Below are 72,089 nucleotides of genomic sequence, written 5' to 3'. Positions count from 1 at the left end.
TTGGTGCTATTACCAAGCTATGCTTGAGTTGATCAAAACTTGCTTGTTCAGAGGGGCGTCCACACTATGGCAACTTGCTTTTTCAACAAATTTGTGAGGGGTGCTACGATTAAAGCATAGTACTTAATGAAGATCATGTACCAACCTGTTAATCCAAGAAAGCTATGCACTTCTTTAATAGTAGCCGGTGGAGACCACTCTTGAACATCCTTAACCTTGGTAGGGTCTACAGAGATCCCTTCATTTGACACAATAAATCTGAGATATTCAATCTACCTTTTTAGGAAGGCCTAATTTTTCTTCTTAGCATAGAACTTATGAGTCCTCATGGTCTCAAGGACGATGCGAACTTGGGACTCATGATCCGCCTCCTCCTTGGAATAAACCAAGGTGTCACCAAAGAAGACGAGTATGAAATCATCAAGGTGTGGTCTAAAAATGTCCTCCATTAGCCTCTTAAAGGTGGCGGGGGCATTAGTCAATCCAAAAGACATTACTGTGAATTTAAAATGACCATATCTCGTATTGAATGCTATCTTTGGAATATCCTCATCCTTGATGCGAATTTGATAATACCCTGACCTCAAATCAATCTTGGAGAAGATTTTTGTTCCCTGCAGTCGATCGAGTAACTCATCTATCCTTGGAATGGGATATTTATTCTTGATGGTTACTTGATTCATGCCTCTATAATCAATGCAGAGTCGAAGTGTACCATCCTTCTTCTTTTGGAACAAGACTGGAGCTCCCTAAGGAGAACTGCTGGGGCGTATGTACCCTTGGTCTAGTAGTTGTTTGAGTTGTTCCTTTAACTCAATGGCCTCAATAATGGACATCTTGTAGGGCCTTTTCACAACTAGAGCAACTCCTGAGATTAGCTTAATCTCATGATCCACTTCCCTAGGTGGTGGTAATTCAGTCAATTCTTTTGGGAACACATCCACATATTCCTTTAGACATGATGGTTCTTCATTGTTGTCCTCTGCCTGATCTGGTTTGTTTAACTTGATCAGGTATACGGGTAACCCCTTCCTTATTCCTTGAACTATTCACGTTGCCTTAGCTAGCTCGATCTTTGGTTTACCTGCTTCACCTTCTATTGTGACTAACTTACCCTTAGGATTTGGAAAGGAGACATTCATCCCGAGGAGACATTCATAGACACCTAGATTCATTACTCTAAACTTAACAGTTGTGGACTCGTTTGCGAGTAGGAATTCCACCTTAGTAGTTTGTCTAGTGCAAGTGATTTCTCGCCAATTTGCTAGTTCGAAAAGCAAAGTGGGTGCAGCTATAGTGGCTATCCCTAATCTTCTTGCATAGGTTGGTGAAATGAAAGAATGAGTGCTGCCATAGTCAATCAAGATTTTTAATTTCTTACATTGGAAGTCCAATGGTGTTTGAATCACCAAAATCGGCGGTTCGGCCCCTTCTTATGGAGAGTGGCATGAACGGTTGCCCTCTCAATCTCAGTTTTCATGCACGGATCTTCTTCTTCATCTAATCCTTTAGTGGTAATATTAGAAGTTTTGGCCCTTCCCAATGCTCAGGACCGCGGCCACAGGTAGCCCTGGCTTGGCCTCCGAATTTCCCTTGATGGCCGTCCCCGCCAAGCTTGGGACATTCCCTTTTGAAGTGCCAGGTTCATTGAAATTGAAACAACACAGGCTTTGATCACTTCTTTGAGTGGGGACAAAGTCATTGATTGCATTTGCTCTGGTTTCTTCCATTGGCCTTGACCCTGTCCTTGCACCCTTTAAATTTTAGCTCTCGACATCCTTGAATTTTGGTCTCTATAAGCCCAAGGTCTGGATTTTGGCAGGACTTCTTCGGCAATAGGTCCTGCTCTTATCAATGCATCTTGCAAATCCAAAGCATGCATTGATTCCAATCGAGTGTTTATTGGTGGATTTAACCCATCACAAAACTTCAAGACCTGTTGGGGGATACTCATTGTTAGAGTGTATTTCAACAAGGAATTTTTTTTTGAGTAGTATGATTCCAGAGACAAGCCCAACTACCTCAACTTAAAGAACTCATTCATTTTTTGAGTCCTATACGCAGGTGGCATATACCTTCCCTACATTGCTTCCTTTAGTTTTTCCCAAGTTATTGTGCTTTCAATGTGACTGCTTGGTCTTTACACCATTACGTTCACCACAGCCTAGCCTTACCGGTGAGCTTGAGCTTAGCAATCATGGCTTGGTTCACATGTGCTATTCCAACTGTACTAAAATAGTCCTCCATGGATTCAATCCATATTTTAGCATCAGCTTCAACAGTCTTCCCTTTTCCATCAAATTTTGGTGGTTTAATTTATTTGAGAAGAAACTTATTTTCTTGTACCTCTACTAGGCTTAGTGCGGAAACAAGATTTTGGAGCTGTGCCTGGGGTTGTATCTGATTACCATTTAAACTTTCCCATGTTAGGATTCTCCTACGTTCAAACCAACTCGCGGAGAGACCTCTCAAGGCGGGTTTGGTCCATGTTCCTATCATAGCTATTTAGAACCCCCTTGGCTAGGGTTGGCGGCCAGCTGGGGGTGGTTGGCACACCCTCCAAAAGTTCAACCTGATTCATTATGCTCATTTATGAGTTTGAGGTTACAAAATCTTTTTTTTAAAAATAGAAGTAGTGTTCCTACATTTACAAGCACAAACAAAGGTGCAGGTGAGTGCTCGAGACATCTACTAAGGTGGGGGTTCCTACCTTGACACTTAGTGTTTGACCTTCTTGCCTTGGTGGCAATTTCAATATCCTTCGAGGGTTAGGGAATACTTTCTTCTCGACCCCGCTCCTATGTGATAGGAGCGAGCAATTATGCAATTGGATCTATATCCGATAGTTCAAGATGACAGCTGTCCTAGTTTGCTAGTCTTTAATCCACGACTCTCATCATTGGAAGAAACGACACTCAAACATCTTGTATTAACGATAGATTGCCTCATCGTTGAAGGTGATATCATCAAGGTTGTTAAAGCTTTATCGAGGCCAGATTTGGAATAGAGAGGAGTGAGTGTTTTACTAGTCTCATGGTCCACTTATGAAGTAACAATAGATTGGCTCAATTACCTTTAATCCTAAATAAGTTGAGTTAAGCCCCTTACAGGATTTATCCCATTGAACTACCTAAGCAATTAAGGTTAATGCTTCGCATGCATTTCTTATAACTGTCTTTAAGATGGCTCGCTAGCAGTACCGTTGAAACCATCCGTAATACCGTGTAATCTAAATGCGAGTCTTTCCTAGGACGATGATGCAATATGGAGTTCTACTCTTGGGAATTTCTTTTCAATACACTTACGCAAATTATAAATAGAGGCTTGTAATTTTTCTTTTGTATGAGGAACACGATGTCATCGTCCTAATGCATGTGAGAGCTACATCTCTCTAAAGGATTATAAGAGGCCAAAACCTGGCCTATTGTTGCAATGACCTAAACATATTTAACCCAATTATTATAGCGTTCATGACTCTCATGGACTTGATTGAAAATTTTACCCCTACCTTTTGAGTTTAACTAATTTTGAGATGCAAAAAGTATGATTTCCACTTAATGACGAATATGCATAAGCATCCTAACAACCCATTTTTCAATACCTTGAAGCATGCCAATGTTAGTGCATAATCTAAAGCATTACGAGCACAATCAATAAGGTCCTTGATTTTTTTAGCATGCATGAATGCAAAACCTTTCGTGCAATTTATTCGTTCACAACAGGCCAATGTACAAATAAACACAGTTTCCAACGTGATAGAATGATGCAACTTAAGTGGTGGTTATTTATCATAGACATTCACCAAATACTTCTCCCTTCCCAATGAATTCGTCCTATGTTCTTAAGGCCTCCCATCAAGGTAGGATTTATGGGATACACTTGATTACCAAGTGACACGATTCCTTGTATTTGCAGCTACATCAGTTGAAGCGAGACTTGCGTTTGATTGGAATTTGTTTTGCTTGGGAGGCATTGTATAATTTTGGTTTTTGCTTCGTGGCTACATGCCCAGGTTACGAGAGAGATGACTCCTCGTGGAGGGAATTCATCCGTGAGAATCTTCTCGAAGAGGGGGGAAAGGGAAAGATGGCAAGCTTGGAAGTCTTCAAAGAGAGAGAAATTCCCTCTCTCTCTCTCTTTCTTTCTCTTTTCTCTTACACTCCTTTTTTTTCTCTTACTCTCCCTTTCCCTCTCTTTCTCTCTCTCTCTTTCTCTTACTCTTACTCTCTCCCTCACTCACTCACTCTCTCTCTCACTTTCTTTCTCTTCCTCTTACTCTCTCTCTCTCTCACTTTCTTTGCAAGCAGCCCGCAAACAAGAACTAGGACCTCGGTGAGCAACGATCCCCCCCTCTCCCTTTCATTCAACGCCCACGGTCCTTATATAGAGGGGGGAGCTTGGGTAAGGTATGGAGACCCTCCCCCCCTCAATCGACATGTGGTAGTCCCCCTGCCTTTTCTATGGCACTTGGCACCCTCCCATCTCCTCTCAAGCAGGCGTCACCCCTCACCTCTTCTCTGCCATGCGGCACCCTCCCCCATTGATATCATGATAGCCCCCCCCCCCCCCCCCCCCCCCCCCCCCCCCCCCCCGCCATCCGCCTATTGGCAGTGTGAGTGGGGGGGATTTATCTCCCTTTTTTTTTTGAATTTTATTAGGGGGGATCCAACGGCGAGAATGTTACAAGTATCCTTTATACGAGTAAGAGAATCAAAAGATAGAACGGAAATATTATGGATACTTGGTCTTCTACTCAATGCAATGGCAATAACATTTTTTCTTCCTGATTGATATTGGATAAGTGGATGAAAACTTTGAATGAAAGCAGCCCATTTAATATGTGGTCAAAAATTTGTGGCTGACTAAGGAGATGTTTGATACTTTGCTAGTCAGTTTTAATCATAAATTCGGATCCCATCAGATAGTGTTTCCTTTGGCATAAGGCTTGAATGACAACTAACAATTCTTTATCATAAGTGGAATACTTCAACTCAGAAGGTTTAAGTTTGCAACTAGAATAAGCTATGGGATGTGAATCTTGCATGAGGACAGCTCCTATTCCTGATCTGCTAGCATTAATGACTACTAGGAAGAATGGTCGACTAAAATCAGGTAATTGCAAGACATGTGCATGTGTTAAAGCATGTTTCAACAAATAAAAGGACTTTTGCTAGTTGTCAAACCAATGATACACAACACCTTTCTTTAACAATTTCATCAAAGGCAACGCAAGCAATGAAAATTTTCTCATAAATTTTCCATAAAAGCTGGCAAGGCCTAAGAAAGAACATAACTCATGCACATTTTTAGCGATTGGACAATTCAAAATGACCTCTTTCTTTTTAGGATCAGTGCGAATACCATAAGAAGAAACGATATGACCTAAATATTCAATCTGGGTTTGAAAAATTTCATTCTTGTCAGGGTTAGCATATAATTGATTCTCTTTCAACAATTTGAAAACTGAAGATAGATGTTCACAATGCTCATTCTCATGCTTACCTAAAACCAAAATATCATCAAAGAAAACAATCACACAATACTGATACTTCAAAAATATATGATTCATCATATGACTCAATGTAGTTGGTGCATTGGTCAAACCGAAAGGCATAACAAGAAATTCATAATGACCAAACTGAGTTCTAAATGTAGTCTTCAAAATGTCAGGTGTATCCAAATGTACTTGATGATATCCAGATTTGAGATCTATCTTGCTAAAAATAGTGGCCCCTTGTAGTTTTTCCATGAGGTCGTCTACCCTAGGGATCGGATATCTATTCTTAACAGTGATTTTGTTTTGGGCACGATAGTCAATGCACATCTTATAGGCATTATTTTTCTTCTTAACTAATAGGACAAGTGCACCAAAAGGAGAACTACTGGGCCTAATGAGTACTTGGCTCAACAGTTCTTCAACTTGTGTTTGGATTTCTTTTTGTTCAATTTGATTGTGTTTATAAAATGCTTTACATGGTGGTTGAGAACCTGTGATTAAGTCTATTTTATGGTTTTCAGGGTGTGTAGGTGGTAAATCAGTAGCAAAAAATCTTTAAATTGTGAAAGAAATTGTACATGCCTAGGATGCATCAGATTTTCCTTAGCTTCAATTTTATTCACCCATACTAAATATGATTTACTACCTTTTCTCAATGCACGTTTAGCCTGTGTATGACTAAGCAGTGGAAAATTATCAAAGGTCTGCAATCCATGTAATGTGATTTGGTTTCCATTAAAATGAGTTTTCATGGAATGTGTGGAATAATCTATGTCAAGATTATAGTTGTGACGCCAAGGCATTCCTAAAATGATATCACTAGCTTGCAAAAAGGCACAACTAAGAAATTTCTGTGCTCAACATAATCACCGATTTTAATCTCTAAATCATGTACTTCTTGGTTACCATTGTATCTAGTGCCTAAGAATGCAGTATTTATGTGAAAATTAGTTGGGAGAGTAGATAAATTCAATTCTTTTACCAACTTTACGGAAATAAAATCATGTGTGCTTCCATCATCATGCAAAACAATCTTTTCTTGACCATGCACAAAACATTTCATTGTTAATAACGAATGAAGATTTGGCATACCTGGTAAAGTAGCTGAAGCATCACCGATATCATCATCATCTTCAGTAAAGTCTAGCATATCTTCATGGTCCTTGTCATCAATTGCTCCCAAGTGATTGATTTGCACAGCTTGCTTCTTGGACTGACAGTTCGCTGCTAAATGTCCACGCTGATGACACTTATAGCAAACCATAGGCTTTGCTTTGGAGACATTATTGGTAAGGGCTGGAAGTTTGGGTATATTGGGATTTAGCTAGAGGGAAGGCTTAGGGTTTGAATTAGCAATTGATGGTAAAGCAAGAGGTCAAGTCCAGGTTTATGGAAAGAAGAAGGAGCAAAGTGATTTTGATTGAATCATCGAAAGTTAGAATTGAATTGCTTTGTACCAAAGTTACCATTAATCGAAAATTATTGCGGTTGCTTTTCTCATCCACGAATTTTATCCTCCGCATCATGTGCTAAAGAAATTGCATCCTCCAAATTCTATGGCTTGAACATATTCACTTTTTCATAGAAGTGAGCAAGCAAACCGAACATGTACTTGCGCTTGTGGGTCGCCTCAGAACATCTTCAAGCATTCAAAGTTGCAATAAGGCACTCTAGAAACGCTCAGTGTATTTAGGAATGGATTCATGATCTCTTTGTTGCAGGAGATTCCACTCTTTGATGGCTTCCTCATGGAATTGAGGTGGAAGGAAATTCTGCAAAAATTTCTTTTGAAAGGCTTCCCAAGTAGAGGGACAATCAACAGTCTTGTAGATGACAGTCCACCATAATGATGCTCTGTCTGCTAGATGGTTAGTGACACATCTTTTTCAACATATTTCTCTTCATGAAAATAGTAGTTAAACTAACTAATGAAAGCAAGAACAATTTTTCCATCATGTTGCCCATTAAAAGTGCAGAATTTAAAATTTCTTTTACTTATATTGGCCTCTTTCCTAAGAGCCTATGCATCAAGTGTCGCATCAATAGTACGTCGAATGACATATTTAGGTTGCACTCTATCTTGATCAACAGTGGGTTGTTGAAGTATAGCCAGTTGTGCTTGCAAGCACGGGGGGATTCACTAGTAGTAATAAGGAGATGCCACCTGCGTGCAAGAAATATATGAAAATACCCCTTATCTACCCCCTATTTATGAGACCTTACCTTATAAAATGTACCTTCCTTCCCTTAAATAGCCCCCCTCCCTTACACTCATGTGGTACCATAAGGTAAACCCTAGTGGATCCCTCGGGCTTGCATGTTTTGACGTTTCCTTCACTCTTCTTGAAGCTGCATCATGATTAGATCCAATTTCTGTTCCATAGTTGGCTCTAGCAAATTGTCTTCGCCCATAATATCATCCATGTTATGATCCGATATCCTGCAAAAATCTCAAACAACCTCACACACTCAAAATCTCGTTAGAAGGATTAGCGTAGCTCAAATTTGGGTTTACAAGGCTTGCTTTTTAATGCTTTTTACGATCTTGCTTTTCAGGTACATCAATTAAAAACGATCTCCTTCCAAGTAAAATAGTCTTTTGCAAATACTACGCGTGACAGCCTACTTGCTGTAAATCCGTTCAACCAAGTTGCAGGTGGGAACAAGGGCTTGCTGAAGCTTCAAAACCGATTTGAGAATACCACAGTGTGAACACCTGCTATAGAAGAGATTGATAATTGAAACTTTAAGCTTTAGATAAGCTTAGTAACTTTAAGATTTAAACAAAAAGCTTAAATAACTCGTTAATTCAGTGCAGGATGGTGGCATGTTCTTGATGAATTTGACGCCCGTGAGTACATGTTGCCGCCACAATTCATCAAGTTTTGGAGAGCTTAAGCTCCCTTTAAGCTTCCCAAGCTTATAAATTCAAAACTTCATAAAACTCTTGTCTGCTTCTCTATCAACAAAAATGACTTGTAAAGGAACTTCATGAGTGGTCCTCTGCCACTTGTGAGCGGTCCTTTGCAATCAGAGGGTACATCAGGGGGTTCTTCACCACCAGGAACACCCCTGTATTGTCAGTTTTAGAGCCTGTTCATTCCAGGAGCTTCTCCTTTGTGCGAGATGATAAGCGATTGGAAGATCTTGATCTCAGCTTCGCTCTAATACCACTGATGCACAAATCGGATGTTGTATGCGTGCGTATTGAATGCCGGAAGGTCCCCAAGAACAAAGAACTCTAAAATCCTTCATAATTTCAAGTACAAAGTAAAAGGGAATTTGCACGACATGAGACAAAAAGACAAATCGGGTGCAATCTCCCCCCATGCCTCATATGAGCACTTCACAAGGCATGTATTTATAGATTTATTTATCTTCAAGCCCAAAAATAGCCCACTTTACAAATAGCATGCTTTTGCTTTTGCGTTCACTATTGATCTTATATATCTTGAGCAAGTTGATGCTTATTGGAATCTTAGTTGTGAAATATTTGCAACTATAGTTGATAAACTACAACAGGTCTTTATAGATTGTTGAAGGCATTGCTATTGCCTATGCGAACATCCACTTTATTACTTTGAATGGTTAACCGAATGCAAAGCTTCCTAATTGGAACAGATTATTAGGACATATATATTGGAGATAAAGTTGAACCAAAACTTCTAGATAGAAATTTGGCACCTGAGCAGTAGAGAGCTCATAGATAGTAGATGAAAAGGCCAAGTCCTACACTGGTTATCAATACGCATACTTTATGCATATCACATACTATGGCCATGTAGATCACATGGGAGATTCTTATGAAAATTTATAAAAATGTAATACATGCAAGAAAAATTCAGCTCAATGTGATATGCCTACTTGTGACATCCTTAGTGGCACAATTAAATAGTCCATCGAGATGATTTTCTAGGCAATGCCACTCAAGGCTCTTTCAAATAACACAAGGATTGCTACCTAAACTCTCTCAAGTCCACTTTGCAATGTAAAGTCTTGGAAATTCCCACAAGAATTGACCTACACTTTGGTCTTTAAATAAGCTAAGGTCTCCTATTTGGGGTTCTTCCCACAAGAATTGACCTACACTTGGGTTGTTAAATAAGCTAAGGTCTCCTATTTGGGGTTCTTTGAGCAATTGCTTATGCTAGATTACTCAAACCAAAGTCAACTTGTATCACACTTGGTTTAGGGAGAGTGAGAAACAAGGGGAAGTATGAGGATATCAATCCCTCTACCTATAAGGCAAAGTCTCACTTCATTCCCCTAAAATAATACGGAGTCAAGGTTCTAATTGATTCTAGGAGTCAATTTTTCCTATACTCTAAGGCATTGAATTTGTGAGAAGCTCTCAACTTATCAAGACTACCCTATCTTAGGGCGGATTTATCAAGAATCATACCCTCCCACTTCCCTCGATAGGGTAGTTTTAGTTGTCTACTTACCTAATATATTTAAGTTGTACATATAAAATCATCTTAATTAATCCTTTTAGTCACAGTATTCATCCACCTAATTTTAATCACAATACACAAACAATGAAATTAATCTTTTGGAAAATAGATTTTTTATTTAATAGAAATTCTTATACAAGTGTTCACCTTTTTTCCATATGAAGATGGTACAAAGGTATATATTTTTCCAAGATTTGCGTCCTTAACTAGTAATAAAGGTCTCAAGAAGTCCATCCTAGTTGCATAGGGGTGTAGACGATTCCTACAAGTCTAAAAGTTTACCAACTAGAGCCCCCTAGTACCCTCAACTTCTCCTACCCAAGGATCCCCCTATGGAGCAACCTCTCGCCATAAAGGTTGATCCAAAACTCTTCGAGGAGATAGCTCATCCCCCTTGGAAAAGGGACCCACAACTAGCATTGGGGAAGGTCTAGTGCACTTTTGTTTTATCCAATTGCAAACTTAGTATATTATGATTTTTTATTCAATTTGATTAGCTTCCTATGCGTATCAAGTTAAACTTGTATGCACCATTACAAGCATAAGAAATTCTTCTTCAAGCAATATTCTTAACAAATAGAGAGAAATTTTGAGCAAGACCTTAACTTAGAGGCAATTCTTTCTGACTTGGCCCTCTTTCTACCTTCTTGGATTTCTCCTAGTTTTCTTTTGGGTTTATCTTGTCTAAGTCTCCTTTTTAATATCTAAATTTTGATTTATCTTCCTACATTGGATCTTTTATTGGTTATCATTAGTCATTGTTTGCAGACTTGCTCGTAATCCTTGTTAAAGGTTTGTTACTTGACCTCATTATGAGTCTTGAATAATTAGAATTTATCCTAAATTGTGAAAACTAATTGAATCTTGGAATCATGATTTTCTTTGGAGACTATATGAGTTAATAAGGTAAGTATTTTTCTTATGAATTTTTAGATTTTTATTTCTCTCAAATATAAGAAGCTGGGAAGAAGATATATTTTAGTGTGGATTTACTAATAATACCTTCACACACATTGACATAGGTATAAAAGAGATAAGACATGAAAATTTTACTTTTTTTGCAAAAAATATAATTATTGTCTCTCATCTCACCTCCTTGTTCATAGCTTCCATGGCTTCTCTCTCTTCTTTGCTATCTTTCAAGTCTTTCTATCTCCTCCTCACTCATTATCTCTCCTTTACTCTTCTTATCTCACCTCTTAGTTCTCTTCTTAACAAGTGGTATTAGAGCTTAGCCCTTTGATTCATTTGATTTTCTTATTTTCAATTTTTTTTTAATTTCTATAATTAAATCTTGGACAATTGGTATAGAAGCCACACGGTAGGTACTTGCAAGCATTCTACTTAGAGTAGAGACTAGTCTTGGGGCTTTAATGAAGATCTTGGAGATATTTAGCCAAGCCATGGCTAAAATAGCAGTCCATGGACTAATTTTTACCTATTTTGAAGAGCATTTTGGAGAATTATGGCTAATTGGGGTTAGAGGAGCAGTAAGTCTTGGTTACTTTTCAAAGTGAGGGTTCTCCTTCCCCTTTCTTCAAGATCTCATGCGTGTTTCATGGAGTTTTCAACAGAAAACTCACACTCTCTCTCAGATCTTGATCTCTAAAGGCCATTCAACACTTGCATAAGCTTCATCTCATCATTCCAAGCACAGATATAACCAATCACAGGAGCTTCATCTATTTATTGTCTTCTTGGAGCAACCTGAGAAAAGGGGTGTAATTTTAGGGACTCTTGTTGGTCATCTACTAATGTGCTTCCTCTTCTATATCATTCTTGTGCATCAAGGCTTCAATGAGCAACAAAAATCTCCTCTACTGAGCATCCTTTTAGTCCTTTTTGCATGTTTCTTGCTCTCTTGAAACCCTATTAGTGTAGTCCATGGATAGCCATGAAAGCTTGAGTTGAAGCTTTAGCTTCTCTCAAATTTCTTGAATATTCTTCATCATTTTAGTCTCATGATTCATTCTTGTGAAGATTCCTGGAAGAAATTACAAAGATTGAGCAAGATTGGCCAAGATTCAATTGCAAAAGCTTCCATGGAGTCAAGCTTTGGAGGAAACGAGTTCATGGCTTCAAGATTTCTTTCAAGTATTCAAGGAATGAGTATTGAAGGTTATTTCATCAACATTGAGCAATCTAAGGCTTATTCAAGTACTTGGGATTACTAAAGCCTTCATCAAACTATACAAGAGATATTTCCCTTCAATTCTTGATCTTTCTAGTCTATTCAAGTGCTAATCTTCATCCATTTGATTGAGAGATTTAAGAATTGAAAATGTTCCATCAAATTTCAGTCCTCCATTGGCTATCGTTCCATTTATGAAATGCATTGCTCTCTTGATTCAAATAGTAAATTAAAAGGTTTTGCTTGAGGTTTCAACATTACATTCAATTCTAATTATTGAAGGACCAATTGATTGGTTGAATTGTTCACTCTAATCCAATAATTTTCTAATGATTATTTGATTCACAAAAAATATATAATAAAATCCATTGTAAAGGCTAAGTTAACAATGAGTCACTGCATAGTAAGACCCTCTCTCTACCGATTTTTCCAATTCCAATTCTATTATATACATGAAATGAGCTAAATGGATATTTTTTATGATACATATCATGCTAATTGATTAGAGTAGCATGTATCTACTACATTGATATTCCCATCAAGGAAAGAGGTGGATGTCGGGGGAGGTAGTGGGACAATAGAGAGGTGACCCTCCCCCACTATTAAAGATCTCAAAGGGATGTAACCAACTGACCCGAGGAAATCTTTGTCTCCCTCTTGATGTTTTGGAGCTTATATAGGGAGCCTATCATGCCATTTTATCCCTCACATAGGAACTGCAAGTAGAAAATTGAATATTCAAACACTCCCAAAGATTCAAGTCTCTTGAAGCTCGAAATAGGGTAAAACATGGCTATATAGGCTACTACGGTGTATAAACAGGTCATTTCAGGTACCACCTTCATCATTGGGATACGTACATAGGTACTACAAGTTAATTTCAAGTACTATCTATCTCCCCATAGGGTTTTGAAGCCCTTAGGTATAGCCATCTTGGTTTCAAAGGGTGGAAACATGGCACTTATAGGTTGAAATAGGGTGCAAGCTTGGACAATTCAACCTCAAATATTGGGTTACAAAATTCTGTGTTATAAATTTCGTATAACATGAAAATATCATCTCAAAGAGGACATTATTGGCTCTATTTATAATAAAAAAATTTGTAAATTGGGATTTTCTAGCTCAAGCTATAGCCAATTTACTAATAAGGGGTCCTGCAAGACTGCACTACTATGGTAGGTCTTGAAGGGAAGAATAAGGCCCAAGATGAATATGCCTAACAAATCAAAGATATCTTGTTGGAAAACACACCTCAAGAGAGCCTTGAAGAGTCTCCAATACAAGGAGAACTTAGCACTCTTAATCATACCATGTGTGAACATGAGAATAGACATGCTCAAAGGCATATAAAGCTATTATCTAGAGTTGAGCAAATGATTTTGTCTAGTCACCAAATGAAGTCTTCTATTGAGATGTTGGTGAATTCCACTACCCAAGTGATGGCTTCAATTGACAGATTGGTAGACCAATGCATAATTCATGGCTTAATTATCTCAATAGATGCAAATGCAAATGGAAACTAAGGATGCTAGGGAGAAAGCACAATCAAATAGTGATCTTCCGTCTCAGTTCCACTTTAACCATCTAATCTTAATGGTCAAAGTCAAGGAATTATTAGACAAAGAGCCATTTCAAATAGTCAATATGAAGTAAGAGAGACTTTAAATTCGGAAGAGTACCATCTCATTTTGAAGGTCTAATGCCTATTTTGTGACAGCAAGCTTTCCATGAGAGAGAATTAAAATATAAAATCATTTTGGAAAAGTATAATGGACAATCATCTTCATCATCTGACCTAGAGGAATGGATTTCAAAATTAGAGTCCTATTTTAATATATTTCCTAGGAACTAATGATATGAAGATTTATTTTGCCTCATTACATTTTAATATCATATCAAAGAATTTAAAATTTCCAAGTTTAATTCTCAGTATTAAACAAGTGATAAATATTTGACCACGTGGCTGAATCTTGATCCATATTTGAAAGTTGGATTTGGAAAGGTAGCTTTATATAGTATTTATGATAGACTCCATCTTTAAGTAAGACAACAAGATTTGACCATGTGGTCAAATAATAAAGGTATTGGGGATTCCCAAAGTTCATGAAAGTTTTCAAATTTCTTAATATAGTGTTTTTTGAAGGATTTGTGCATAATTAGTGGAGATACATTAAGAAGGAGAATATAACCAGTAGAGAGTTGGGATGCATTCAAGACACTTATGACTAAGATCTTTGTTTCTCCTTTTGCAAAAGAGAATATGGTGCAAAGATAGTATGGACTAGAGCTAAGAGACCTAAATGTGTAGGATTTTCTAGCTCAAGCTATAGCCAATTTACTAATAAGGGGTCCTGCAAGACTGCACTACTATGGTAGGTCTTAAAGGGAGGAATAAAGCTCAAGATGAATATGCCTAACAAATCAAAGATATCTTGTTGGAAAACACACCTCAAGAGAGCCTTGAAGAGTCTCAAATACAAGGAGAACTTAGCACTCTTAATCATACCATGTGTGAACATGAGAATAGACATGTTCAAAGGCATATAGAGCTATTATCTTGAGTTGAGCAAATGGTTTTGTCTAGTCATCAAATGAAGTCTTCTATTGAGAGATTAGTGAATCCCACTACCCAAATGATGGCTTCAATTGACAAATTGGTAGACCAATGCATAAATCATAGCTTAATTATCTCAATAGATGAAAATGCAAATGGAAACTGAGGATTCTAGGGAGAAAGCACAATCAAATAGTGATGCTCTGTCTCAGTTCCACTTCAGCCATCTAATCTTAATGGTCAAAGTCAAGGAACTATTAGACAAAGAGCCATTCCAAATATTCAATATGAAGTAGGAGAGACTTTAAATTTGGAAGAGTACCATCTTATTTTGAAGGTCTAATCCCTATTTTGTGACAACAACCTTTCCATTAGAGAGAATTAAAATATAAAATCATTTTGGAAAAGTATGATGGACAATCATCTTCATATCCGACCTAGAGGAATGGATTTCAAAATTAGAGTCATATTTTAATATATTCCCTAGGAACTGATGATATGAAGATTTATTTTGCCTCATTACATTTTAATATCATATCAAAGAATTTAAAAATCTCCAAGTTTAATTCTCAATATTAAACAAGTCATAAATATTTGACCACGTGGCAAAATCTTGATCTATATTTGAAAGTGGGATTTGGAAATGTAGCTTTATATAGTATTTAGGATAGACTCCATCTTTAAGTAAGACAACAAGATTTGACCATGTGGTCAAATAATAAAGGTATTGGGGATTCCCAAACTGCATGAAAATTTTCAAATTTCTTAATATAGTGTTTTCTGAAGGATTTGTGCATACTTGGTGGAGATACATTAAGAAGGAGAATATACCGGTAGAGATTTGGGATGCATTCAAGACACTTATGAGACTAAGATCTTTGTTTCTCCTTTTGAAAAAGAGAAATTGGTACAAAGTAGAGCTAAGAGACCTAAATGTGCAGGATTATATAAACCAATTCCTCAATCTCACCATGTATGTAGAAATTATAAGTAATGAAGCTAAACTCCATAAGTACATGTATGGTTCAAAACCTTCTTTATCAACTAATGTTATGGTGTAAAACTCCACCACTCTTTTCAAAGTCATTGAGCTTGCAGAACGGTATAGAAGAAAGTATAGAAGAGAGTCTATATTTGAACCTACTTTTAGACATCCAAGTATTGTTTGAAAATAAGGACAAGTTGGTAATGTTTATGGCAACAATCATATACCAAGTGGAAGCTTTAAAGTGCCAACTTACCTATCATTCAATGCTTCAAGACTTGGAGGAAATCTCAGGATAGCAAACAATCCAAGAATGGATTTTAAACAAGGGGATAGCAAGTTTAGAACTACTTCAGCCACCAATGTTAATCCAAAGCCTATTCTTGTGGACCTATACAAAGAAAGGAGAGAAAAAGGCTTATGTTTCAAATGTGGAGTGAAGTATACAACTGACCATGCAATGAAGTGTGTACATAAGAATGCAAAAGCCAAGGTCCATACTATGTTAGTCTTTGAAGATTCAAAGGATGATAACGATGAGGCAAATGCATTTATGAGTACCACTAAAAATGAGGATATTGAGGACGAAGTGGGGCAAGAACAGTTTTATGATCCTACTAACACTTTTCTCTTTGATCTAGGTGGTAGTATTCCTTTTGATCTGGGAAGGATTCTTGATGAGACACATACTACTATTTCTTGTTTTATCTCTATGGATGCTTGGATTGGTTCTAAGAGCCCTAATACACTCTGTATGAAGGGTATCATTCATGGAAAGTATGTGTTTATCTTGATAGACAATGGAAGTATACGTAGTTTTGTGATTAAGTTAGTTGTAGACAGGTTAAATTGTCTTCACACTGATTTATAGCAACCCATAAGAGATCAAGTAGCAAATGGAGAAAAAGAAATCAATATTCAAATAGGCCCACAGGTTTCCTTACAGTTGGCCAAAACTTATGAAGCAAAGGTAAGCTTGATTATCTTGGAAATGATACCCATAGAAGATGGAGTTTTCCATTGATGGACAACCTATTCATTTATATAGAATCTCTAATAAATCTGATTTTCAACTTATCATTATAAAACAACTGAAGGAGTACAAGAGGCACTCTTAGATCTTTGTTTTACACATGAATAAAGAGGTTCAAGATCAATCAACCACATATTAAAGAATTTAAAAATTTTCATAAAGTTTGAGATTTCTTAATGTGATTAATATTTGGACACATGGTCAAATCTTATCCCGTTACTTGAAGGTGAAATTTTACCTAGATACTATATAAGCAATCCCCCCAAGTCCCACTCTCAAATATGGGGTTAAGATTTAGCCACTTGGTCAAATATTGACTCCTTATTTGAAAGTGGAACTTGGGAGATTCCCAAATGCTCTAATATTGTATTAGTCCCAAGAATTCAGTTGATTGCCAGTTTTAAAATCTCTTCTTGAGAAGCACAGGGATTTGTTTGAAGTGTTGAGAAATCAATTGATGTATGCCTAGAAGAGGCTTTGTATAAGAGATATGACAAAAGTTGTATGCTCCAAAAGCTCTAGGAAAAGATATCTAGAATCCCATAAGTATAGAGAAGAAAGTGGTGCTATCCAAAAAATCTATATAACCATGTACTTGACACTCATTCATAATGGAATGGAACTTTCAATTTGAGTCACTCAAGATTGTGTTTATGAGTCCAAGCTAATCTATCTTGGAACCTAATTCACTTGAGTTACAATCTCTTCTCTTTATCATGTATCATGTGTTTGATTTGCGTCCACCATAGCTCATCTAGTTCTAGGTCCATGATTCTCAACATGGTATCAGAGCTATGGCTGAGCTAGGTAGCTAGTGGTGTGGTTTCTTCATGAATGGATCATAGGTCTTGTTACTTCTCAAATTCCTCTTAGCTCAACTGTTCTCGTCCTAAACTTTTGTCATGTGGTCCATTATAGGACCCAAGTCATGATTCTAACGAGCTAGGGCAAATAGCCGGTTGGTTATCAAGATGGGAACAAACCCCAAAATGATTGTCTATATTGGTGGCTTAGAAAAAAATGTCACAGAATCTATATTGCATGCTACATTCATTCCTTTTGGTGACATCAAGGACCTTACAATCCCCTTAAATCAATCTACACAAAAGTATAGAGGCTTTGGATTTGTTACATACTTGGAGAAAGAAGATGCTGTTGCAGCCATAGAAAATATGCACAACGATGAACTCTATGGGAGAGTTTTTGACAGTAACTATACCCAACCCATAAGAATAAAGGGTGGTGAGAAAGGATGGGCATCTCAGCCAATTTGGGCAGATGCAGATACTTGGTTTGAACGGCAGCAGCAGGAAGGAGAGATACAATAGCTTTAGGCAGAGCATATAGCCAAAGCACGCACTACTGAGGAGGAGAAAAAGAAATTACTTCAGGGAACTGGAGAGGAAACTGGAGAAAAGAAAGCCTAAGATGGCCCAATGGCTAGGGAAAAAGTAGCTCTTGACGAAAAATCTTGATTGCTTGAAAAGCATAACATATGGAGCTTTCGATGTTGGTACAAGATTGCATCCGACTATATCCTTCAGCTACAGATCTGTAGTGTCAAATGCCCTACAGACAACAAATGGCGCATATGATTGAACAGAGAAAGGGGGAGGGATTTGGATCAATTGTATGGTGATCCCCTAGCGATCGCCAACAAGAAGAGGAAGAAGTAGAGAGCAGAGTGGACCCGACTTTGCTTTCATGGCGCCCTCCTCTCAAGCATAAGAAGAGATTCTCTTTCAGAGGCAAAGCAAGAAAGGAACCTGTAGAAGATCTGACACAGGTCAACGCGGTAGAAATCAAATTCGACGTTCCAATACATTTCATGGTAACAGGTTGACATCAAATTCATTTCCTAATCCAAGCTTTCAAACGAAAGAAAACCTAAGGGTTGAACCTTACTACCTTTGAAGGCTCATTCACACTTGAGCTTTTTCTCAAACTTGATTCCTTATCACCCCTGTTCACACCTTGCCTTAATACAAGGGTCACTGCATATTTAAAGTGCTTCTCAAATTAAAGATAGCACACACATACATTATATGTTTCAACATTTATTAGCATTGTGTGCTTTATGGATAACTCTAAAGCATCTTGTAAATCGGGATTAGACATTGTGTGAGTATACTCGTGGTAAGACCTTCCCATATCCCAAAATCGAAATGATTTGCTTATATCAAGTTATGTACCTATAAAGCACAAAGATCATGTCAAGAAGTTTGGAGAAAAAAGCATGTACCATGCATCAACAAAAGGGATAAAGAGCACAACTGAAGACAAAGAAATCTTACACCATGAGGACCAAAATGCCAAAAGATCAAACATTGGAGTAAAAGACCAGGAAGAAGATCAAAGAATGCCAAAGAAGCATAAGGAAATGAAGAAGATAAAATACTCCGCTGCTACAACAAACAAAATGTCTTGAAAAAATTTCCATCATGGATCATGTGGATCTTGTATTCCCTTAGTGGATCTGCTTCCCACAGTGGATGTAACAAACCCTACCAAAAATGTAAAGTTTCAAGCCTTAACTTGACTAGGCTGCTAGAGAGCTAGTTTCCCAGACCATGTCATCATGTAGGGGGGGCAAAAGCCAGCAAGGGTAGAGACTCATCATTTGAGGGGGGGTTTTGAGAAATCAAATGATGTATGCCTAGAAGAGGCTTTGTATAAGAGAGATGACAAAAGTTGTATGCTCCAAAAGCTCTAGGAAAAGATATCTAGAATCCCATAAGCACAAAGAAGAAAGTGGTGCTATCCAAAAATCTATATAACCATGTACTTGACACTCATTCATAATGGAATGGAACTTTCAATTTGAGTCACTCAAGATTGTGTTTATGAGTCCAAGCTAATCTATCTTGGAACCTTATTCACTTGAGTTACAATCTCTTGTCATTATCATGTATCATGTGTTTGATTTGCATCCACCATAGCTCATCTAGTTCTAGGTCCTACCTACTTCATTACCTCCTAAACAAGCAGTGGATCACCCTGTAGATATGGAGCCAAATTCAAAGCCACACAATAAGAAACCCTACAGATTGTCTAAATGTGAGCATGAAGAAGTAGTCAAGCAAATCAAGGAGCTTCTAGGATGGGGTTCATTGAGCCTAGTTCTTCACTATATATGCTTCTCTAGTCATGTTAGTGAAGAAGAAAAATGAATCCTTCATGACAAGTATTGATTATAGGGATCTAAACAAGATCATAGTGAAGAATAAGTATCCAATCCCTAGAGTAGATGATTTTCTTGATGAGCTCAAGGGGACTAGGTTCCTTACTGAAATTGACTTAAGATCAGACTATCATCAAATCCATATGCAAGAGGATGATAAAGTTAAAATCTCTTTTAGGAATAATCATGGATTATACCATTTCTTGTTGATGACGAAGGTTTTTTATGTATCGAGGCATCACAGACTCTTTGCTAAGGAGAAAAGTGTTCTTTATGTAGACTAAGGTGGAGTACTTGGCCCATATTGTCAGTAAGAAGGGGTTATATACTAATCCTAAGAAGGTGCAATGTGTACCACCACTGCTTCACTTAGAGAATTTCTTGGTCTATCATCATTCTATCATAGATTCATTAAGCATTATATGACTATAGTAGCTCCTCTGATGACTGATAGGTTGAAAAAGGAAACTCATAGGTTGAAAAGGAAACTTTCTTTTGGGATGCACTTGCAAATAGGGGTTGTTTTGTTATAGGAGCATGATATTATTACCTTTGAAAGTCACAAGCTTACGGATAAGGAAATGGCTATGAATGTCTATGACCAAGAGATGTTGCCTATTTTATATGCGATAAAGAAGTGGCACTATTACTTATATAGTAGTTGATTTAGATTTCAAAGTGATCACAAGGTCCTAAAGTATTTCGTCACTCAATCAAATCTCATTCCTAAGCAACATAGGTAGGTAGCTACTCGAAAAAATTATGATTTTGATATCACTCATATGAGGGGCAAAGATAATGTGGTAGTAGCTGATTCCCTTTCCAAAATGTGAACATGTAAGTTTCAACTATGACTGAGCTACGTAGTGATTGGATTGAAGAATTACAAGAAACCTATCTTTTGGATGATGAGCTTAGTCATATTTTCTAGAAATTGCAGCAATGTCTCATGGAGGAAAACTCACATTATCAACTTTAAAATGGACTAATCTAGCTTAATGAAAAGACTGTTATTCCTTGTACTTCTTCTTTCAAGCAAAAAATTATAGAGGAGTTGCATTCTTCACCTTAAGCTGGACATTTTGGAGTCTTTAAAACCTTTGATAAGATCAGTAAAAGCTTTCATTGGCTACTCTCTAAAATATTTGTAATGCAATTTTCACTTTTTTAACATTTATATAATTTGTAGATGCTAAAAGAAACATTCTTAATGTAATTTTTACTCTTTCTAATATCTATATAATTTGTAAATGCTAAAAAAATATTCTTAATGCATATAAAGTTGGGAAAATTTTACTTAATACATTTCGATGTTATGAAATTTATCTTATCCTTTTTTAAAATTTCTAATTTAATGACCTTTACTTGTTCTAACATTTATTTTCTATTGAATTTCCATTAAGTTATAATTTATTTACCCAATATTGAAACTCTTTTATTTATGTTCCTAGCCATGTATTAAACAAATGTTAAATTATGAAGAAACCTAGTCTTGTATTGTGTGTGATGGTGTGATGACCGTGTTCGCAATGGTATTGGCAGCTCATGTGCTCCTTACTCTAGAATACCCTCTCTTTGGGTCATTGTGAGAAGGGAGTCTGCGTGCACTAGCTTTGAGCCTTGATGGTCTTGATCGAAAGCTCCGAACCTTGCAAGATAAAGACTTTGTAGAGAGAGGAAGGACTTGTGTCATAGGTACGAAAGTCATAAAAGGTAGATAAGACCTTCACAAGCCATAGTGGTGCTTTCCTTTGTAGTTGATGATGATCTTCTCTTACTCTTCTTCATCTCACTCTCTCTCTTTCTTCACTCTCTTCCTCCTCTTCTCTTCATCTACTCCTTCCTTTCTTCTTCTCTAATCCTCCCCTATTCTCTTATATTCGTATCTTGCTCTTCTCCTCCTTTTTTCTTTTCTTCTCCATCTCTTCTCTTCTCTTCTTTCTCTCTTCCCCTCATTCTCTTCTCTTCTTCTCCTCCTCTTCTCTTCTTCACCACTTCTTCTTCACCATCCCTTCTCTTCCCCTCTTCCTCTCTTCTCCTCATTCTCTTCTCTCCTTCACCACCTCTTCTCTTCCTCACCACTTCTTCTTCTTCTTCTTCTTCTTCTTCTTCTTCTTCTTCTTCTTCTGTGTGTGTGTAAGTGTGTGTGTGTGTGTGTGTGTGTGTGTGTGTGTGTGTGTGTGTGTGTGTGTGTGTGTGTGTGTGTGTGTGTGTGTGTGTGTGTGTGTGTGTGTGTGTGTGTGTGTGTGTGTGTGTGTGTGTGTGTGTGTGTGTGTGTGTGTGTGTGTGTGTGTGTGTGTGTGTGTGTGTGTGTGTGTGTGTGTGTGTGTGTGTGTGTGTGTGTGTGTAGGCTGAAAAAGAAAGTTGAGTCTTAGCTAAGGCTTTTATAGCCTTAGCTACATGCTATTAATTTCTTAGTTATGCTTGAGGAAGTCTTGGATATCATCGATTGGTGGCATGTTAATGCTCTTTGTTATTGTCATATTGATTATTACAATGATCAGTTGATTGTACAATTTGGTAACACAAATCAAGATGGGATCGAGGAGGCGGCACCCATGTCTAATCGATGTTAGTTAATGGATTTCTTTTTTATTTTTCTCTTAAAATATTATGAATATTTTTAACCTTAAAGCCAACTCCTCCCCTAACATCAGGTCATGTGGAGAGGGGGGGGGAAGAACATTACATCCTCCCCCCCTTAGAGGAATCAAGATTTCTTCATTTCGATGGAACTTAGGATTGTTGATTCTAGTAGAAATGGATATCATAGTGCTTGTGGGTTTAGAGTCATTAAAGACTTTGTTATACTACTTGAGTATATGCATCACTAAAGTTTAGTTAAGGACAAGGTAGAGTAGCCATTATAAATCAGTGCAAGTGTAGGGTCCATTACATCTAAGGAAGATCTTTTTAAGATTTCATTGGGCTGTAGTCCTTTATTACAAAAGAAACTAGGGATATTGCTTACGTAGGATATCCTCATCCATCCAAGTAGCATCCTTCTTAGGAAACTCTTTCCATTGGATGAGATATTCCCTAATGGTCCTATTTCTAAGGATGTGTTCATTTACATCAAATATACTGCCAAGTTGAAGCTCAAGGACACCTTGGATTGGCATTACAACTTGTTGATCATCAAGAACATGATAAGGATTGGATACATAACCTTTTAGAAGGCTAGCATGAAATACATTGTGAACTTTTAAGTTTTTAGAAAGTTGTAGCTTATAAGAATTGAGTCCTAAACACTTGATCATTTTTTATGGTTCACAACATCTTGGGCTTAGCTTCTTGAATTGCCCCAAGCATAAATAACTCTTCTTAGGCTAAACATGAATAAAAACCGTATCTCCTTCCTTGAAGATTCATTCTTGTCTTCCTAGATCAACATATATTCTTTCTATTGATCCTTGATAGCCTAGATATCTTCTATGATATCCTGAACCTAGTTGTCCATCTCTTCCAACATATTCTTGGAAGCTTCTACTTTTAGGCTAGGGTCAAAAAAGTTTAGTGGGGTTAGGCATTCTTACCCATATAAATCTTGGAATGAAGAATGCATTGTAGGAAAACTCCATCACAGGTATGTATTGTTTCTAGCGTTTAGATTCCTTGTAGTAGTAAGCTCTAAGTATGTCTTCAATGACTTGGTTGACTTGTTCAGTTTACCCATAAATTTGAGGATGATAGGTGGTGCTGAAACAGAGTTGGGTATCAATGGCCTCAAATAAACCCTTTGCTTAGACAAACCACTTAATAGAATTAGAACAATTTTTGGAAACCTAATTGCTAGTGACACATACTCTTATTTGCGAAAAATCATGAAGAAAGTCCTAGTTTGATAAACATATCAAACAATGAGATTTTGAGAAGGGAAATATTGTGTTGTTTTACTTCATCAAAGAGCACAAGTAAAAAATGGAATGCTGAGGTCTAGAACCTTTTTTAGTATATGCAATTAATAGAACTAGTAACGTTGAGCTTGAAATCTTGGATGGCAAAGGCATAAGATTCTCCAACAAAAGTGAGCAAAAAAATATTATCCACCTACACATCCACTACATGAAGCCCTACTAGTACTACCTCCTATTGCTATACAAGTAGTTAGAATCACTCAACTCGACCCCAAAGGTGAAAGACCCATACCTATAGCTTACTTGAGTATCACCCTATCAACAAGGATATCTCACAATGTCACTGCCCTAGTTGATGAAGGTGCTAATTGTAACAGTCTAATATATAGTGACTAGATAGAAATTGGGTAACTACTACTCACACTAAAGCCTATAAAAGTAAATCCATATGGGGGATCTCCTTGTGCATTATTAGGAAAATATCAAATCACATTGACAATCGAGAGTGAAAGTCTACCCGCCATCTTCTACGTGTTGCCTAACATCAAAGGAGTTGGTAATGAGATACTATTTCCCATTTAAATGACTCACCAAGTGTACACTCAACCTTTAACTATAATGTATCCATCTAGAGTTACCCAACAATAGGATCATCATAACTTTTAGCAAGGGTACTAACACCTCGATGGAGAAGGCAGTATCACTGATGCTCCCATACATCCCAATTCACCCCTTAAAAAGAGCAATGCTGCTCTCCTCAATGAATTGATCAAAGCTCAAGAAGACCATGGTAAACCAGCCAATCATGTACATCAATCCAATACAAACCATTAACAGAGGGTGATGATGCTAAATAGGCAAAGGCAACATGCTCACTCACATGCTCGTCAACCAGCAAAGACCAACCCCTAACTGAGTATGGTGGCTACCCAAATATAATATCCTAGATCCAACTTCACGGGTTCTTAAAGCTCTACTCACAGCACAAGGCAACTATATAGGCAACAAGCACATCTAGTTTCTGAAACTCATACACAAGCCTAATATCTCTAGACATAAAATCTTGGGATACCAAACCTCCACAATCAAGGAGACAAGCACCAGGACCACCCTTTCTAATCACATCCCTTAATAAGCCTACAAATGAGAGAACCACATGCACCAATAACTAATCTTATAGAGAGCCTAGGTTTGAAAGGTGGAAAGCAACTTGCAAAGAATCATAGTCCATTGAATTGACACACCCACATATGCTAGCTATCCCTACTTGCAATAAAATGCTAAAGAATGCTAGAATTGTACTCCAATCTCATCCCTGAAACCAAGTCCAACCAATGGATACCAAAACCCCATCTCAACCTAAGAACATCCTCAATTCAATGCCTATAACAAGCCAAGGTTAACCAATTACACCACTTGATCAAATTAGCCACCAAAATCTAAATGCCACTCTCGATTGTGCAAACCTTCTTATGAGAGGTAGTCTCTCTTGGAACTAGCTATTAGCATTGTTGTAGATCCTAGTAATGATATAGTCACATGTATTCAATAGCTAAATAGCACCTTTACTTTATTGTCACATAGCTATGACTGACTTAACCTTGGCCTCCTTGATGAAAATACCGCAAATGATATGAGGTTTCTGCAATGCTCACAACAAGAATATGAACTCATCTTCACCAAGGCTACCTCAATCTCTAAGGAGCTTATTGCAAGTTAGGTTTCACAAGACTAGACCCTAAAAGAAAGATTAGTTGCCTTCTATAAAGGAAGCCATGTTGGGACCATACGTGATGAACTAGCCAACCTCAAGCATCATAAACAAACTGACTCCTCATTCTTTCAGCATTGGTTTACTTTACGAGTGCAATGGGAAAGAGTGGGATGTCAAATCATGACCAATTTAGAGCAATGGTCTGCCATTAAGGCATCAGAGTAGGATTATACTTATGTTGCTCCCACATCATTTCAAGTACTTCCTTTAATCTGTAAACCTCTGTTAGAAGATAATGTGATATTACATCCATACATGGATTGATTTATTTGCAAGAAGGAGCTTCATATTGCTAGTAACATAGGTTTAGGGGACCTTCTCACTAATTCTTTGATCTATATTACCCCTGTTGATAGTTCCCACATGATATGGACCATTACGCTGCCATGGAATATAATCTCCACTTCTACAAGTGGTGTGTGATATCGTGACTTCCTAATAAGACTTGAATGATTCTAGACAATTAAATATAGGAAGTCTCGAACAAAAATAGTCCAAAGTTCGTAAACCTGACACCTTTTGATTTTGATACGGCTGCAAATATCTTTGTACAAGCATCGCCATATGCACGGTAGTTATGACTAGCAAGTCCTGGATTGACCAAATACATTTTAAACTAACAAAGTCAAATAAGTCACAAAATCTTTAAAGATTTAGCTTTATGAAGAAAAAGAAGAAGATTAAGAGAGGAGGATGAGGACAATCTGGTCACTGCCCCCTCCCCCTTTTTTGGAAAAAAAATATGCAATCACCCCCCCTATTTGGCATCTCCAATTCTATACCAAAAAGCTTGAATTTGGCTCCACATATTCAGCAATTAACTCCAGCAATCTCCCCCTCTTTTCAATTTGATGAGAGGCTTGGGATAAAGCAAGATCATCCAAGAGCTAGGTGAATCAGTCATGGCATCTCCAATAGCCTCTCTAAGCCTCAAAGTTCAAATCGCCAGCATCAGATTGCATCTTGGAAGCTTCAGATTGTTGATTTTTCCAAGATCCCCTCCATAAAGAGCTCTTCTTCTAAGTCACAGCCCTTCTTCTCCAATTTAGATATAAAAAATAGGCATGGGGAGCCGTTGAGAGTAGTCAAAGGAAGAGAGGAGAGGCTCTTCTCAGGAGTATAGGGAAAGAGGGAGTAGGGAAAGAGAAGCATGAGCACGAGGATTTCTCATTAAGAAGACAAGGAGGATACTCTGTGAGCTCTCGAATTCAATTCCTCCATCTCTTCTATCCTATTCCCTAGTGGAATCAAGACTCTTATCGATTTTTCAAGATTCTTGTTGATCGCTCCTCCCCTCCTCCCCCATCAAGCAAAATTCCATCAATCTAATTATCCCCAAACTCCTTTGCCAAATTTTCATTTTTGCGATCTCGCGATGAAAAACCATGGCCCCGAAGAAGAAATCTATGAATGTCACAAAGGTAGGAGCTTCCAATAACACTGCAGACACAATTACTACAAACAGAATGGCAAGTACGGGGATTACAAACGAATCTGCGAATATCATCAACCAAGCACTCGTCATGGATCCTCATGTACTATTTTTCTTTTAAAAAAACAGCTAGCAGGTCTCTATCCCATGAAGAGGCAATAGAAGCTACATGCATAAAATAAGATTTTATTCAATTCATGCATATAAATTCTTTAAGGAATTCTTAACCGAGAATTCCAAGGGGTAACTTGGGTCTGTATAAGATGAACCTAAGTGACTACAAGGAAGGTACTATGTCCCTAAAAGATCCAATGTTTTTGATTTTTGTGTTGATCAAATGAAATCTTTGATGAGTAATCATGGATGCTTATCCTTGGTATATAAGAGACCTTGAGTTGCAATTGCCAAATGATATTGTTCGTAATTAAACTAACCAAGATTTTCTTTTATTGTGGGAAAAGACCCACAAAACTCCAAGGGAATTATTGTCAAGCATGAAATTCTTGCTTAAACTCGGTACTAATCCCGAAGGAAGAGGAAGTCCAAGAAGACTATTGAAAGGTATTGCCACTTATGCTAATTTGTCTCAAAGTTATATTGCCACTTATGTTAATTTGTCTCAAAGTTATTTTTCCACTTATGCTAGTTTGTCTCGATGTTACTAAGTATTGCTACTTATGCTAATTTGTCCTGATAATATTACTTTTTGAAAAGAAAAGATTTGTCTTGGAAACAAACTTGTTAGAAGTTTAAGTATAATACATTCAAAATAAAGATGTTTGTGATTGCAAGCTAGGTACTAATGTTTTCTAAAATCATCAAGCTAAAATATGGATGACTGAGTAGTACAGATCACCGACTGAGGCAGTATTCCAATGAGCACAGAATGCTGACTAAGGCAGTGTTCCTAATGGCACTAGACCTCCCTAAGGCCAGCTTGAATAGAACCTACTCCAAGGGGTTTTTCTCTTTTGTTTTGAATTAGTGAAAATAGACCAATCATGACACGAAAGGTCTTATCGTAAGGAACTCTAGTCAATAGGAGGAGGTGAGGGTACCAAGGGACTCTAGTCACAAACTCCTTAGGCTCTTACAAACTGCCAACTACCCTTCAATTTCCAGACTGTGTCTTGGAAGTTCCAATACTAGTTGGGGAACGAAACTTGGAGAGAATAATACCTTCGAACAAGAAAATATTTGTAAAATGTCATTTTTTTGGAAGGAACTATTAAGAAGGAATTGCTTTGCTCTATTTTTATGTCGTGAATGAAGAAGATGGTAAAGAATTTGTATCAATAATAATTCAAAGAAGTTTTTTTAAATTTATTGAACCTAAAGTGGTAGGTAATTAGATAACTAAAACTACTCTCTCGAGGGAAGTGGGAGGATGGACCCCCAACCTATGGTTGGGTGGTCTCCATAAGCCAAGAGCTTTCCTAAGAAGGAATAAAAATCGCACTTGATGGACCATTAGAAACTAGAAAGCGTGACTCACATCACTTTAAAATCTCTTCTATGATGCCAGAGTAAACTCAAATATGCTCACTAGAGGGCCATCGGTCAAACTAAATTGATACATCTATGAAGAGATCACAAGGGTTATACTAGCTAATCGTGTCATGATTGTAGGACGCTCTAGTTGTCGCAACTACAAGAAAGATGGACGCTCTAGATTTTTGAATATTTATTCTTAGAATCCTAATTACTATGCGATGGATGTATCCCAATGCCATGCCTAGATTGTGGTAGGAAAATCTTTCCTAAGAATAATATGAGCTCCCGAACTACTAAAATAATATATTCCCTTCCTATTGACGTAAAGAATTATTTTTATCCATCCATTTCTCTCCTTGATAAATCAAAAATAGTATATAAACTTTTTTTACTGATTAAAAAGTAAAACTCTATTTTGAAGTATAAATCCTTATCATTGTCAAAAGGAAAATTAGTACATAATTTTCCTCCTAAATTAATGAGATAGGGTTAAGCAAATGAACATCTTTTTTTTTGGATATTGTTAGAAAGAAAATTGACCATAAATTTTCATAATTCTTAAAACATCATCGTGAATCTCAATACTACGAAAGCCCAAGAGAAGAAATTTCTTCTCAAGCAGTACAAGCCACCGGAGTTTGATGGTAAAGGAAGGGACATTCCAATTGAAGCACAAACATGGATAGAATCTATGGAAGACTATTTCATTACGGCAAGGATTGCACCATCAGATCAAGCCATGATTGCCAAACTAAAACTCATAGGAGATGCATATATTTGGTGGAAACAATGGTGCAAGGACCAAAGAACGTGTGAAGCCACTATCACTTGGGACAAAATGAAGGACGTGGTACGTGGGAGATATCTTCCGCCCACATATCAAGCCCAAAAGATGAATGAGTTCTTCAATCTAAAGTAGTTAAGCATAAGCCTAGAAGCCTACCACTCCGAATTCGTAACACTTCTAAAATATGCACCTACAATGGATTTTTCACAACAAGTATTCAAATTTTGCAATGGTCTAAATCCACCCCTGAATATGCATCTTCAATCAATGAGACCATCATATTTACAAGATGCATTGATTTGAGCAGCTCCAATAGTTCAAGAGATTGAACAAAGGCTAAGAAGTGCAAAAATTTGGGACATAAATAGTCAAAATAAGGGCAACTTCCAAGGTTAAGCAAAAAGAGCCCAACCAAACAAAACAAATAAGGCCAAATCAAATGTTGTAGGAAGCTTTATATCCATAGTAAGGAGCAATGAGACTCGAAGGTGTTTCTATTGCAAGGAACCATGGCATTTCAAGAGGGAGTGCTCGAAGCTTGGCCAAGGCCAGTTTTGTAGGCAAAGCCAAGATGCCATGGAAAAGGTCACTGGAATAAACCTAAAGGAGATCAGTAACAATAAATATCCCACGATGGAATCCAATATGGAAAGAGTTAGAGTACATGCCACTCTCAATAAAAAGGGTCCAAATTGCCAATTCTCAGTAATTCAAACACCGTTAGATTATCAAGGTAAACCCTTTCGAATTTTAATCGACTGTGGAAGTACCCACTCTTTTATATCACCAAAATGTACAAAAAGGACAAACATAAATACTATTCTCATACCTAGAGTGTTGTTGAATTAGCGAACAACAAAGAAGTTCTATCAACACAACACACTAGCAAGGTAGAATTTAGCTTGGGTGACAATTCTTCCAAAATGAACTTCCGAACTATGAACCTCAGGGCTTATGAGTGTTTGTTAGAAATGTATTGGCTAATTCCAAATAATATGCATATGATCCATTGCAAAAAGGGCTAACTCACATTCCACAACTCAAAGGAAGAACGAGTAACCACTCAGAGAGAAGCAAGAAACCCTAAGTTTCAGCTGGCTAAAGCCTCTTGAATAGTAAAGGGACTGAAGAAAGGATTACCCGTCTATCTAATTAAACTCAACAAGTCTGAGCAAGACAGTGAAGCCAAGGATCAACCATCTTGAATAAAAGAATATGTGGATTTTTTTCGAGAAAACATAATAGAGCTCCCACCAGCAAGGGAATTAGATCATGAAATTTAGCTTATTCTAGGCGCTGCCCCCATCGCCAAATGGACTTACCAAATGTCAATCCCTGAAGCCATTGAGTTAAAAGAACAACTCAAGAAACTATTAGATCGGCCAAGTAATTCACCATGGGAAGCCCCTATTTTATTCCAAAAAAATAAAGAAGAAACACTCTGCCTTTGTATCGATTACTGTGGCTTAAACCAGGTGACAATGAAAAACAAATATCCAATCTCGAGGATAGGTGAGTTACTTGAATGACTTCGAGGGGCAAAGATATTTTCAAAGATCAATCTTAGATCAAGATATTATAAAATAATAATTAGGGAGGAAGATATCCCTAAAATTGCTTTTAACACAAGGTACAGTCATTATGAGTTTATTGTGATGTCGTTTGGGTTAACAAATGTTCCTGCCACCTTCAACAGGTTGATGCAACACATTTTCTGACCCTACCTTGACGACTTTGTCCTCGTCTTCTTTGATGATATATTAACGTATTCCAAGAATGAAGAAGACCATGAACCATAGCTATGAACACTTCTTAAAACAATGAGGACCCACAAACTATATGCTGAAAAGAAGAAATGTGATTTCTTCAAGAAGTAGATTGAATATATAGGGTTCATAGTATCGGCAGATGGCATTTCAATGGATCTAGCCAAGGTTCAAGATGTACAAGATTGGCCACCCTCGACAATGGTCAAGGAAGTGCGAAGCTTTCTAGGGCTAATGAGCTCGTATGGAGTCTTCATTAAAGACTATGCCTCACATTAGGAGAAATATGGACTCTCTTTTTTGCCCCTTAAGGAGTGAATAAACAAATATAGGCCTAACCAATGAGAGAGCTGGGATTCCAGATTCATGTAACATGAATCTTCTAGCCATATCTTGGACCAAATCTTCCCTCAGCAATAAAATAAGGGAAAAGGGGAGTACAAAGCTGTCACTTCTTGGAAGTTTGTGCCTCGAATTTTCATTTTCTTATTTTTTATGTTTGACTTTTCTTTTCTCCCCTTTTCAGTTTCCCCCTCTTTTTTAGGCGGAACTCAAATTTGTCATATCTCTTTCCCCGCTTCTTCTTTCCTGACGAAATTTTACAGCCTCACTGTTTCTTGCCATGTCTGTAACCCTGTAAAATTTCATTTGCTTTGCACAAGCAGAGAGAGAGATTCATGTGTTTCATGAGAGCAGAGCTTGTTTTACCAAAGCCCTAAGATTCTCTTCACAAAACTCTACAGGTATATTTTTCTCTTCCATAGATGTTCTATGGTAAAATTTTATCTCGTTTGGAGAAAACCTGTGCAAGTTATGTGCATTCTCTGACATGTAATTTCTTTTGTTTTGATGCTCTAGGAGTCTCTTACAGTCAATAATAGTGACATTTTGAATACTCAACTTCTTCTTCAACATCTTAGGGTTTCTCTGTAAACAAAGTTACAGGTATATTGTCTTGTTTTTTTGTTGCTCCACTGTTAAATTTTATCTCGTTTAGACAAAATGTATACAAGTTACATGCATACTGAGATTTCCTTTGTTTTTTTACTCCAAGAATCTCTGAGGGTGAAGAACAATGATTTATTAAGAACTCAACTTCTACAACATCTTTGGGATTTTGAACACTCAACTTCTTCTTCAACATCTTAGGGTTTCTCTGTAAACAAAGTTACAGGTATATTTTCTTGTTTTTTTATTGCTCCACTATTAAATTTTATCTCGTTTAGACAAAATGTATACAAGTTACATGCATACTGAGCTTTCCTTTGTTTTTTTACTCCAAGAATCTCCGAGGGTGAAGAACAATGATTTATTAAGAACTCAACTTCTACAACATCTTTGGGATTTTGAACACTCAACTTCTTCTTCAACATCTTAGGGTTTCTCTGTAAACAAAGTTACAGGTATATTGTCTTGTTTTTTTGTTGCTCCACTGTTAAATTTTATCTCGTTTAGACAAAATGTATACAAGTTACATGCATACTGAGCTTTCCTTTGTTTTTTTACTCCAAGAATCTCCGAGGGTGAAGAACAATGATTTATTAAGAACTCAACTTCTACAATATCTTTGGGATTTTTTGCAGAGAAAGCCACAGGTATATTGCCATTTTTTACTACTGTTCCATGGTTAAATTTCAACGCATTTGGACAAAGCCTATATAAGTTATATGTATGTGTTGACCCAATATTTCTTTTGTTTTTGTACTACAGGAATCTGTCAGTGAAGGAACAATGGTCTTGCTATAAGTCAACTTCTTGTTCAACATATCTAGGGATCTTTGTGAAAGAAATTACAGGTACAATGTTTCTTTTTTAAATTGATCCATTTAAATTTAATTTCATTTGGAGATAACATTTGCAAATTATACACATGTTGATAGGTAACTTTTGTATTTGGTTGTTACAGATGTCTTCACGGAGGAAAAATATCAGTAGCATACTTGCAGTGGAGGTCTTCAACAGGAAAGATAATGGCGGTAATTGGATTTGTGATAAGTATTATAAGTTGGATTGGATTTTGATGCACCCAAGTACTCGAGGGAGTTTCAAGGTCAAGCGCAAGGATGTTGCAAACCCTAGCAAACATTGGAAAGGTAGAATTCTAGAGTTCAGAAAAGTGTTTAATGGCACAAGTGCAGTAACAGAAGTGTTGATTCAACATGTTTATACGCATAAACAAATCTCTGTACACGACGAGAACAACATTGCAAATTATAAACAAAACAGTAAGTTGTTAAATTTTATCATTGATTATTCTTTTGTATCAGAGTTGTTTTTAAAAGTCTTTGCAGTATTCTAATTCAGTCTTGTTTGATTGACAGCTCTATATCCATCGACTTTGCATGAATGGCAGAATGTGGAATGTTTAAGCGGCAAGATACATGTTTGGCATGAAGAGATAGGTTCTTTGATCTATGATAATACCTCTACAAGTCAACTTGCCACTCAAAATATCTTTTTTTATAATTCATTGTATGTGGTAGAAAGCCAGAGATTGCAGCATGTCCCATTGCCGCCACTGTCTAGTGGTGAATGGTTCATTGGTAGCTTGGAGTTGTCAGGAGCTTGCAAGTCGAATATAAAATCTGACATCAATAGTGCTATGAAACCCACCACAGGCTCCAAAGATGTGCATCTTAATTGGTTTATTCCATTCTCATTGTTTGCACATTTGTTTGGTTCATGTGATGTTTTGAAGAAAACAAAGATTACTTATCAATGCAAGTGTCCATCCGAGGAATGGATGAGTCAGCTATTGGGTGAGTCTTGGGAAGTCAAAAGAACACATTTTGATGAGACGATTGAGTGCAGGGTCAACCAATCTGATATTACATTCAGGTAAAACTTTTTTACTACTTTGCATACCTTGATTTAATTGACATAGGTCTCGCTTAGATGAATTGTTATGTTAGTCGCATTGATCACTTACCATTATTTTTGTTTTTATTACAGGTATTTCATTGCTAGACAAACTCTGTGCGTTCGCTTTCGATATAGAAGATGGCGACTTTTGCGAGGGGAGTGGATCAGCTTGGATCAAGATATCCGAGATGACACACATACAGCGCTCGTAGATGTGGTAATCTTGTGGAGTGGTCATAATCCTTTCGTAGTCAGTGCAGAGAGTCATTGGCCCATTTATTTTCTGAGACAAGAAATCCAATTAATGTCTAGTGAGCCCCTCTACAACTTCTATTTCAAGTTAGATAATAGAAAAGTCAGGACTCGTAGTGAGCAATCCATGACATGTAAACAATGTGCTTCTCCACATATCCTTGAGATAGTGGAATCCTTGTAAAAAAACTTTATAAAGAGCGAATACATACCTTTTTTGAACTTCTGAGTACTTTAAATTTTAGTTTACTGTGATCCAAGCGTGCGATAATACATACTGTAATTACTCAATCGTGCAGTTAAAAATCATAATTAAATTGCAGGTTAGAGGTCTATAATCTAGAGAATATTGTCTTTGCACAATGATATATTGTAGCGCATCTCTGCTGCTCGTTTATTACATTTTAATATTAAATTGGATCCAAAGGGAATTTTAAGGCCTTTTAGATTTATTTTCTTTAAAAAATTATATATTTTCTCTCGTTAGACTTGAATATACTCAGCGACCCAAACATATTCGAGGATATAATAATGTAGAACGAAGCGTTTGTCTGTATGAGTAATTTTAACAGTGGCTTTAAAGTACTGAAATAAAGAAACTAAGGTAAGAGTTTTAATTTGAAACTTTAGAATTAATAACTTTATAAAGAACCTTTATTTAAAACCCTAGACACATAAAAGCTATAACTCCAAACTCATTTTCGCTTTCATTCTCCACTTCCCTACACTTGTGCTCTCATTCCTTCTCTCTTTGTGTGCCATGGCTACCACTCCTGCCTTCGCCGCATGGATCAGTTCCACATGCTACGCGCACATAGGGGACCAGATATACCCTAGGTTTTGCGTGACCTTGAGTCTAGAGAGCTCGCTTTCCGCTGTAGACCCTGACTCTAGTATACTAGCATCGTTTTGTGATGCAGTGAACCCTCTCACTTGCTCTATTCCCGACTCCACTCTCAGGTGGGTTCCCATGGATTTTTTGTATAGTTTGTGTGCCGGATCCAGCCATGCAAAGGTGATAAGTCGAGCCCTGGTGCATGTGGGGCAACATCTCCGCGCTAGAGCAGTGCCCACCTCGTCACAGGACCACGTCACGATGGATCTCATTGAGAGGGATGCCGCCTTTGCCATATATGTTATGTGCACTGAGGTGCAAGAGGACAGTGACGAGGACATCGACGCACCCTCTCGGCCACTATTAGAGTACTTTGAGAGGGAGCCTGAGGAGATCACTCTCGATCTGAGTGTTGAGGCAGCACAGAGCTTGGCCATTGTGCACCCACCTCCCTGCCCTGATGAGATGCCCACGAGCGAAGAGCCACCCCTCTCTTCTCTCCATGCTATCACCATCGAGGGGGTGGAATATCTACTCATGCAGGATGTGCTAGAGTTGTTGGAGCTTAGGGAAGAAGAACTATACTGTATCATGGTGCGTGATGCACCTAGTGATTTCATAGATTTTGATTTACAGGATGCCCCACCACATGTTGATGAGGTGGCTCGTTATGATGGCACGAGCATCGATGACATCTCTGCCATTGTGAGCATCCAGGAGCAGATTGAGGATGCGGTGCCACAGTATCAGATCTCTGATGAGGAGTTCGAGCGGTTGTAGGAAAGCCTTTTTGGTCCTCGACCCGACTATGCAGTGCCTACCCAGGAGAGAGACGAGGGCAGCCCAGTGGCAGGAGCAGACCTAGATGCTCCATTACAGCGGCAGATAGATGATGCAAAGAAGGTAATGTTCTCGGTTTCATATGAAACTTAACCAGTAGGGCCTCTAGGGCATCGGGAGCACACACATGTGTTTTTGTCAGGATCGGGCCCCCAGAAGTGCCCTGGCCGGAGGCTCGCGTCTGGGGGCCTGAATCTGCATGGACAAAAACACATGTGTGTGCTCCCGATGCCCTAGAGGCCCTACTGGTTAAGTTTCATATGAATATGATTTATATATCTTCAGCACACTCCATGCATAGTGAGTCTGATACTGAACTTGTGTGTTGCAGGAGATTGTCTATATAGATGAGTTTTCATCTAGGCAGGGTGGCCGATCTGGTAGCCAAGGAAGGGTGCAAGACTCGGCATTGAAGGAGTATGTTGGGCAGCTTGTCAACGACATTATTGTATTTCATAAGACATGCTCCCCTGCTTTTGCAGAGAACTTCTTGAAGTTGAGGGCACTAACAAAGGCTGGGCCCTTCAAGACCATCCCGACCAACTCCAGCCTGGAGAAAGTAGTGTTGCTTCGACGTTCGAAGCTTCTCTACTTATTCACGAGTACTAGGTCTGGCCCACTTTTCTCCATGGTGGCCCGTGGCATGGTTGCCGGTGTTGAAGACCCCACTGTCATTAGACAGGAACTATTGGGGCAAAATGTATTGTTGCCTATGATCAAGAATAGCTCTGACCATGGGGAGCCTAGCTCCAAGAAGCCTAGGAGAGAATAGATGTACTTATTGCCTACTGATATCGCATCACTGATGTACTGCACTTTGTAATCTTCTCTTCAAGTAATGAAAACTGATGTTTGTTGGATTCGCGTGCAATGTAGTTTGTGATACGTGTCATTTACTATTTTTTTTACTTGAATGTTACATTTATTTATCGAATTTATACGTAACACGATTCGTACCCTAAATTTAATACACAGTGCTTTATCGAATTCGTGCGCAACATATATTTGTTCGAACGCATGTAACGATAACTCAACGACGTAAATAAAATAAATATCAAGTGACTAAACAAAAATAAGACGCGCCAAAAACTTTGTATTTGTATTAATAATAATTTTACATGGGGTCCATTACGACCAAGGCTTTACAAAATGTCTTCAGAAGCTACATTCCATGTGCTTTTGAGTTTGTACACCTCTATCCTTGCTGACCTCCGCGAGGACTATCTTTCCATCGCCGAAAGAACCTGACTATCCGCAGATCCCTCTCGGTGACAGTGACCCTCTTTGCATGCACCGCTGCATAGACTGAGTCTCCAAATAAGTCGATGAGGTAGGCTTCAGCAGCTTCTTGTAGTGTGAGGAGGGCCTGGGCAGTCCAGCGATCCGGTTGTTTCGCGCGTGATGTGTTTGGAAACTGGTTCCTGTTGTTCATGATCAGTATGCCCTCCATGATCTCCCGCACCAACTTCTGGAATGGAGCCTTCGGTATCAGGAGGTGAGTGGTCTTCTGGTAGTGGCGGATCTCGCGAAGAGCCACTGTGCCTGGCTTCCATCGACGCTTGCGATGCTGGCGTGGTGGTGGTGGTGGTGGAGCTGGAGGACGTGGCTGCCGTATGGAATTTCCAGGGGGGTATCTCCGGGCCGCTTGCTTGGTGCGTACCATGTCTTCTAGGAGAGAGAACTCAGAACTCAAAAGTGAAATGTGTAAAATGAGGTGAAACTTTAAACTTATAGCCAAACTTTTCAAAAACCCTAAAATTTCAATTAATGAATCCACGCTTAGGAAAAATATCACCAGTGCTCCGATTCACATGAAATTTTACCTGTAGGCTCCTCAAGGACACATCAACCATCCAAAATTTTTTTGGCCCCAACAGAAGCCTCTGGATCACCTGTCCGGAGGCTCGCGTCTGGGGCCCTGAATCCCCAGGGCCCCAGACGCGAGCCTCCGGACAGGTGACCCAGAGGCTTCTGATGGGGCCAAATTTTTAATATAAATGAGTTTTTCTAATGCCCAGCATGAGGGTGAAGTTTCACCAGATTCCGATTTATAAATTTGACGGTTCAATCTTTTTTTGAAAATGCGTTAACTGCATTATACTGCACTGATAATGTATTGTCAACCTCGCAACTGTAGATTAAATGTATTGATAATGAGTGTGTGCAACTGCAGATTAAATGTATTGTCAACCTCGCAATGCGAAACATTGGAAACTTAAAAATTGACAAAAAATAAATCATGGGTAAAATGGAATATCGCATCAGATATACTGTTGCCAAACCACTAAATATAGTAAGGATATAGTGCATCGGCCCATGTACAACTGATCACCGACGTGTACGTGGTTGCACATTGAATTTATCCTCAACAAAACTACTTACAAAATTGGAAACTTGAAAATTCACACAATGCGAAACATGGTCAAAATAGAATATCACATATTGGATTTAGCATTGCGAAACTATGAAATACACGGTAGATAGTGCATCACACCAAGTACAACTAGAGCTAGGGAAAATTTAGCTCCATTTTGCAGGCCACTACTATCAAATACTTGAAGGTCTATTGGAAAGATAACCCAAAACTAAGATCCTTACAATCTACAACCAAACCTGAGCTAAAAACATAGATCCAATTACAAGGTAGCTTCTCAAAGCATATTGTTGACATTAAGATTAAATGCATCCTTGTTATTGCGGATCCTGCGAACAAGAACCAGATCTATGGGCTTAATAGTGATACGTCGGGCATGAATGGCTAAAAGTTGACCATCACTCATTAGATCAATCAAGTAGCTTTCAACTGCTTCTTGGAGAGCAAGCAAGGCTTGGCTTGACCATCGCCCCACATTCCTTGCCTGGTTCCTCGAAAAGAACTTGTGATGATGCCCTGACTGTAGATCTTGCAGTATTTCTCGCACCAACCTGGAGAATGGTGCCTTAGGAATAATCAAGTCGGCACTCTTCTGGAATTTCCTTATCTCGCATAGCGCAGCTGTGCCTGGTCTCCATCTTCGCTTTTTATGTGTTGGAGGGCGTGTATTACGAGTTGGAGCAGTAGTGGGAGGTGGAGCAGCTGGAGCATGTGGACCACCATTTCTGGACAATGGCGAACCATCATTATCGACCATACTAGGGCCACCATTGTTGGCCACAGTAGCGCCACCATTATTGGCTGCAGTAGGGCCACCGTTATCGGTCACCAGGGGATCTTTGTCACTCACAGTACGCTCACTAGATTCGGAAGAGTGTTGAGCTCTTGCTCTCGCAGGCGCCTTTTTGATAGGAAGCTTGGAACGTGCCATGGCTGTGATAATGAAGGATAGAAAGGTGGAGGGTAGAGTGGAGAGCAATGGGAAAAAATGAAAGGAGAGACGACTTAAATACGAAACTTTCAAACTTACTGTGGTGTAAATGAATTTTAAATTTATCATTTCATTTCATTTCTCCACCCCATCCCTATCTCTCTCTATCTCCTGACACCCCCCTCATGCCCCCCCTCTCTCTCTAGGCCAATGAATGTTCCAATGTTTAGAATTTTCATATCTTTGTCTTAGGATTTCAAAATGGACTTTTCATAATTAAAAAACAAAGTTCGAAATCGACTTTGAAAAATATAGTGACAAACCTTTGAAATTTTAAAGAAAATTTATAAGACATCTCATGTTAGAGATATGAGTATTGATGTGTCATATCCTTGGGACTTGTGCTCTCTTGTGGACTCTAAATGCATCAAAATTATTATCTTTATCTAGGTCTCCATTTTTTGCCATCTCTCTCTTGGGTTGCCAACCATTCTGCGTGCCGTTGTCTAGCTATGCTGTTTTCATATCTTGCTTTTCTCACTTCATATATTGCCCTACTTATAGATTCTGCTTGAGATGTTTTGGACTTCTTTTCTTTTTCCTCGTATCGTATCTCTAGTCTCCTATACCACCATTGGAATAATTGCCTCATAGAATTGGAATCATTGATGCCACCTCCATGATCAGTTGCCTTTTGAAAAGCACAGCGAGCTTGCCAGTGAGATCTTTCCATGCCTTGAGTTGACCATATTGCCAAACTTCCTTGATCTGCAAAGTATGGACCATGTGCTTCAAGTATATGCTGCACAAGAAAAGAGATTAGAAACACAAAGTAATTCGAAATGATGATTTTTTTTTGCAATGGTGATAATACTGACCATGTAGTGTGTTATGCTATTTGTAGTCCATGCCTCCACCATGGACTTATGAAATTTAGCAGCTGTCTCTTTAAATGCATTGGCATCACCATCCATAAACCCCAACTTCTGTAAGAGAGTTGCTAATCTATCTAGGTGTATCCACACTTCTGCCTTCGCAATCCTCGTTCGTCCCCCATTGCTCCAATCTGAAACAGCAAGGTGCAACTTTTTCCATGCTTCGTACTTCTCTGGTTGTTTTACTAGTATATTGCCTTCCTCATCTCGAGGTGGAGATAAAAACTTCCTAGCCTTGGGTCCGCCAAAGCATGGTTTACAAGGAACATTTCCACTCTTCCCCGATTTTTTCTCGTCCTTTTTTATTTCTACTTGGCCTCCGTGCAATCCAACTTCAGAGAGGACTTGTTCTACCTTCTTGCATGTAGCATCAGATTCTCACACGGGCTGCATCTTGTATGCAAAGCATATATATTCATATACTAGCTTCTCAATTATTCTAACCAAACAATGCAATGTGCAAAAGTGAACCCTTGTTAGTGGTATTTCCAAAATAGGGCGCCAGTTTGGATCCACTGGAATTAGAATTCAATTTCTCATGACTTTCTGATCACGTGTCGGAGCACCCTGTTGTCCTGCCTTGGCAAGCCATTCTTTCTTTCCATCTTTCCCTTTCTTCCTAGTTTGCATGCAGTATATGCACGGAAATTTTGCATTTGCTGCATTTGATAAACCAAACATACACTTCAATGTTTTTAAATCACCTGCAAGATGCCATTCAACTTAATAGTCCCCAAACCCCTCAACATGTAAAACTGCTCCATTATTTTGCTGTTGAATAACACTGGGTATATTAGTGAGGTTAAAAAAAACTTTAAGTACTTCATGGTCCTCCTTTGGTACTTCAAATGCTGCAAGCCACCATATTTCATTCTCCGATTGTACACTGAAGTATAAAGGATGTTTTTCATCGATGTTGGGATCCAATGCTCGATTCATAAGTGTTATACTCACACGCTCAAGTTTTTGCCCCTTGATAATCTCACTCTCATCAAGTTTGAGGACAAACTTAAGCTTGCCTCTACATTCTTCCATAGACATATTGTAAAACTTGACCATAGCAATCTGAACCCTACATATATCCAATACAAAGTTGTTGGATGCATTCAATACAAAGGCAACTTCTTTGGAACCATACTTCAATATGTGTGTGTGTTCCAGATGCGTAGGCTCACCAATTAGTTCTAAAACTTTCTCATTTAGTTGTTTTCGAGCCTTCTTCACGTGAAATGGTTTTGGCAGAGGCATTACTCGCTTAGTATTGAAGACTTGCTTAAAACCTGTATCCAATTGTTGATAGAGCATACTATATGACTCAGAACTCATTCCCACCTTGTCACATAATCCCTGAGCATCTGTAGCAGTAAACAAGTTGCTCACATCCCTAAGACGTTCACTAGCAACACCATCCACAATGTCCCTGAATTTACGATTTTCCAATGCATTTTTGACCATATTCTTACTAAGGACTTTGGCAATAGTATCATTCTCTGCATGAGGAAACATATTTCTCATTGTAGTAGATTGAGCATATATCCGTCTATGATATTGTCCACTTCCTTTGGCTAATTGGCCAATTGGTTTAACGGATCGGATGCGCCGACGTGCCTCTTTGGTTTTTAAAGTGGGCCCAATCTCCAAAGTTTTTGTGAGCTTCCTCTCTATGTTTTGATTCTCCTTCTCCAAGTCATTGACTTTAGACTGTAACTCCATATTCTGCACGTGTGTAGCATGCATAGCATCTTCAATGACAGACATTGCTTGTTGTAGGTTCTGGTTCTCTCTATCCTTCTCAGCCAATAATCTATCCTTTTCCATCAAAGACTGCATATTCCCTTGTAATCTTGTCTGCATATTTGTCAAGGTTTGATGAGCCCCTGCTATTCCTTGTGTGACAAGTCTGCATGTGTATCCATACAATCCTTCATTGCCTTCACAAGCAAACTTTACAAATGATGTAAGCCCTTCAAATTGTGGTGGCCTTCGAGTGAGTGGATCGGGTGGATAAATGCACCCATCAACCCAAAGGTCCACATTTTTTTTCCCTGCATTTCTTTCTTGTTGCATCCTGCATCTTATTGCATCATCTCTTTCCACAGTTCTTTTGAACATTGGTGCATATTCATCCTCCAATTGAAAGTGAATATCTCTCTTTCTCTTGGTACATCCTGCACCTGCATTCTGCAAAAAAAAAAGTATGCAAATGTTAACTTGGATTAACATTCAGATAGCAGAACTACACCCCTTTGATTCACTATATCTGTGTTTTTTTTAAAACCCAGTTGGTTCTTGTCTCTTTCTCTTGCTTTCAGTCTTGATAGACCCTAATCAACCCCTAATCAGCCTGTAATCTTGGCTTTTAATCTACCTCTAATTAGCATCAAATCTTATCTTCTGTTCTATCCAAAATATTCTCTCTCTCTCTCTCTCTCAACAAAAATTCATCAAGGAAACCCTAAACACATTCATACTGAAGCTTGGCTAGTGGAAAACAATAACATCATCTTATCTTCTACCCTAATTTACTATCTGTCACTCTATCACTTATTTTCTTTGTTCATCTCACACAGTCCTCTCTGTCCCCCCCCTTCTCCCCTCCTCTCTCTCTCTCTCCCCCTCTCTCTCTCGCTCTATGAATTGATGCTTAAGGACTGAACAACAACTGTGAAGAATAATAACATCACAAAGATTTAAAAAATAAAGATACCTCCATTATCACTGGATTGCTTGTAGTATAGACTGTTGAAGACGGAGATTTCTTACTGCATATTTCTGAAGAGGAAGATGGCTTGTAGCAGGGTAGAGTGTGTTGTAGATAGAGATTCTTTGATTTCAACAACTGGTATCAAAACTACTCCTCAATGCTGCTTCAGAAGAACTCGTATGCAAGAAACCATATTCTGGAGGGAAAGAGAAGAATGCACAAAATTTGGGACAAAACTAGAGCTTTCTGAGGGAATGAAAAAATGCCCAGAAATAGGTATATACTTGTCCAAAAAAGACGAAAATTTACAAGGAAACTCTTGAGTCAAAAAGGTGTCTCTGGGTAAAAAATAATCTTAAAATATGATGTGTACGTCATTTTATATCATTTTTTAACTTCCGCCCTTTTAAGAAGCGAGAATGAGAATGATTGAAAAGTCATGAGGGCACTAAAGAGGGCATTAAAGAGTCATGAGGGCATTAAAGAATGATTGGCTGCGTTTTTAGAAAAAATAGAATTGTATTTTTTTAGTTATGAGGATTTTGAGAAAAAGTGACCTTATCCTGCAGTTTGGGAATAAAATAATAGGTGAAATCTATTGAAAACACAAAAACGAGATTTTCTTGATTGTAGAAGATCTCTTTTTATAATATTATTTTGGAATCTCTTTTTAGAGAGAGAGAGGTGAGAGAAACCCCTTAAGGGGCAAAAAAGAGAGTCCATATTTCTCCTAATGATCACCGCACCTCTCCATTGACCTTCTCAAAAAGCAGGTCTCATGATTACATGGATATCCGTTGAGCAATCTAGCTTTGAGAAGCTTAAGCAGAGTTTGGTAACCACCCCTATCTTAAGGCTACCTGACCTTAGCAAAGAATTTGAAGTCTTAATTGACGCAAGATCTCTTGCTTTGGGTTATGTGCTTATGCAAGAAGGACATCCAGTAGCCTATGCTTCAATAAAATTAAAGATCCATAAAAGAAACTATGCCACACATGATTTTGGATGCCCTAAGCCATAAATCATTCCTTAATGCTCTAATCCTAGAAGAACCCTCTAGGGCTAGAACTCTTGCCACAATGATTTCGATGCCTAGTAACCCTCTCATAGAAATGGCTAAAGAAGAGGAAGTGAAGGATCCAAGCTAGCAAAACTTGTTAAGAGAAATTTCTGTCAAGGATTCAAGTCCAAAACTCAAGACTAAGTATCAAAATTTTTCCATAAATGAGCAACTTGCCTATTACAGGACAAGACTATGTATTCATGCAAGTTAGGAACTCAAAAGTAAAATACTCTGGGAAGCTTATGATTCCCCATTTTCGGATCATCCTAGTTACGCTAAGACTCTTAATACAATCAGAAGAAGCTTCTATTGGGAAAGACTCAAGGGTGATGTACTCAAGTATGTCACTGAATGCCTAAACTGTTAACAAATTAAGGGCAAGCGTGTCAAGATGCCAGGAAAGCTCCAACCACTTGACATCCCTCAAATGAAATGGGAGTATATCAGCATGGACTTCATAGTTTGATTACCCCCAGTACAAGGAGGATATAACTCCCTAATGGTAGTCATTGATATGCTAACAAAAGTTACACATCTTATTCCTATAAAAACCAATTACAAAGCTTCTAATATCGCTACGCTTTTCATTAAGGAAATTTTTAAGTTACATGGATTATCCCAAAGAATCATTAACATTCGCGATTCTGTCTTCACCCAAAACTTTTAGAAGAGTTTGTTTGAAGCTCTAGGAACCCAGTGCTCTGCTTCAGTACTGCTTACCATCCCCAAACTGATGGTCAAAAAAATTGGGTCAACCAAGTTTTGTAGAACATACTAAGGGCTTATTGTAATAGGGAACCCAAACGGTGGGTTCAATACCTACCCCTAGTTCAATTTTCCAACAATGCATCATACCATCAAAGTATTCAAATGACTCCTTTCCAGGCACTATATGGGCAAGATTATCTTACACCATTAAATTTTTCTGATCCTACCCTACGAGTAGAAGCACCTAGGAAAATTCTGGAAGAAATGGATCGGTAAGTGAAAGCTATAAGGCAAGATATTCAAGCCTCCAAGGATCAACAAAAGGCATATGCCAATCAATGAAGGAATGAATGCATCTTCAAAGAAGGTGACATCGTTTTCTTACAAGTTCACCCAAAGAAAAGTTCCTTATCTTTGGGGAATTTCAAGAAGCTAAGTCCCAGGTATTGTGGGCCATATAAAATAATAAAGTGTCTAGGGCCAAATGCCTACAAGCTACAACTCCCTAATAACTTGAAAGTACATAATGGATTTCATGTCAGTCTATTGAAAGCATATGTCCCTAACCCAGACCATGTACTAAAACTAAATGACCAACAAATTGTAATGTCCAATCAAGGAATCCTCAAACTTCAACCAGAAAATATGCTTGACATGTGGGAGAAGACTCTAAGAAGCAAAAACCCTTAGAGAATATCTCGTCCAGTGGAAAGACTATCCTAAAGAGGATGCCACTTGGATTGACCATAAATCACTATGTAATCAATATCCCCAGTTTCATTCAAGATGAGGACATCTCAATTCCTCTAAGGGGGAAAGGATGTGATATCCCGACTTTAATTTAAAATTTTCTCGACTTCTTGCAATTGTACTTGAAGGATTCTAGACCATTAAATAGAGGAAGTCTCGAACCAAAATATTCCAAAGTTCGTAAACCCAACACCTTTTGAGACTGATATGGCTGTGAATATCTCTGTATTGAGGATTGCCATATGCACGGCAATTATGACTAGTAAGTTCTGGATTGACCAAACACATTTTAAACTTGGCAAGTCAAATAAGTCACAAAATCTTTAAAGCTTTAGCTTTGTGAAGAAAGAAGAAGAAGATTAAGAGAGGAGGATAAGGACGATTTGGTCACTGCCCCCTCCCCCTTTTTGGGGGAAAAAAATGGTGCAATGTTCCCCCTCCCCCCCCAATTTGGCATCTCCAATTCTATACCAAAAATCTTGAATTTGGCTCTAGAGATTCAACAATTAACTCCAGCAATCTCCCCCTCTTTTCAATTTGACGAGAGGCTTGGGATAAAGCAAGATCATCCAAGAGCTAGGTGAATCAGTCATCGCATGTCTAACAACCTCTCTGGACCTCAAAGTTCAAATCGCCAGCATCATATCACATCTTGGAAGCTTCAGATTGCTGATTTTGCCAAGATCCCCTCTATAAAGAGCTTTTCTTCTAAGCCACAACCCTTCTTCTCCAATTTAGCTATAAATAAGAGGCATGGGGAGCCGTTGAGAGTAGTTAGAGGAAGAGAGGAGAGGCTCATCTCAGGAGTATAGAGCAAGAGGGAGTGAGGAAAGAGAAGCATGAGCATGGGGATTTCTCGTAAAGAAGACAAGGAGGATACTTTGCAAGCTCTCGAATTCAATTCCACCATCCCTTCTATCCTATTCCCCAGTGGAATCAAGACTCTTCTTGATTTTTCAAAATTCTTGGTGATCGCTCCCCCCCAATCAAGAAAAATTCCATCAATCTAATTATCCCCAAACTCCTTTGCCGAATTCCCATTTTCGCTATCTCACGATGAAAGACCATGACCCCAAAGAAGAAAGCTATGAAGGTCACGAAGGTAGAAGCTGCTAATAATGCTGCAGATGCAATTACTACAAATGGAATGGCAAGTATGGGGATTACAAACGAAGCCACGAATACCATCAACCAAGCATCCGTCATGGATCCTCATGTACTATTTTTCTTAAATAAAAATAGCTAGCAGGTCTTTGTCCCATGAACAGGAAATAGAAGCTACATGCATAATAAGATTTTATTCGATTCTAGCATATAAATTCTTTGACGAATTCTTAACTGCAAGTTCCAAGGGGTAACTTGGGTATGTAAAGATGAACCTATGCAAGTATGAGGAAGGTATTGTGTCCCTAAAAGATTTAATATTTCTACTTTTTGTCTTGATCAAACGAAATCTCTGATGGGTAATCATGGATACTAATCCTTGGTATATAAAAGGCCTTGAGATGCAATTGCCAAATGATATTGTTCATAATTAAACTAACCAAGTTCTTCTTTTATTACAGGAAAAGACCCACAAAACTCCAAGGGAGTTATCCTCAAGTAAAAAATTCTTGCTTAAATTCAATCCAAACTAATCCCCAAGGAATAGGAAGTCTACAGAGACTATTGGAAGGTATTGCCACTTATGCTAATTTGTCAAGTCAAAGTTATATTGCCGCTTATGCTAATTTGTCTCAAAGTTATTTTGCCACTTATGCTAATTTATCTTGAAGTTATTTTGCCACTTATGCTAATTTGTCTCGATGTTACTAAGTATTACCACTTACGTTAATTTTGCCACTTATGCTAATTTGTCCCGATGTTATTAATTTTTGGAAAGAAAAGATTTATATTGGAAACAAACCTATTAGAAGTTAAGTATAATACATTCGAAATAAAGATGTTTGTGATTGCAAGCTAGGTACTAATCTTTTCTAAAATGATTAGGTTAAAAGATGGATGACTGAGTACAGATTGGTGACTGAGGTAGTATTTCGGTGAGCACAGAACACGGACAAAGGCAGTGTTCCTAATGGCGCTAGACCTCTCCAAGTCAAGCTTGAATAAGATCTACTCCAAGGGGCTTTTCTCTTTTGTTTCACGTTAGTGAGAATAGACCAATCATGACACGAATGGTCTTATCGTACGGAACTCTAGTCAGTAGGAGGAGTTGGGGGTACTAGGGGACTCTGGTCACAAACTCTTTAGGCTCTTATAAATTTCCAACTACCCTTCGTCTCCTAGAAGTTCCAATACTAGTTGGGGAATGGAACTTGGAGAGAATAATACTTTCGAACAAGAAAATATTTATAGAAGGTCATTTTTCTGAAAGGAACTATTAAGAAGGAATTGCTTTACTCTATTTGTGTGTTGTGAATTAAGGGCATGTAACTAATTTGTATCAGGAGATAATTCAAAGAAGTTTTTTTAATATGTTGAACCTAAAGTGGTAGGTAATTAGATAACTAAAACTGCTCTCTCGAGGAAAGTGGGGGATGGACCCCCAACAAATCCGGACCTATGGCTGGGTGGTATTACAATGACCCCCTTGTGCAATCTTGGAAGTATTACAATCCATTGGGAGGAGGAGGGGTTTGCATAAATTTTGCAAATTGATCATTTTTCTACCTTTTTTAGTATGCCAAAATTTATTTATGCTTGTGTGAGTTGTGAAGGTTTAGTTTTTCTTCGTAAGTTGTACCTATATATTTTGTCTTAACAAATTCAATTATCTAATAGTTTTTGAAAGCTCACCATAAGATGTTGTTAGACTTTGAATATGGTAGACAAGTAAACAATGCCAAATGCAAAAGGATGACCAAGTCCCAGACATCGTCTTTTGAAAAAGAACATGCAAACTACAAGTTGAGTATAGAAGTTAAAGGATATTGCCACTTATAGTAAAAACAAATCCACAATTTGAAAGAAGTGGCAACCAAAAAATAGATTGCTAGGGAAATAGTAGACTACTGTGAATTGCATGAGTACATGTAAAATTTTGAAGGGAAAATAAATTGTGGTTAGTGCACATAATTTCTCACAACCTACAATCCTAAGAGGCATAGTGGATCGCTTGTAGTAAGTGACAATCATGGATAGAAAGAGGTGGGGAATCCTCCAAATCCATTAATGGTGCACAAAAATCTCGGCCGACCAATTAAGTAGGGGAAGTGACCAAAGAGAGATATCTATGCAAAACTAGGTATGGATAAACAAAAGGTTTTCACTAGTGATAGCATTATCCTAGAAGACATCCCAAATCCCTCAATTAAAATTCACGCCAAATTGATACATGTCCTATTTTTTGGAAATAGATACAACTCCATGATAAGTGTGATCAAGGTCAAAATGGTGGAGAGTGTGGTTTCTTAGGCAATAAACAACAAAAACCTCTATGTTTATATCATAAAAACCATCCACAATGCAACAAACGCATTAAGCTCTAGAGCACAAGGGTTTGATAAATCAAGTCCCATATCAATAGGCAAGGAGAGAAGAAAAAAGAAAAAAGGTAGCAACCAAAGCCACTCTCATGGGATTCGGTGGGGTATTAATATCTCTTACACAAGAAGTCACCAAGGAATCACATCTAGAGAAAAGCCATCATCATAAGAACCTCTAGGCATAGCAATGTAAGAGGTGTCATCCACCTATACTATAACTATTTAGCATGGACCCTCAAGGAAGCAGGAAGAATAGGAAATTAGGAGATTGCAACAAGAGGTAGAGGAGATTTCTCTAGAAGGCTATCGCTATGTGACAAAAGTTCCAAACCAAGAAAGCACATATGTAAAAGAGGTGTAGTCAAAACATCCTTGACAAGTTCAGTTGGAGAATATGAAGAAACTAAATCAACACCAATAATAGCTCTTATTTAGGCTCAAGCATGGTGCTAGAGTGAGGACATGAGTTTAGGAGCAAGAAGTTCTAAGATTTGCAAGACATGAGGCTAGAAACCTAGTAGCAGCAATAGAAGCCACTCTCCATATCCATCTCACAAGGAAAGATGGGGAAAATTTTATCATCAAGGTGTCAACCAAACAAGAGAAGGGCATGATTAAAGAGGACAATGGACTTGAAAAATCAAAAGAAGACTCCAAAAGAAAAGAATAGGAAGGAAGGAAAAAAAACAAAAGAAGGAGGAGCACCTTAGAAAGTAAGAGTAGAAGACATAGTCCTAGTAATAATTAGAAGATCAATAGGGCAACCCTCAAGAGTAGAAGAGCTGGCTCTAATGGGCCTCAACTAGATGGTCTTTAGAGGCAAGCAACAATGCAACATTACCTATGGCTAGGCCACCAATCATCCTAGGTAAAGCTAAGGCTCCATAAGAAATGCCTCCATCTTTGCTTATAGCCAACACATCACCCATCCTAGCCCCCACATCAGATGATTTGTCTAGAAGCAAGCTAGAGAACATCATCTATTAGATTGCTACACAAGTCACCACTCTTTCACAAGTGAATTCAAAAGAATCCACTACCATTGCTTCCAAATAATTGGCAATTTCAAATGTAGATTCTAGTCAAAAAGCATACACATTGCCAAGAGTGGTAGAATATTTAGCTTCTTTACATATGCCCACTCTAAGCCTAGCACTAGGTTTTGAAGATCTATTAAAAGAGTTGGAAGAGCAAAGGGATCAGGTAGATGAGGAGAGAAATTTAGCCTTAGTAGCTTTAGATAAGGAAAAGAGAGACCATCTTATATACTAAGAATAAAAAACAGAAGAGATTTTCAATCTAAATAGATAATTGTTGGTTGCAACTAGGGAAGTAATGACAAGGAAAAAGGACATGGCACTGAAGAACCCACCCAAACCATGGAAGCACCACCATCATCACCCCTTGCACTTGAAGAAGATTGGGAATAGGAAGAATATGAATAGCCAACATCCCCACAACCAAAAACTACCACAAAAACAAAAAGGGCACTCATGCCTCTAGGAAATGTTATGGAAGCCATGCAAAGAAGAAGAGAATGGGTGAAACAAGTAGAAGGATCATGTGACCACTACTCAACCAAAACATACCCTTTTAGTAGATATGAAAGTACTTATTTATCAATTGTGGAATATAGATCTCATCACTTGGAAACCATAAGAGGCTTATGAATCACCTCTGCAATTTGCCTTTAACTTTCCATATGGGCTTGAAAAAGTACTATCTTTGATAGTTGTGTAGAATGTAATTCAAGTGTCATTAAGATTAGGGTAAAAATGGATAGAGAAAAAATCCAAGATCTTGGATTATGACAATAACAAATTAGTAGATTATTGGCATGATAAGGTGTTTGAGGTGCCACAAATTGTAAAGAATTATCATGTCATGGGATTTTTGACATGTTAGATATGCTCAATGCCCTACCCTTGTAAGATGCCACCAAATGATCCATGGTGTTGTAAGGCCCTTATTATGAGGAGAAGCCATGTGTGAATTCGGATATTAGTGGGTCCCGATTTGAATGTCAGATGAGGTCTATGTGACTGGATGGCCAAAAGGTGATCAGTGCAAGTGTAGACTTTGGGTTAGATAGAGTAATTAAAGCTTGTAGCAACTCAAGGCACACTGTATCGAGATGCGGGGTAAGGAAGTTATCAAGGAATCCTATTTTGGGTCTGAGGGCCATAGAAGTAGCCCTTGACTAGGGGTAGGAAAAATTTCCTTGAATATTTCTTGGTCAACTAGTGGAGATGCACATGGAAGTTCAAAAGACACATGTGTATATGGAATATCAATAAACACATGTGCATGTGGAAGGTCAACAAACACATGCACACATGTGCACATGGAAGGTCAACAGACACATCTGCACATGGAAGGTCAACAGACACAAATGCATATGGAAGGTTATCCATCGTGACCCCCTTCATAGGCTATAAAAGGTAGACCCCTTCATAGCTTTTACAATCCATCCTCTTACCCCACCAAGTTATTATAGCTAGCCTTAAGCTCTTCACCTATCTTTTGTCTAGATCGCCATCTAAGCTTCACATTGAAAGTGCACAAGTGGACAGAGTTATCTTTGTATCAGCTTGTTTGGAGTTAAAGAAATTTTTTGTTCTCCTCTTATGTGTTGTGTACTCTCTTTCTCTTTCTCAAATTCTATCGATGTGCCATGTAATTGGTTTATGGTATCAAAGCCCAGGGGGCTCAAGGATTGAATAGTATGCAAGGGACAAAGGCTTCGATAGCAAGGAGTGATGTCAAATTCCACAAGTAGTCATGGCACATCAAAAGTAGTTCTAGAGGTGGTGCTACTATATTAGCTATTCAAACACAGAGAATTCATCCACCCAACCTGAGATGGTACAAACTATACTTTGTGGAAGTTTAAAATCACTACAATCCTTGATTCTTATGAGCTCCTAGAGATGGTTTTGGGGGTTGACCCAGAACCATAATTGATCCTCGACCCATCAAATTTGATTGTGATGATTCCTCTAAATGCAAATTTTCTATGAGCTTGGAAACAAAGGAGCATAGATGCATTATGTGCCTTAGTTACAAGTTGTTCTAATAGTGTTTTCAACATACAACCAAGGCATCAGAAGCATGGATTATACTAAGAATTAAATATGAAATAGAAATCAAACAAGGATTCAAAACCTAGGCAATCAACTAGTAGTAGATAAGTTTTCTGAAGGAGAAAGTAGGGCTAAAGCATTCATCACTCGGATTAAGAATCTGCGTGACCAAATGGCTAGTGCTAGGATACAAAATACTAGTAAGGAGCTCACTCGAAGGTGTCTTCGGATCTGTGCACCAGATTTTGATGTATTGGTAATTTTCCTTAATACTCAGATGAGACCTCAAGCTTTGACTTTTGAGGAGCTTCGTACACTATTAATGGAGGAGGAGTTAAGACTGAAAGCTCAAGAAGGAAGTAGCAGTGTGGAGATGCTACATTCTCCGCCCATGCAAAAGGTAAAGGTGGCTCCTCCACTAAAAATGATAGTGATAAAAAGAAGAAGGGTGGTAAGAAGAAATTGCAAGGAATGTTGTAATAAGAAAGGATATGCAATTGCAGATTGTCGTGTAAAGAAGGCAGATAAAAAGTATAGTATCCTTAAAAGTAAGGGGAAAGATACAACCAACATGACTAAAGTAGAGCTGGAGTTATTCATTCCAACTATCAAGAAATGTGTTCCTCGGCACAAGAAGAATGTAGCACTAATTCATGGGTGTTGGATAGTGGTGCATCCCATCACATAACCAACAAGAAAGTTCTATATAGTTATATGCAAGTTCTACAAGAATCCATCATTGTGATGGTTCAAAACAATGCAAAATGCCATGTTATGGGTATAGGTACTATTTCCTTTGTTGCTATAAATGGTGAAGTCAAAAAGCTTTCAAATGTGTTTTATGTTCCAGAGATTAGGAAAAATATGTTATCAATTGCTTCCATAACTGATCTTTTCCATGAAGTGGGATTCAACAAGACATGTGCAAAACTTTTTGACAATCCTAGCAAAGTTGTTGGCAAAGAAAAAAGGAGGAACAACCTATATGAGCTAAGTGCTCTTACAGCCACTGCCAAAGTGGGCACAAGTCATCTTTGGCGTGAAAAGTTTTGACACCTTAGATTTGTAGTTTTGAAGGAGATGCTTAAGCAAGCTATGGTTACTCACCTACCTAGAATAATTGAATTGAAGAATCCATGTGAAGCTTGTATGATAGGCAAGAAATAGAGAAATGTATTTTCATAAAAAAGCAAGAATAAAGCAAATTCTCCTCTAGAGTTGGTACATGCTCACTTGTGTGGTAAGATGCCTACACAAGCTTTGGGGAGATCTTCTTATTTCATGTTGATCTTGTGCCATACAATTTCTCGAGCTCATCCCACTTCTCCTTTGTAGTTGCAAGAAGGCCAATATATGTTGGATTAAGGATTCATCTAGGTGCAACTTTATTATGGCTTGGGCTCTTTCATCATATTCTACATCCATAGGGTTGGATGGATCAATGGCTTTGGTTCCTTTGATGAAGGGTGAGAAACCCCTCTCCATCATTTTATATTTCACTAATACCTATCATGGGTAGAAATACTTGTGGATTTGAGGTCGGCCATGATAGGAAGGTCTTTCCAATTGCGCAAGGCAATGGCAGTGTCTAATCCTTTACAAGGTGGGCAATATGAGTAGGAAAAATTAAAAGAATATTTTAATCCAAATAAATAGTAGGCTCAAAGTAATTGATGTGTACTCAAACAAATAAGATTAGATGAAGAGTAGAAAATGGTCTATGTCTTTATATCTTACACATAGCCTTACAATGATCAAGAGTAAGATTATGAGAGTTAAGAATTTAGGAAATATAGTTAAGATGAAAAAACCTAATCTCCTCTAGACATAAAGTATATTCCATGAACTAATTGAACCAAGATCATGACTGAGAAATGTAGCATTAGTGCTTACAAGCAATCATCTCATAGTTTATGCCTTGCTTGAGATGTGAGATGTTAGGGACTTACTGATGTTCATTAAGTGTGTCTGGCCAAAGTTGGAGCTTTCAGATCTAGAATAAACTCTACAGAAGATTAATAAGTGATTAGAATCATTGTTAGTGGGTTCCAGGGTGATTAAAGTTAGAATGAGAAAAAACCACGGTATGACAATTTTTATGAAGGAAAATGAAGTTTTTTGATAGTTTATGATGGTAATGATGTTCTTATAGGATGAAAATTTGTTTGAGTGTTGGTTGCATCATGATTAATTGCTGTTTATCAGAAAATTTTGATTTTGCAATGATTTGCATGTGCTATTTAATTCCCGTAAACCCGAAATGCGGTTTTTAAGCAGTAAAATGATATTTTTGTCGTTTCGGGCGGGTGAAATGTGTTCCTATGGGGGGAAAATGGAAGATAAATTGAATGTTAAAATGCTAAAGTGATTGGAACAAGGAAAATCAGAAAATAGCATATTTTATTGCCAAATAAATCAAGAAAATTGGAAAAATAAGGGAAAAAATAGAAATACGCCTCACAAAAATAAGGGAAAAATATAATGATTGTTTGTGGATATATGGTAGTGGCAAAGCATGAGGTTTAGCCTCAGTTTTCCCTATCTCCTTGTCAAAGTGTGTGATTTATTGCTTTTTATACATCAAAACATGACAAAATGAACCTCTACATCTATGCAACGAAAGCAATACCTAAACGTAGGGGGGTAGGATGTTTGAATGGTGCAATTTGCGTGCTGATTGTTGCTGATTTTCTGATGCATATCATGACATAGAGTTTGTTGTATTTTAATTAAGAGGGTAGTAGCACGAGTATTGTCTCGATGCTATCCTTACATCGCCGCAACGAGTTAGTGAATGAGCATTGGAAAGCCTGGTTGTGCACAACACGTTTCTGATTGAAATTATGTTTGAGCACTTTAGGATCATCCACTTTTGCATGTGCATGTCAACCATGGTATCAGAATCCAAAAGACTAGATGCATAGCACATGTTTTCGATTATGATGACCCACGCTTGAGTGTGGAAAGGCAACCTAAGCCGTAGGATAGACGTTCATTTCTTGGGGGATCATTTGGTAAGGACACATGGTATCTCCTAGAATACTTTCAAAATGAAAGAGTGGATTTTGTTCGTTCATTCTATATGTTGAGCAATGCATCAAGGGGCTAATCCCTACGATGTAGGAGAGCTGCAGTGGGGCCGCGGTGATTCCACCGAGAGGTTGCCTCCCATGTATGTGATTATTGTGGCATATATTGCCAGTGTGTAAGGGTTCTCCCTCTGTGGAGTTTATAGAAAGGGAAACGTTGGACTACAAAACTATAAACGCATAGATTAGGCTTTAGGACAGTTCGTCCTTTAGCAGCAGATAGACACTCCTGGCCCGCGAGGCCGTGAGGGTGTGTTTGTCTGTTATGAGCATGAGGTCCGCTGGCTAGTGCCATAGCCAGTGCCAGCCCATTTGAGGTTCCATCAATCCTTATTTGGTAATCTAGATCAAAGATCAATATTGGAAAATATTTTCGCCCCTTGCAGCCTATCAAGTGGCTCATTTATTCTTGGGATCGGATACTTATTCTTGATTGTTGTTAACCCCAATACAAAGAAGCAAAAGAAAATAAAAAAGACTCAGGGTAAAGGTGGAAAAAAGGTAGCCCGAGTGAAGAAACAATAGGAGAAAAGGCCAAAAGCACAAGGGCAACCTTAAAAGTCCAAGGCAAATGCAAAAGGGAAAATGCGCATTTTAAAATAAAAAGGCGCACACTGAAATCTTATAAAAGAGCGCCGGGCTCTCACCCGTGCAATTTGTAAATGTAGATGGGCGCTGGAAAGGAAGCTAGGAAGATAGAAGGATAATGGGAAAAAGTGCCTAGGCTACGGCCGGCCATGTAAAAAGGGGAAAAGGGGATGACCGCCCAAAAGAGATTTGGGGTTTTGTATATAAAGTTGAAAAGTGAATGAGAAGCTCATTCTTGTGTGTGGCCAAAATTAGCTCTCCTCTTCTTCTTCTTCTTCTTGTTCTTGCTTGCTTGAGCTTGTGCTTGAGAGAGGGAGTGTGAGAGTGTGAGGGAGTGAGTGTGTGAGGATGAGGGACCGTGGGGTGGAGAAGCTCTCCATCTTCTCCTCTCTTCTTCTCTTCTCTTCTCTTCTCTTCTCTTGCTCGCTGCAATGGAGCTTGGAGCTTGGAGTGGGAGGATCGAGCTTGCTTGAAGCTTGCACTTGGATCGTGGAGCTACCAGAGTGCGCGGGAGAGGACGTAACTCGAACGGCACGGAGGTAAGCTCACTACACCCGTAGATATGGATGGCGCGTCGATTATGTGAGAGGTAGCCATTAGTGCTCGGCTTGGAACGCTTGAAACAATAAGCGGTCCAGGGTCTTGGCGGTTGAGTGAAAGCTCCCACATTTTGGTTCCGTTGCCGGGACCAACATATTCAAGCCTTGAGCGCTTGCGCGCTTTGAATCGAGCATTGGAGTAGGGTTTTCCCCGAACCGGTGCTTGAGGTAGATAGGTAGGAAGCGAAGGAGTTTGAAGAGGTATTCGATCTCCTTAGCAAGTAGGTTTTTGGTTTTTTGGATTTGGAAAAGCATATTGGAGTAGTGTAGGTGATTGCTTTGTGATTTGTATGCATTTAGGATAGGAAAAAACAAAGAAAAAGAAGCAAACAGTAGGGTTTTCTGTTGCTGTATAACAGACTAAAACAGGAAAATAGGGGCACAGATCCTTGGAGTGCCATTTGATTCGAGCACCATAGTGATTCCAAGCATGTCTGGCATTCCCTTGTAGTGTCTTGCACCTACCTGGAAGGCGCTGGACGATTCGATGTAGTAGACGTTAGCCTAGAGGCATCGCGTGCAACTCACGGGGCATCGGCCGCGTAGTCGGACCAGCTCGTCCGAGTCCCAGTATCGAACGAGTCCAGAATCGAACTAGTCCCAGTCCATAATCGGACCACCCAGAATCGAACCAGTCCAGAATTGGACCAGTCCAAAATTGGACTAGTCCAGAATCGGACCAGTCAAAATCGGACCAGCCCATAATCAGACGCTCGGACCGATCGAAGCAATCGGACCACCCTGTCCGATCATATTCCCAGAATCGGACGTGACCAAAATCAAACCACTGGGCCGATCGGACCACCCAGAATCGAACGTCCGATTCTGATAATCGGACTCCTGAAAATCGGACATGTGAGAATCAGACAGAAAACTGTCAAAATCAGACATGTATCTAGAACACAAATTTTGACACATCTAAACCCCGAGATTGACCCCAAAGGCTATGTAGGCACATCACAGATCCATCACTGGGCTAAAATTTAGAGCACGTAGTTCAAAATTTATCTATAAACGGTCCTCTAAATTGCGCATGGTGTTTACCATAACGGCCCTGGGGGCGGGGGGACTACCCCCCCGGACCCCCACAGAGGGGGCTCTGCCCCCTCCGCACCTTCCCCAAGTAGGTTGGAGAGAAAACGCGCGCTATGACAGGTCCTCCAAATTGGACCCTAGTGTAGTAATGGCTCTATACAAGCATGGATCCTCACTTGTAAAATAGCAACCAAAAGCCCATACCCGAACAGAGAGAAACAGAGACCCTAGAACCTCAACGGGCCAATCTAGCCATCCAAGGCAAAAAGGCCACACCACAAGAACACATGTACATTGTGTTCAAACTGCGTCTAGTCGAAGCAGAATGCAACATCATCAAGCTATCAATGGGAGGATGACTAGACATGACAATCCTGACAATAGATGTACCTTGAGCAGCGCTGCACTAATGACCCAAGACCTCAGTAGAGAATCCACGTCTGACTGTGCAGTTAGGGACTCAAAGGCATCTGTTAGAAGGCTTAAATTTACAAGCCAAGACCCGGAAGATGAAGACATAGTACCACCTGCTTATCTTAGGGTCAAACTCACCGCGCAAAGAGAGGATACTATTGATGCTCTGATTGATGAAGGAGCAGATTTTAACATCTTGACCTATGAATCATGGACCCTACTAGGCCAACCAAAGCTCACACCGACTAGTACAACTCTTAGCCCTTATGGGGGACACCCACAAGCACTCATAGGAAAGTGCAAAATCCTTGCGACAATTGAAACGGAAAGCTTGCCTATCCTATTTCATGTTCCTCCAAATAGTGCTAGTTGCAGGAAAGAAACCCTCCTAGGAAGACCCTTCAAAAGGGCGACCAAGTGTGAGGCCGACTATGTAGCACAGAGGATACACCTGACACTACCGAGTGTGAGGATAGTCACAACCTTTAGCAAGGGTGACCTCAACAAACCTCGAGGGAAAGGCAAGGAAGGTGATGACATAATAGTCAAGCCTACTAACGAGAGCAAGGACTTGTTGGAAAAACTGATACAAGCACAGGTCAAACACCGAGAACTAGTGAGTGAGGCCATGCCTGAAACAAGAAGGTCAAGAGACAATGCCAAGGACGGGCTTTGGACTTACAAATATCGTAGAAGACCCCAAAAGAAGCCCAAGCCTTATAGACGATGGCATTGACGGAGAGTCAATACAACGCCGTGATGGATATCCAAAGCGTTGCTACATGCTCAAGGGTATTATGCAGGTAACCGATGGATTTGGGTACCAAAACCCCTGTTAAACCTCCTTGGTCGACTGAAGGCTAGATCATATCAAGAGCAAAGAAGCGTAGGAGGAGATCTAAACGAAAAACCAAGGCTCAAGTCAAAAACAGTGGAGTGATCGAGCCCCTCATGGTCGAAATCAAGAAACCCAACGGGACCAATTGGAGGATAGATCCTCAGCCTAGTGTGCTTGACAAGTAGACATCAGGTGTAATTGTTGAGGATATGCAAAAGTCACTAGTGCTCAAGGAGCCTTTGATCCCCCGAGGGGATAGCAGGCATCATAGGCACAACATTGCTCATGGCAAGGGTAAATGCTCAACAGAGCAAATAGCAAAATCATCTAACATCCACGAGCAAATCATTCAGCCAGTGCCAAGTCCACCCAAGAGTCCTAGATCTCCTACATCCTCTTTTTCCAAATGGACATAAGAAGCACAACAACGGTCGTCAATGGCGCCTGCTCATTCCCAATCTCTATCTCCATCTAGGCTTCCAACTATCCAAGAGGGGGGACATGACACTAGCCATAGCTCTCGGCCCAAGGATATGCCTGTGCAACCCAATGTAACCAAATCAACTCATGCTCAACCTACACAGATGAATGCTCAAAGGGCAACAGAGGATGAGACCACTTCCGATCACCCTAGGGACCTGACACTGCAACCCACCAAGGGTAGCTAGCCCACTAAACTAGCTGCTACTACTTCCAATCAGGGATCGTAGCAGTCACAGCCCTTGGCCGTGACAATGCCCCGTGTGGAACGTGTCCTTAGTAGTTTACATGTGGAGGAGGTGTTGCAACCAACTTCCTCGACAACTCTAGCACTTTGAAAGTGCCTAAAGCCTAGGCTGGAGGAGTTAAACTCAAGGGAGTTGGCTGAAGAGCTAGATTCTCCGAAAAGGGAGGTAGTTGTGCTCTCACAACCTAGCGAGGCTATTCAGCAAGCCACGGCCATGTCCCATAAGGACATACTAGAGAAAGAGAGTGTTGAGGCCCAACCAAGCACATCAATAGTTGACCTAGTCTAGGGTCCTAAGTTGTTGAGAGATGCACCTTCACTGACCAAGAAAAAGAGGAGAAAACATCGAAAACAACAGCAGCTACAGGTGGTTGTGGACCCCAAGAACATTGAGACCAAGAGCGCTAGAGAGCTGGGGAATAAAGCATCAAGTCCATCCACCAGTGAATCCATTGATGTCTCTCCTAATAGCGATGAAACCTCAGACACATCCGTGTGCTTTGAAAAATCAGAGCAGCTATTGCCATCAACAATTGCTTTCAACACTCAATCTACCGACAATAGAACTCACATCGACCAATCAAGAGTGGATACAACACTGTCACGACGGGATGACGAATTCACACCAGTCACACCCAAGGAGAACCATGACGCAATAACGAATCCTCAAGAGAAACATGGAAACCCCAAGAGCATGAGCAATCCTAGCGTTGACCAATCTTGCTCATATAGGCCTGAACCCCTAGCTATGCTAAAGCCTAGACAAACTCCTAGAACTTTGCATGAGATAGCAACCGAGCAAGCCCTCGTTGAACATAGAAGTGTCACATAATGCTTAACTGAGTTGGATGCTAAGCTCAAAGTGTTCGCACATGTCTACGTCCTTGCAGACATGGGCACATTCCCTAAGGAGCAGCTCGAAGAATACTTGCCATTCCCCTTATCTTGGGAAGAGCAAGAACATCTTGACGAGCACTATAACAAGCTCTTACATGAACGCATGGGACTCATGTCTGACGAGGAGGCTGACGAACTGCGCTTAACCGTCACATTCAATGAAGTGCTCTACCGACCGAATCTCGTAGACATAGAGCAACTAAAGCGACTGTCAGCAGGCCAGAGTTAATTTGAGCAGCGTTGGTGCGAACGCCGCATTGTAATGGCCGAACTAGGGGCTCAAATCATGACAGTCTCTGAGGAGCGATTGGCCAAATCGTGATCCCAAAGGGACCCAACCTATGTAGCATCAACTTCCCTTCGAGTGTGCTGACTGCCATTCGGGGTACGAACTTGGCTGAACCTAGCCAAGAAAACTCTCTGTTTGATAAGGTTCTCACTGAAGAGGAGTTACATTTTGCCAGTAGACTTGGACAAGGGTCCATGTTGCTCGATGTGGCAAAATATCTATCGGTACTAAGTAAGCTACCACGAGTGCTGGATGCGTGTGCCACGGTCCAGTACAACCCTGAGTTCTACAATTGGTTCTTATCCTCATGAAGTGACATGGATTCATAAATATGTATATAAATAAATACTGATTTTTGTGTCACCATGAATAAACAATATCAACACACACAAGCAATAATAGTCAAGCGCAGGGAGAAGAGTGGGGTCTGGCAGGCTAAGCTTCTCAAGTCCTCCTCTCGTCACGCATTCAAAAGCCGTGTGACCATCCCCACCTCCAAGTGAAGGGCATGCAACCCACATTACCGCCATAGGAAGCCTTGACCAACAACTTTGATGGTATAGACAAGGTATAGTCCCTTCCTATATGCATTCTTCCCTTTCCGATCTATCCTTCCAAGGAGGAGCCCTGCCTAAATCCATGACCGCCAGCCGAGGTAACTCAGTGTGAACCAAGATCTGCTAATGGCAGGAGGCTAAACATACATCACGGGGGCCATCCCTCTACAACAAGCACTGCATGCCCACCCCTCCCCTTCTCGTCCTATGCACTTGATAAGCCGCATTATAATCCCTTACACATGAATGGTCTTATCATGTGACAAATCCTAATCCTTAATTCGCATCTTACAGGCCCCCCGTGAGGAAAACATGAGGAACCAAGGGCAGCTAGCTTGCAAGGATGCTCTTCGTAGCCAACGGGAACATGCAGCACACGCCCCTCTACCGGTGCGCTACGTGCCCACTCTTAAAAGGTACGCCAAGAAACGCGGCCCCAAGCGACACCACCCCAGACGAAGGCCGAAGAATCCACGGGCCAGGGGAGTGGACGCTCAAGGAGGCGCACACAATGTGGCAACACCAATGGCACAAACCCCCAACGTATGCTCGGGCACCAGATGCTCAAGGGCAGAAAGGGCACCTCGGGATAGGGTAGAATTTAATGAATTATTTAAAGACATTCTAGAAACAGTAGCGGCCCGGGACTACACCATTCATGTCCCGGCCGACATGTTCCCTGCCCAGCCTCACGGGAGCCCCGCACTAGCACCGCCCCGGTCGCCTAGCCAACCGGACTCACCTCGCCTCATACCTATTGACTAAATCCCTATGATGTATAAGTAGCTCGGCAAGTTAGCATGCCAGAACATTTTGTTTTTTGATGAGTAAAGGGGCAAGATCCCCACTTGTACACATTCCCGTTACTTCTCGTTAATGTATGCGACCTTAACAAGCAATGAAATAGGCATACCAATAGAGATCATAGAATTCTGAAAAATTATGTCTTATCATGATTGCATTTGTTCGATGCACTTAACACAAGCGAGTATATACTCTCACGAAGTGACAAGTGGATGCAGGATAATATAGGTCCTTGTGCGAAAGTGTTCAATGCCTGATCACCGCAAGACCATTGACCCCACAAAGAGCCGTGACAAAGCCACGCTACCGAAAGCAAAAATCACCCTTGCCAACTGCCCACATCGCATAGCCCAAAGCATATTCATGGGCTACGCTCTCTTCTTGGGTCAAGCTCTATAGTTGGCTCACGATAGTCGTTACCTCAATTGTACCAACATCGCGTGTGTCGCAAGGAGGGTTACAATATCTCAAGTGTATCTCCCCATCTCAACAATTGCTTCTCTAACAACGAGGCTAGGGAACAATCATCACTGCAATATCCATTTCTTGAGCCTTCGAAGCTTGACATTCTCCAACCCACTGAAAGGCCGTTTGCCTCAACATATTGCAATGGTTGTACTCAGGCAAGTAAAAAAAAAAAGAGGCAAAAGAAAAAGAAAGAAAAAAAAAGGGGAAAAAAAGAGAGAAAAGAAATGAACGAAAAGAAGCACCCACAATCATAGCACAGCACCTAGGGGTCCTCAAATTAGGTACGTCCAGTGACCTTGATCGACTGGCTCTGTCCCTAGTCCCCTAGCCCTTTACCATCACCCACAATTGTTCAGGGCACGTCAAGGGCAGGACACACCTAGGGAGCTTGTCTCGCCTATGGTTAGACCTATCACCCTAACCCACTTGCACAATTCCCTCTTGCACTCTACCTTAATACCATTGCAATCAATTGTGGTAAGCACCGCACGATGGCCATGAAATATACACCATCCTCATCAAGCAAGTACAATAGCTTCCAGCTACCGAAAGTGCGGTGTCCCTGTATTCAATTATGCTACGTCGTGCAGTCACAATGCAAAGGATGTCTCATATACCTTCACGTGTACTTCTTCTCAACATAGACAACTTTAGTCACAATGCAAAGGATGTCTCATATACCTTCACGTGTACTTCTTCTCAACATAGACAACTTTGCTTCATCAATACATTGTTACGAGAAACTAGCCCGCGGTCTTCTAACCACGTAATATCTAAGTATGCACGAGCACTCACATAATATATGCACCGAAGTATATACACAGTTTGGGTCCTCAAGTGCAGGACAATACTCTCAGCTGACCTGTCTCCCAAACTAATCAAAATATGTCTTGTGCACGGTAAAAAGACTAGCACTACCCCTTAGGGAGAGACCACATGAGAGGTTTTCAATTGCAAGTATTGAAGACTCCAACGAAGGTGTCGTTCGCTCTTCATCAACACTCAACTCTGAATTCCTATCCTTATCACCCTGTAAGCCTACCAAGAATCAGCATGTACAGAATCCCCAACAAACCGCCACTTGTACTCCATCGGTGCAACCCCCCCAAAGAACAGCCATACCACCAACTCCCATTGCCTACCACTTACCACTCAACCCACCAATGTGCCCCCAATGACTGCCATGGCAACCACAGACGTCCTTGGCACCCATGTCTTCGGTGAATGCTACAGCCTGCTACCTACGACGGTGAGTGCCATGGGACTGGCACTCATCTAGGAGGGGGGTAATGTTAACCCCAACACGAAGAAGCAAAAGGAAATAAAAAAGACGCAGGGTAAAGGTGGAAAAAAGGTAGCCCAAGTGAAGAAAGAATAGGAGAAAAGGCCAAAAGCGCAAGGGCAACCTTAAAAGTCCAAGGCAAATGCAAAAGGGGAAAGGCGCATTTTAAAATAAAAAGGCGCACCCTGAAATCTTGTAAAAGAGCGCCGGGCTCTCACCCATGCAATTTGCAAATATAGATGGGCAGTGGAAAGGAAGCTAGGAAGATATAAGGACAATGGGAAAAAGGGCCTAGGCTACAGCCGGCCATGTAAAAATGGGAAAAGGGGATGACCATCCAAAAGGGATTTAGGGTTTTGTATATAAAGTTGAAAAGTGAATGAGAAGCTCATTCTTGTGTGTGGCCAAAATTAGCTCTCCTCTTCTTCTTCTTCTTCTTGTTCTTGCTTGCTTGAGCTTGTGCTTGAGAGAGGGAGTGTGAGAGTGTGAGGAAGTGAGTGTGTGAGGGTGAGGGACCGTGGGGTGGAGAAGCTCTCCATCTTCTCCTCTCTTCTTCTCTTCTCTTCTCTTCTCTTGTCTTGCTCGCGGCAATGGAGCTTGGAGCTTGGAGCGGGAGGATCGAGCTTGCTTGAAGCTTGCACTTGGATCGTAGAGCTACTGGAGTGCGTGGGAGAGGAGGTAACTCGAACGGCACGGAGGTAAGCTCACTATACCCATAGATATGGATGGCGCGTCGGTTATGTGAGAGGTAGCCATTAGTGCTTGGCTTGGAACGCTTGAAACAATAAGCAGTCCAAGGGTCTTGGCAGTTGAGTGAAAGCTCCCACAATTGTTACCTAGTTAATTCCTCGGTAATCAATGCAAAGGCAGAGAGTTCTTTCCTTTTTCTTTTAAAAAAATATTGGGACTCCCCATAGAAAATTATTGGGTTTGATGTATCCTTAATTCAGTAACTACTTGAGTTGCTCTTTTAGCTCAATTGCTTCAGGGATAGATATTTTATGGACTCTTAGCTATTAGAGCAGCTCCTAGTCAAGTCTGATCTCATGATCGACTTCTCTTTGAGGTCATAATTCAATCAGCTTCTTTTAGGAGGATGTCATCATATTCCTTCAATCAATATGGCTCTCCCTCGTCTTGATTATTATGTTCAACGTTATTTAATTTTATAAGATACACAGGTAATCCTTTTCTTAACCCTTTTATTATGCGAGATGATTTGGCTAGTTGAATCTTGGGTTTTCCTGCCTCACCTTGGGTCATCACCTTTTTCCCCTTTAGGTTTTGAAAAGTCACCTGGCCTTTTCTACACTAAATATGTGCATCATTGGGGATTAGCTAGTCCATATCCAATAGACATTCGTAGGACCCTAAATTCATGATTGTAAATCCCATTTCAGAGAGATTGCTTCCTAAGCTAAATGTCACTTTGCAAGTTTGTTGAGTAGACATGATTTATTTTCCATTGGCAAGTTCCACAAGTAACCTTGATGTAGGTATTGTGTCTATAACTAATTTCTTGGCACACTTTGGTGACATGAATGAGTGTGTGCTTCCACAATCAATCACAATTTTAAAGGAATTACCTTGATATTCTACTAGTGTTTGAATCACCAAAAATTGGTGATTTGGGCCTTTCTTATGGAGGGTGGCATGAACTGATGCCCTCTCCATATCGCTTTCCATAGTTGGGTTTTCCTTTTCTTCATGCTTTTTAAGAATTATAGCAAATGCTTTTCCTCTTGCAATTGAAGCTTGGTTCTGACCTCTGTATTGTCCTTGGCGAGGAATTTGGCCAAGATTTGGGCACTATCTTTTAAAGTGACATGGCTGGCTCATTATAGTGGAAACACCTAGGTACTCTTAAATTACTTCCCGTAGGTATGAAGTTTCTGACTACATTTGTTTTGGCCCTCTTTCCTTGACTAGGCAAATGTTCACATTGGGTTGGCTTAACATAGCCCCATGAAGTCTCTTTGTTTTGATTCCAAGCCCTAATGGGACTTACATGGCTTGGAACCGTTTCACTGAGAGGCATATCATTACTACTCATAGACGTGCTCTTTTCTGCTTTGATATTTTGGCCACCAAGGTTCCCCTCATAGGCTGCCTTGGTATCAACAAGTGAGCTGTCTCCTTGTAGAAATGGTTGGAAGCTAGGATGCACTTGTACTGAGCGGGAAAAACTCCAAAAGTTTTCCCAACATCTCTGAATATGACCCTCATAATCAATGGCATGCATTTTTGCTTCCCTTAACGACTTAGGATTCCACAGTTCCACTTGGATTTGTGTATTAGTCTCTAAGCCATTCAGAAAGAGCTCACAACACATCATCTGGTAGTGCACTAGCTCTTCTTGGCCAAAGCCTAAGAGCACTATCAAAGGCTCTAGCATACTCTTTAACAGAAGGATAAGACTCCTGTCTAAACTGCATAAGCTGCCCTAAGACCTGAATCATAGAGAGCTTCTTTTCATACTCATCTAGAAATCTATCACAAGACTCCTCAAATGATTTGATCGACCCTCTTGGGAGGCTCCAGTACCATTTCCTTGCCTCTCCCTTTAGGGTACTTTGGAATACGAGCATCCGATGTATATCGTCGAACCCATTTGCAATGCAAGTTAGGTCATATTCTCTTAAATGAACCTCATTTGGCAACCCATAAAACACTGGGAGATCCCTATAAAGAGGAGGACATTTAGTTCTCCCCTTTGGGATCAACATCGGGTCATTAAAATCTTCACATTCATCATGATCTGGGTCCAACCTCTTAGGATCTTTAACCTCTTCCATCCCCACCATTTTCGATGTAGGGAGGTTAATATCCTCAGTGACATCCCTTTCTGCTAACTCACTAAGTGGTCTAGGGAGCCCTATAAGTTTCAACATGTCATTTTGATCCCCTCTTAGAGAATCTTCCATACATTTCCCTTTAAAAGGAAAGTCCATAACGGGTTTATATAAGAGCTTTTGGTCCTTATCTAAAACAGATTTATCATTCCCACTTCTTAAAACTTGGGAACAGTGCCTTTTAAGCAACGGCTTTCCTTTGACAGCTAGGGCTTCTAACATCCTTGTGATGCCTACTATGTCATCATGGTGGCCCATTACACGGGATGTCTTAACCACAAGCATATTCCATCGTATATCAGCACTTTCCCATGGCATTATGGCTTTAGCATGATGACTTGTTGATGCCATAACTACCCTAGTTTCCAACATGCTTGTTTCATGCCCTCTAGGTTGATGGATGGTTAAACATGATTTCTCTTAGGTAGGGACCACACCAAGGCGAACCTCGGCCCATGCCATCATATTAGAGGATGGGGTAACCACTAATGGACTACTCTTTTCATCACATAAATTATCTTCTGCAGAGGACTCATGCTCTACATAACTAACTAAGTCCATTATTAACTTTTGTATGGGGAATGCCAAGTTTTTCCATCCTTGAACACACCCCATTTTTTGGATACTTTAGGGTCCCTTGAAACCCTAGATTCGAAAACCGCCACTTATAGATAGCTCCCGGAAAATGCACCAATGATGGGACCTGAAATGGACCGGCACTGGCTATAGCACTAGCCGGACCTCATGCTCATGACACACAAACACCCTCACGGCCTCGCGGACCAGGAGTGTCAATCTAATGCTAAAGGAAAAACTGCCCTAAAGCTTAATTCATGCGTTTATAGTTTATAGTCCAAAGTTTCCCTTAAACTCCTCAAAGGGAGAACCCAAATTATGTAGGCATAACACCTCGTCACACACACATATGGAGGCACTCCACCGACCGAGCCCCATTGCAACTCTCCTACATCGCAAGGATTGGCCCTTTGATGCGTTGCTAAACATATAACACAAACGAGCACAAACTCCTCTCAAGGTACCAATATTTTATGTTCCAGGATGTACCATTCCTCACTACACTTTCCCCTTAGGACCCAACGACTAACCTACAGCTTAGGACATCCTCTCACGCTCATCGTTGGTCACAACCTAAGGAAGACAGGTGCCATGCATCCAAGAGGTTTTTCTGATACCTTTTAATTATTATGCTTAATGCAGATCGTGTATGGCTATGTGCTCAGACAAAAGAAAAATCAGCATCGTGCATAGTGCATAAAGCATTCTTTTCCATGAATTTCACTAACGCGTACTGCGTTGAAAGGAGGCACCAAGCCATATGCCCATGCTACCATCCTCTTTATTTAAACCGTTTCCTATATGCCAAGTGCAATGCATAAATCAAATATTTCCTTTATCTTTCAACGTTTCAGCCTCTTTTCATCCAACTCTTAACATTTTGCATCATTGATCGGTTAGATAGGGTTTCTATGCATTTTTCCCTTTTAAAAACCCAATAAATATGCACGAAACATAGAAACGGGGACAAATTAAGGCCAACCTCGTGCTTTGTCATCATTATACATTGCACAAACATAGATATAATTTTCCCTAATTTTCCTCAGCCCGTTTTCTATTTTTCCCTAATTTTAAACCCATTTTTTCTATTTTTTGGGCAATTTTTTCCTATTTTCCTTTAATAAATAATGACTAAAAATGAAAGTTGATTGTGGGCTGTGGCCCTTAGGTTCATTGACAGCAAAAACTTAGATTTAGTTGGTGTGACATATCATGTTTCTCATTTATATATCAAAAATCCAATTTTACCCTTAAAACGCATGTTTTTCATGTATTTTGACACTAATTCCGGCCATGTAGCCTTATATTTTCTGATTTTCAGGTTGCAAACAGTTGAAAATCGTGGAAAACAATGTCATAATGAACTTTCATCCCATATGAACAAGGTTTCATAAAGCAAATAGCATAAAAAGATCATTTTCCTTTGTAAAAATAGCATTACCTCTTATTTTTAGGTTTTGATTTCTTGGTCTTGATTACGGGACTGATTTCCAGCATGCATTTAATGCTTAGCATCTTGAAGAATAACACTCTTCATGTCTTCATCCATTCGGAAGCAAACCGGTCTCATCCAGACAAGCTTTCCTCCATTATTTTTCATTGTCTTCTTCCACACAAGAACAGCCCCTTAAGGGAGAGGGAGGGAGGAGAGAGAAAGATTAGATCTGGTTCTTCTCATTCCCACAGCCATTTCACGGGTAAAGATAGGCGATAAGACCGGCAAGAAAGGAGAAGATCGGGGCCATGATCAGTTGGATGGGTTGTTTGTAACCTGCCATCTCCCCCATCATGAGAGAGGGCGCAAATTTCGGCGTGAAGATGATGGCGCCTTCTTCCTCCATTCTCTCTCCACGTTTTTTGCTTCATAAGGTGCATAAAATTTTAGAGGGGGGGTCCAAACTCAAAAGGCATGCCCAATTTTGGCCTCCCAAGTTTCCACCTTTTCATATCTTGACTATTTTGTGGCCATTTTCCCATCCTGGCTCTGATTCGAGTGCTGTAAATTTTTACGCATTTGGCTTTACATCCCACATTGACTGGTAACTCCTGACAACCCGCAAAGCAATCTGAAAAATTATCAAAAATCCACAAGTGTCGCTTGGGCGCCTTTTAAAAGTCATATTTCACTTGGTGCTTAAAATCGTCCTAGCTGGAGCCGCCGCCTTCAACGTTGAATATTTTTTCCCTAAATTCCAGATTTTTTGGTAAATTTTAGGCACATTCCGAGCTAAAACTCCGCTCTCATCTATTCTTCCGAGGATGAGTGTTGTCCCACTCCATGACAACTAGTCCATGCAACTTAGCATCAGCCAAGATCTGCTAATGGCAGGAGGCAAAACGAACATCATCATGGGGGCTATCCCTCTACAACAAACACTGCGTGCCTCACCTCTCCCCTCCTCATCATATGCGCTTGATAACCCACTGTATAATCCCTTCCATGCGAATAGTTTTATCCTGCCTCAAGGCCTAATCCTTGGTTCGCATTTTGCATACCTGCCTATGGTAGCCGACATGGAGCACCCAGTACAGTTGGCTTGCAAGGATGCTATCCACGGTCAAAGAGCATGTAGCACAAGCTCCTCTACCGAAATGCTACGTACCTACCCTTAAAAGGTATGCAAAGAAATGAGGCCCCAAACAACACCGCCCCACAGACATAGGCCGGAAAATCCCAAGGCTAGGGAAATAGAAGCTCAAGGAAGCACATGGGGCATGGCAACATGGTCGTGCAGGCTCCCACCAAACACTCGGGCACCATGTGCTCAAAAGAGGAGAGGGAAGCTCGAGACAACCAAGAATTTGACACATTGTTTAAAAGCACTCTAGAGACAATTGCAGCCAGGGACTACACCATCCGGGTCCCAACCGACATTTTCCCCGCCCAACCTCAGAGGAGTCCCTCACCAGCACAGCCTCAGTCGCCCGACCACCCAGACTCACCCCGCCTCGTACAAATAGAGTATCCCCATCTTGTATAAAAGGCTTATCAAATGCTACCTGGCCATGACTTTTTGTCTATAAATGGTTAAGTGCTGATATGTTCCCCAATTGTACAAACTTTTCATATCTGCATTTAATATATTTCACGTCTTGAAGCAAACGAAAAAGCTAATCAAGCGCATGTGATAAGTATCTAAGTTAACACCATGGAATTCAGATAAGTGATGTCTCCTTGCGTTGCATTGGTTTATTATAGTTGCGGCATATGCCGTGCATGTACTCTCATGAAGTGACAAGTGGATTCAGGATGACGTAGGTCTTTATGCGAAAGTGTTCAATGCCCAAGTCACTGCAAGTCCACCGACCCCACAAAGAGCCGCGACAAAGCCACGCTGCCGAAAGCAAAGATCACCCGTAGGAGTGCCCACGTTGCATGGGCCAAAGCATGATCTTAACCACTTCCTCTTTTTGGGTTACACTATGCCGGGCACTCATGGCAGCTGTTACCCCAATTGTACCAACATCGCATGTTCCAAAGAGGGTTGCAATATCTCAAGTGTATCTCCCTATCTCAACAACTGCTTCTCTAACAACGAGGCTAGGACACAATCATCACTGTAATATCCATTTCTTGAGCCTTCGAAGCTTGACATTTCCCAACCCTTTGAAAGGCTGATAGCCTCAACATATTGCAATGCTTGTTCTCAGAAAAGTCCAAAAAAAAAAAACTAAAAGATACGAAGCACCCACGATCACAGCACAACACCTAGGGGTCCCCAAATCAGGTACATCCAGTGACCTTTGTCGGCTGGCTCCATCCCTAGTCCCCTAGCCCCTTAGCATCACCCACAATTGTTTAAAGCACATCAAGGGCAGGACATACCTAGGGAGCTTGCCTCGCCTATGGTTAGACCTATCACCCTAACCCATTCGCACGATTCCCTCTTGCACTCTGCCTTAATACCATTGCAATCAATTGTGGTAAGCACCGCACAAATGGCCATGAAAAGTACATCGTCCTCATCAAGCAAGTCCAATAGCTCCTAGCTATCGAGAGTGCGATGTCCCTGTGTTCAATTATGCTACGTCGTGCAGTCACAATGCAAAGGATGTCTCATACAACTTCACGTGTACTTCTTCTTAACATGGACAACTTTGCTTTATCCACACATTGTTACGAGAAACCAGCCTGCGGTCTTCTAACTACGTAATACCTAAGTATGCACAAGCACTCACATAATATCTGCACCAAAATATATACACAGTTTGGGTCCTCAAGTGCAGGAATTACTCTCAGCTTTCTTCAAGTTCTCGACCTGTCTCCCAAGCTAAGTGAACTATGTCTTGTGCATGATAGAGAAGACTAGCACTACCCCTAGGGCGAGACCAACTATGAGAGGTTTTCAATTGCAAGTATTGAAGACTCCAACAAAAGTGTCGTTCGCTCTTCATTGACACCCAATTCTAAATTCTTATCCTTTATCATCCTGCAAGCCTGCCAAGAATCGTCATGTGCAGAATCCCCAACAAACCAACACTTGTGCTGGCCATCAGTGCAATCCCCAACAAAGAACAGCCCTACCACCAACTCCAACAACCCTACCACCAGCCACCTAGGCCACCAACCTACCCTCAATGACCTTCCTCCACACCACCACCAACACTCCTCCATGGTAACCATCGATGTCCCTTCCACCCATGTCTTCAGTGCAGGCCAAAGCTTGCTACCTACGACGGTGAGTGCCATGGGACCATCAGACAGACAAGGTGGAAAATCTAGAAAATCTAAAGCAGAAGAAAAAGGCCAAGGAAAAGTGAAACGGAAGACAAAACCGCACAAGGAAAATCTAGAAACACAAGAGACGCAGAAAAGTTCCAAATAAGGGAGAAATACGCACAAGGAAAAGCGCAAGTCAATACTTTTGTAAAAGAGCTCAAGCGCATCGTGATTTAATTTAAGGAGCGTCGGGTTCTCACCTATGCAATTTGTAAAGGTAAATGGGCAGTAGGAAGGAAGCTAGGAAGATAGGAGGACAATGGGAAAAAGGACCTAGGCCACGGCCGGCCATGTAAAAAAGGAAATAAGAGGATGACCACCCAAAAGGGATTTAGGGTTTTGTATATAAAGTTGAAAAGTGAATGAGAAGCTCATTCTTGTGTGTGGCCAAAGCTTCTTCTTCTTCTTCTCTTGTTTCTTACCTTCTTGCTTGTGTTTCAGTGAGGGATTGAGGGAGTGTGAGAGAGTGAGGGAGTGAGTGTGTGAGAGTGAGGGATCATGGAGAAGAAGCTCCCATCTTCTTTCTTCATATTCTCTTCTTCTCTTCTCTTCTCTTTTCTCACGCAGCTATGGAGGATGGAGCTTGA

This window comes from Lygodium microphyllum, chromosome 12, assembly GCF_053477565.2.
Source record: "Lygodium microphyllum isolate KBCC chromosome 12, Lygodium_microphyllum_v1.1.10, whole genome shotgun sequence".
Classification (NCBI taxonomy): domain Eukaryota; kingdom Viridiplantae; phylum Streptophyta; class Polypodiopsida; order Schizaeales; family Lygodiaceae; genus Lygodium; species Lygodium microphyllum.
This window is presented reverse-complemented; position numbering follows the sequence as displayed.